Below are 69,415 nucleotides of genomic sequence, written 5' to 3'. Positions count from 1 at the left end.
AAGAAATATGACGTATCTGTTCTGAAGTAATAAATGGATGGGTGGATGGTTGGTTGGATGAATGGATGGATATGTGTGTGGCTGAATAGAAAGGAAGAATTTTTTTTTTATTTAACGACATACCAAGCACATTGTATTTATTGATATATTGGCTGAGGACGAAATGGCTAATCAATCCTACCTAAAAGGAGCAAGGATTTTAAATGCCCTTTCTCTCTGACAAAACAGTACATAGCACGATCTTTAGGACATTGGTTGGGGCGGGAAAATTACCAATGACAGACATTCAGAGATGAGGTTCCATTCAGCCGCCCATTCATCCATCCATCTATCTGTCCACACATCCTTCAACACATACATATGTGACTCGTTAGTGTATGTGTCGATCTGCCTCTCCCCCACTCTATCTTCTGTCTGACTCCTTTTTTTCAGTCAGCCATTCTATATTTCAGTGTCACTCTCTCTCTCTCTCTCTCTCTCTCTCTCTCTCTCTCTCTCTCTCTCTCTCTCTCTCTCTCTCTCTCTCTCTCTCTCTCTCTGTGTATGTCTATGTCTGCTTTTCACCCTCTACTTGTTGCTATGTTATCCAGTGATATCATCTGTAATAATTGAAGTACGTTTTGTGAATAAAAATAATGAATTAGAAAACTCAAGTGCACCACATATTATAACTGTTAACCGCATATACTATGGGCTGAAATTACAATAGGTGTTGCTCAAGGACTCCTATCAATTTATTTGGAAGAGAATATTTGTGTGCGAGTAATATTTCTTGATCGTGATAAAAAAAAATGTGTTCCCCCATATCAGGAAGTTTACGACAATGAATGTTCCATAATAGTGTAGACGCGATATCGTATTACCTGTTCACAAAGGGTTTAAGCTTCCTTTAAAACTTGTATGTGGTATTTTTTTTGTGTTTTAATGGCTGCATTGATCTTGTTTATATCACTGACGCTAGTTGTTACATAGTATAAGTTATAATCGGCATTACAGAACAGAATCTAATAGTTTTCAATTGTCGGGTACACCTAGCGAGATACATATTATTTTGTTTTGTTTTTAAATCACCATCAAAGCGTCGTGGGATACAAACACAAAGAGATCAGAAAACATCAAGTTCGTTTAATATAATAGTGCTTAAATATGATGGTTATGCCAGTGGGCCCTATCACAAACTGTTCATGTAGTGTATTCAGAATTTATATCACAGATAACCATGACAAAAAGGGATTCATGACATAATTTGACAGTTTTAATTATGTATTTTATCTCGAAGATATTTTAGCAATATCACATGTTCCTGTCTGTGTGTTGATTGTATGCGTTTGTCTGCGTAAATCTTTATATTAATGCCTTGGCTTTTTCCGTCTGTCAAATACACAAAATACACGTTTTACATACATGGAAATGGAAAATCTTGGGCTTCAACACGTCCTACCAATACCCAAATCCATGTCTATTGTGTGCATTTATTGTGCGCGTGCATGTCACTTACAGCTGTCAAAACGTCTGAAATATGCAATCTAAGATATACAATGTTAATTGTTTGCATAATATTAATGTATTACAATACAGTAATTGCATAGTATGGAATTACACTTCTGGGTAAAAGTTAAGCTGTACTATCAACTCCGTTATGATTTTTAAAGTCTCATTTCAATGTTATTTTGGCCCATTTCGGTTATTTATAGTTCATTTCGATCCGTTTCGGTTCCGTTTCAGTCTGTTTCTGTCCCATTTCGGTCAGTTTAGGTCCCTTTCGGTCTTTCGTCGGTCCAGTTCGGTCTTTCGTCGGACCCCTAGTTGATGGTATATTCGTGTACAGTATGTTACAGTACGTTATATCACGTTATTATTAGTAACGACGAACACAAACACTCGTATCATTGTTATAGGTAAATACATTTATTCATCATTAAAACAATCAAAAGACATCATTATAATGTGATGAGATTTCCACTAAAACTGTACCGTGAGATAATAAAATAGCGACATAATAATAAGCTCCACCAGACACAGTGTATGTAAACACTTCTAAACACAGCAGTACACACAACCATCTCGCCGTGTGTCACGCGACGTACAGGGGTTACAAAGCTCGAGTCACCTCCAGCCCTCCCCTTATTGTTACTGATATGTAAGGGGAAGGCTAGAGGAAACTATGTAGTGCTTTGGCAATCGCCGACAACTAAATGGCCACAGAGTTTTAGTTTGATTATTCCCGAGTCCAGTCATCACATTAAACTTACATGTTGTTAACCAGTACCAACGTGTCACGTGGGAACACACTTTGCTCTACGTCACCACAAGAAAGTACAGCGCAGGCGCGCTTCGCATAAGAACGTCGGGTTTCTTCGTGTAGCGTTGGTACTGGTTAACAACATATAAGTTTAATGTCATGACTGGACTTGAAAATAATCAAACTAAAACTCTGAAGCATCAGATTTAGGAACAAGTGTGTATTTTAGACAGTTAATTAGCTTGCTATCATTTGGTTGTGGACGATTGCCAAAACACTACAGTTTCCTATAGCCCCCCCTCTTCATATCAATATCAATAGGGGGGGGGGGGGCTGGAAGTGATTCGAGCTAGGGGTTTACACTGAGCAAATCGTCGTAAATAAGGCTTGCAGACAAAATCCTATACTCTCGGATACTTGGATAAAATAACAGTGCATGTACGTGTAAATAGCAGTACACGTCAACAAAAATATACGATTTTCCAATATCTAGTTTATATGAATGGCCAAGCAGTTTGCTTTTCAAAATGGCCTACCACGTGTTGTAAGACGTGTACGGTATATCACAGAAACATGTTAAATTGAGATATCAAGCTCATTTATCAAGTAACATTAATTACCATTAGTAGAAAATCGAAATGCAAGTTATCTTAAAATCATTTGTCGTTAAATTCTGACCCCTGAATCATTTCCAGTTTTCGCAAAGAATGTTACAAACTGAACACAAATTATAAAAAAGGACTTCTCATATTAAAATAAACAGCCACAGTCATGACACGTGGGTGTAGTTGCATCGTTTCGTTCCATTGTCAGTGAAACGAATTTGGAATGAAGTGTCAAGAATATGATATATTCCATATTACACCAGCAGGATATTTTATTTATCACAAATCTACACATTTCATATAAACATATAACATAATGTTTTTATTCTAAAAATTAAAAAGCTGAGCATGTGAAATATAAGTAAAAATGAGCGACGTATTTTAAATTTATATTAATATATTTGGTCAATATTGGCAAAATTAAGTCATAAAGTAAAGCTCCAAAATTGATCATATAAAAGATAAATATACTAATATTCCCGTAGTTAACAAGTACACTGGCCCCAGCACACACTCTGCTTGAAGGACACGAAGATAACAGTAACAATATGTGGTCTTCGTGTGTATATTAGTTATAAATAAAACGAAACGCGACCTCCTGTGTGTGGTTATGTAAGCACCTGTAACGAGTGTTCAGAAAGTAAACAGACAGATGCTATGTGATTTGGTCTGCATACAAATGGTTGGAAGAACAAGCAGAAAACATAACCATTTTCACAATTAGGTAAAATTGCTGTATATGTTATTTACCAGCTACTGGTGTTTAACTTATTATTAAAGAAATCTGGTATGCTGATAACAAAAACTAAAATATGTAACTACGTTTGAAAATATATTTAGCGAAACGAAATCTGTAGAAACACGATCACAAGCACAATCTCGTACAATACACACTAGCTCAACAGAAAATTACTAAGTTGTAAACTTTGCAGTAAGTAATGAAACGCGCTCACATAAAATGCTTAGAAATTCAATGGCACTTGTTAACAACCTGTCTACAAGAAGGACAGTCGAGTCCCTTCCTTCCATAGATACAAACGCATGCATCATTAAGGCCACCTGCTGATCAAGGTCATCAGATCATCGGTAGTACCTAGGGCTATTTCCCGAGTGAGTGAACTAATCTGCTGTTTGCTACACGCCTACTGAACAAACGGTCGATCGCACAATCGTCAATACACAAGTCAAAGTCTACAAAAATGTCTAAATACACATCTATTATGGACGTCTGGGTACACAATTTCTGCTAAGGCCTGAATAAACAATTGTCATTATATGATCTAAATACACAACTGTTATGGAGGCCTGTGTAATACAATTGTCACTATCATCTGAATAGACTGAAGTCATGTTGATCTGAGTATTCAGCTGGTTGTAGGTCTAAGTACACAACTGTTATGGAGGCCTGTGTATACAATTGTCACTATCATCTGAATACACTGAAGTCATGTTGATCCGAGTATTCAGCTGGTTGTAGGTCTAAGTACACAACTGTTATGGAGGCCTGTGTATACAATTGCCACTATCATCTGAATACACTGAAGTCATGTTGATCTGAGTATTCAGCTGGTTGTAGGTCTAAGTACACAACTGTTATGGAGGCATGTGTATACAATTGCCACTATCATCTGAATACACTAAAGTCATGTTGATCTGAGTATTCAGCTGGTTGTAGGTCTAAGTACACAACTGTTATGGAGGCCTGTGTATACAATTGCCACTATCATCTGAATACACTAAAGTCATGTTGATCTGAGTATTCAGCTGGTTGTAGGTCTAAGTACACAACAAAGAGGAAGGCACGAGTGTATAACAGTCATGGAAACCCGAAAGCACAAATGTCATATTGACCTGGCCATTCTGCTGTTATGTAGGCCCGATTGAACAATGAATAAATATGTCATTAAGGCCTGAATAAACATGTCATTAAGGCCTGAATAACATGTCATCAAGGCCTGAATAACATGTCATCAAGGCCTGAATAAACATGCCATCAAGGCCTGAATAAACATGCCATCAAGGCCTGAATAACATGTCATTAAGGCCTGAATAAACATGTCATCAAGGCCTGAATAACATGCCATTAAGGCCTGAATAAACATGCCCTAAATGACAGACGACAAGACTTGTGCTTGTGTGTAGACTGGTTCTACTAGCCATATGTGAAACCTGATCTTTCCGTCTTACCGTGCTCTTTGCCTCATCTCTCATTTATACGTCTAACTTTGTTCCTGTGTGATCCTGGTTGTCTAAAACTATTCCACGACATACATCATTCCATTTGCACACAATATATTCACGTCAGTGACAAACATAATTGGAAAAGATTGAGCAGTTTGTCAAAGTGTGTCCAGTACCTAGGCGGTACCGAGCACTCAGGCTCCACGCAGCAGGTTCTTAGAAAAGGACTTCAGGAAAGTGAGGTATTAAAATGACTTTCTTCGGTATGTGATTTGTGGCTGTTACTAATACGAGTACGAACAGATGATTGTCAGGTGTGACTAATTATAGATAATTGCACAGGTAAGTAGAAGGTTTCAGTATTGTCTGTATTGACAAAAACAACCATTTCAAACGTCACAATGCAATGTAGCAGACAAATACAGGCATGTTCAAGTGGTTGTCAATAATTAAGTTTTAAAAACGTTTGCACCGCTACAAAAGAAATATCAAAATGCAATGGAATATATTCGTTCAGGTGGTTGGTTAAACGTCTAGCGCTGATCACAGTGGAATAAATACGTAGTGGAATCAGTGGATCACGGGAACCATATCTTCCGCGGTGTGGTATCGTTGAACCGTGGTAGCTAACACTTCAACAACTCTGCTTTCTTATATTTGTGGTCTACATCTTTCAGAGTGGAATCACTGAATTACGGTAACACAACTAAGACTTTAGTAAGTCTGGTTTATTATATTTGTGGTCTACCACCGATCGTCCTCGGGGATTTTTTTCGCCGGGAAGGGCATAAGGATTTTCGTCGGTCTTGTTTTTACCTTTGCCATTTTTGGCAATCCCTCCATAAACATTGCCGGGAGACGTGGGACTCCTCTTCTTCAGCAGCAGGTCATACTGCTCCTCCGCTCTTGGTATGGGGGGCAGCTCCGTCAGGTGGTACGGTTTGCGCACAACACTAGAGTTGCTGTTGTCGTCCATCAGGGGAGCGGCGGACAGCTGAGCGGCTCGCAGGGGTTTTGGAGGGGGGTTCAGGGTGGAGGGGTTGCTGGCTGGCAGTGGAGGTTTACTGTCGACGAATTCGCTGGTGGGTTGCACTTCAAAGTACACGGGCTGCTCTACTTCCTTCTGTCTGCGGAGACATTTGAACTGGTGTCTGCAAGAATACAGCACAAAACATTCAATATCTCAACATAAACCTGAACGACAAAAGACTTATCACAGTTAAAGTCGTATCTCTGCACAAATAAGTCAAAGAGATGTTTTCACACGGTCATCCCTGCTCCTATGAATCACTAACGTTTGCTTCATCGGTAGAGCAACTTCTACTTCCCAGTCCTGCTTGTATTTAACTTGTCTCAATAACATGTAACAAAGACTTTCAAACAGCTGCAACCAGACACTGAAGTATTTGTGATAAAGTCAGATTTTTATTACTTGATAAATTTAATACATGTATTTTAAAAGGGTTTTTTCGGTTTATTTTAAATTTACAGCCCTCTGTTATCAAACACTTAGCGTGGTGTCTGCCGCAGTGACAAGATAACCCACGACTGTGACGTGACGACGTACCTCCACCTGTAGATGCAGACGACCACGATGATGATAATGACGGCCACAGTCGTCACACAGGTCACGATGATGCCGATCAGAAACGCTGAGAGAGCTGGAAGAAGAAAACACACAAACCAGATACAGAGAATGTTTCAAACAACAAAAACCAGACACTGAAAACGAATAATGAAAAAGCAATATAAAATAGTACTAAATATTAGCCTTTGGGAGTAGTGATTTTCATATTTGTCAAACGTAGTTATCAGGATTTTGTTTTTGTTTTCTTAAAAAGAATCAAGTTGATTCACTGTAGATTGCAGTGCTGCATAACTGTAATAGTGCTGATTTACTGCATTACTGTTATACAAAGTAGTAACTTAGCGTTACGGACATACTAGAACTGTTATATAATATCACTAACTTAGGGATACATATGTACTAGAAGTGTTGACAGAAGAGTAGTATCATACCTTCGGAACCCCTACTGCCAGGACCTTTACAGTTGACTAAAACAGTGGAGTTAGCTTGAGCTGCAAACAAAGAGAATGGTTAACAACAAAACAAGGTCGAGTATTTCCACGTTTTAAAACTCAGTCAGGGATAGTAGTCTTCGTATCGACTGCTCTGATCATTGCGTGTGTGTGAATCTACAGGTAACAGGAAACTGTCAACACACGGAATTGATTTCACTTCACCTTGATGACTCGTTGTAAACACACCATGTACAATTTGTTTGGCCATTTTTTTCTACAAGATTAGTGCAAACATTATCTTGACTTTGAATGGCCTGGAAGTTACAAATTACGTTTCAAAGTATTACTTCATCCTTGATATACTTACAAATGTTATAAATATTCATTAAAAAAATATAAATATCCAAATATATGTCTAGGTAAATATTCTAGGCTATTTTAAAGCGCAACATGAGTGAACAATATTACCCATTTCTCTTTCCTTCTCCTGACACAGTTAAAGTCTTATAATGATGTACATTCTAATTCAAAATCTTCAGAAGACACATATAAAGGACTGTCTGTCTGTCTGTCTCTGTCTCTGTCTCTCTCTCTCTGTCTCTCTCTCTCTCTCTCTCTCTCTCTCTCTCTCTCTCTCTCTCTCTCTCTCTCTCTCTCTCTCTCTCTCTCTGTACACTTAAAACAGTCATTCTAGTCTATCTATGTGCCTTCCACGCCTAACCAAATGAAAAACTAATACCTGCTATTTTCAGCCACACGAAGCTAGGTGGTGCGGCGGAAGTGACGTGCTGTAGAGTCAGTGGAACTGCACTTCCGGGGGCCAGACTAGCACTCCAGATGGAGGTATTGAGAACGGCGACACACTGGCTGTTGTTGAATTGTCTCCCCTGTATGACGAGTCGCGACTCGGTGCAGTTGTCTGGTTTATCCAAGGAATACAACCTGACATCAAACGCTGTAATATCCACCACCTCGTCCGTCAGCCCAGTGTTCTCTATGTCACACGTGCAGTCGACGACATCTTTGTCTGATACAGTGGCAGAACTAAATTTTAAATACAGACTCTCTCCTCGTATTTCAGTATTTTGGCAGATATCTAGATTAGGGATTGCTGTAAAGATTAAACAGAGAATATGCTATTTTATTATGAAAATTAAAAAATTCAAAATGTTATCATACAGAGTGAACAATTTTGACCATAACAGTTGTAGCAGATTCCTAAAAGGTCAGTTGGCACCTTTAAATATTTTACCACGCAAGCATAAAGTAACAAACACACTTTAGTATTTATTTCGGTATTGATGATGGTGTTTGTGATGATGATGATGATTGTAATAATGATGACGATTATGATGATTATGTATGTGTGTGTGTGTGTGTGTGTGTGTGTGTGTGTGTGTGTGTCTGAGTATGGTCCAGTCACCTAACTCGACTCAATGGGTTGTCAAGGAGAGACATTACTAAGTAACCCGGGCGATCTGCCATGTAAACACGGGCTACACGTGCTAAAATGTTTCCCTGAGAGAACTGCACACCAGCAACGAGCACGTGCTTGCTGTAAAGCCATAAGTGTACGAATCGGGGGTTGGTGGGTAAGTCACGGGGGATCGGAATCTAACTGCCCCCTCCCCCACCACCAGTGTTTGAGTAAATCCTCAAATTCGGGCAAAACGATAGAGATATTCGGGCAAAATGTGCCAGTATTTTCATCATTTTACCAGCAAAATTAGTAATGCGTAAATATTAGTTTACACCAGCTGTTTGGCAATAATGCTAATATGAATAAATGTATCCATGTTTGTTTAATTCAGGCAAAAGCCAGCCTGCCCTCCAACAGACACGGGAGCCCGTACACATATGTGTAAAGCAATAAAATTATCAAATATACTGAGATTAATACGTAGTAGACAGTTGAGGTTAATACATAGTAGACTACTGAAGTTGATACGTAGTAGACTATTGAGGTTAATGCATAGTAAAATATTGAGGTTGATACGTAGTAGAATATTGAGGTTGATACATAGTAGAATATTGAGGTTGATACATAGTAGAATATTGAGGTTGATACGTAGTAGAATACTGAGGTTGATACATAGTAGGATATTCAGGTTGATACATAGTAGAATATTGAGGTTGATACATAGTAGAATACTGAGGTTGATACGTAGTAGAATATTGAGGTTGATACGTAGTAGAATACTGAGGTTGATACATAGTAGGATATTCAGGTTGATACATAGTAGAATATTGAGGTTGATACATAGTAGACTACTGAGGTTGATACATAGTAGGATATTCAGGTTGATACATAGTAGAATATTCAGGTTGATACATAGTAGAATATTCAGATTGATACGTAGTGGAATATTCAGGTTGATACAGGTTGATACGTAGTGGAATATTCAGGTTGATACGTAGTAGAATATCGAGGTTGATACGTAGTGGAATATCGAGGTTGATACGTAGTGCAATATCGAGGTCGATACGTAGTGGAATATCGAGGTCGATACGTAGTGGAATATCGAGGTTGATACGTAGTGGAATATTGAGGTTGATACGTATTAGAATATTGAGGTTGATACGTAGTAGACTTGAGGTTGATATGTAGTATCCTTGAGGTTGATATACGAAGTAGCACTATTGAGGTTGATACGTATTAGAATATTGAGGTTGATACTTATTACAATATTGAGGTCGATGCGTATTAGAATATTGAGGTCGATATGTATTAGAATATTGAGGTCGATGCGTATTAGAGGTCGATACGTATTAGAATATTGAGGTCGATGCGTATTAGAATATTGAGGTCGATGCGTATTAGAATATTGAGGTTGATACGTATTAGAATATTGAGGTTGATGCCTAGTAGACTGAGGCTGATATGTAGTATCCTTGAGGTAGATATAAGTAGCACTATTGAGGTTGATACATAGTAGAATATTGAGGTTCATACGTAGAGAACTATTGAGGCTGATATCTAGTGGACTATTGAGGTTGATGTCTAGTGGACTATTGAGGCTGATATCTAGTGGACTATTGAGGTTCATACGTAGTGGACTATTGAGGCTGATGTCTAGTGGACTATTGAGGCTGATATCTAGTGGACTATTGAGGTTCATACATAGTGGACTATTGAGGCTGATGTCTAGTGGACTATTGAGGCTGGTATCTAGTGGACTATTGAGGTTCATACGTAGTGGACTATTGAGGCTGATGTTTAGTGGACTATTGAGGCTGATATCTAGTGGACTATTGAGGTTCATACGTAGTGGACTATTGAGGCTGATGTCTAGTGGACTATTGAGGCTGGTATCTAGTGGACTACTGAGGTTCATACGTAGTGGACTATTGAGGCTGATGTCTAGTGGACTACTGAGGCTGATATCTAGTGGACTACTGAGGCTGATATCTAGTGGACTATTGAGGTTCATACGTAGTGGACTATTGAGGCTGATGTCTAGTGGGCTATTGAGGCTGATATCTAGTGGACTATTGAGGTTCATACGTAGTGGACTATTGAGGCTGATGTCTAGTGGACTATTGAGGCCGATATCTAGTGGACTATTGAGGTTCATACGTAGTGGACTATTGAGGCTGATGTCTAGTGGACTATTGAAGCTGATATCTAGTGGACCAATCAGGCTGATGTATAATAGAATATTGTACTAACCTTTCTCGCACATGTAGCTGACGAGCGTGTAATGCGAGTTAACAGCCGACATGTTCCTCATCACCGGCAGCGTCCACGAGCTGCGGATCGTACACGAAACCTGCCCACTGCACGCGCGCAGTAGATCCTCCAGCAGGCGCTTGTAGAATTTACCCGTCAGTGACGTCACCAGACACTTCCCACTGTACAGCTCGTCACCGGGATGGTTAGTACAGCAGGTCTGGTCCTGTGTCTTAACGTCACAACTCGGCCGGACGCCCACAATGACGTCATCGATGACGACGCGACCTGTCTGACACCTGATGGTGGGCAACTGATTAGTCGTCATGCATGGTGACACGGGCACCCAGCTGATGTGTTGCTCCGTCTGTGTGAGCAGGCACGTGTCTGACACCTCTGTAATAAAGAAGTGTGTTTGTTTTGTTTAACGACACCACTAGAGCACATCGAGTTATCAATCCTCTGAAATAAACACCAGCCATCAAGGGACACAAATAGCTATTGACATATCTATACGTAGGGCCTATATTTATTAGGTGATTCATTCGAATGGATGCACAACACTCGCAAGAATAACTGATAATGCAAGCACTATTTGTACTAGAAGATCGTGTTGACCGATAAAAGCACTATTTGTACTGGATGATTATGTTGACCGATTGAAATTTATGTTGACCGATTAAAGCAATATTTGTACTGGATTATTATGTTGACTGATTAAAGCACTATTTGTACTGAATTATAATGTTGACCGATTAAAGCACTATTTGTACTGAATGATTATGTTGACCGATTAAAGCACTATTTGTATTGAATGATTATGTTGGCCGATTAAAGCACCATTTGTACTGGATGGTTATGTTGACCGATTAAAGCACCATTTGTACTGAATGATTATGTTGACCGATTAAAGCACCATTTGTACTGGATGATTATGTTGACCGATTAAAGCACTATTTGTACTGAATGATTATGTTGACTGATTAAAGCACTATTTGTACTGGATGATTATTTCAACCGATTGAAGCACAATTTGTGCTGGATGATTATGCCGACCAATTGAAGCAGTAATAAACTGGTACTAACTCATAATACATCCAAGGACGTATGCTATGGGTTGATTCTTCTCTAGAAATAAATACAAAATTAGTTTTTTGTGTTTTTTTTAACAGTTAACATTGACGCTGTTTAATGAAAATAGCTTTTGACAAGGGTACTATCTATCACCTTGGTTGTTCATTGTGTGTAGAACAAGTAAATTACTGGGTGATGAATACAGACATGGGTTAAAGTATATATAGACAGACGTTGTTGGAGTCAGCCAGAAAATTACAGAATGGCTTCTCCTAGATAGTTGAGGAGTGTGATGTGGCAGCAAGCTACCTTAATAATAATTAGATACATATATTACCAAAATAAGCACGGATATATAAAGGATAAAAAAAGAAAAGAAAACGAACGTGGGTGGGTGGCGACTACAGTATACAGCCACGTGTAAGTGCATTTCCTCTGCACGCCTACCACTTGTTCCGGTAACAATCTGTGTTGTTGCAGTCTGCAGTGTCTAGACAAATAGTGTACTGTTTAATACTGCCTTGGTCAGTGCAGTATATAGACAAATAGTGTATTATGTGTCTAACATTGCTTTGGTGTGTGTGTGTCTACATAGCGAACTTGTGTCGTCCAGTGTGCGCCACTTGGCTATAGAATGTGTCTTAGTCTAGCTCTGCAGATACGTGATTTATCATGCTGTTTAGACATCCCATTTATATTTGTATCTATGATCATTGTGTGTGTGTGTGTGTGTGTGTGTGTGTGTGTGTGTGTGTGTGTGCGCGCGCGCGCGCGTTTGTGTGTGTGTGTGTGTGTGTGTGTGTGCGCACGTTTGTGTGTGTGTGTTTCTGTTCATGTCTGTATGTGGGGTTTGGTTAAGGGTTTAGGGCTGGGGTGGGGATGGTTGGTGGTTCGCGTGGTAGTGATATTTATTGCACTGAGAACGTGTTGTACCAGATATCAGATATGTTTTTATAAATTATAGCTTCGAGTCGCCAAGTGCGTTGTTTGAACACTACACAGGCAACTGTCAACATGCAGCATCGATTTGACTCCGCTAGTTACGAATACATTACGAGTTTGTTGGGGAATATTGTACTGAGTATATATTTTAACAGTTAAAAGTTTGTTTTTGTTTAACGACACCACTAGAGCACATCTAATTTTTATCATCGGCTATTGGATGTCAAACATTTGGTAATTCTCACATATAGTCTTAACGAGGAAACCTGCTACATTTTTCTATTAGTAGCAAGGGATATTTTATGTGCACCATAACAGACAAATAGCACATACATATTTACTACAACTGGATATGTATACACTGCAGGTTCTTGGTGATATTGTACATATTTACTACAACTGGATAAGTATACATTGCAGGTTCTTGGTGATATTATACATATTTACTACAACTGGATATGTATAAACTGCAGGTTCTTGGTGATATTATACATATTTACTACAAGTACAACTGGATATGTATAAACTGCAGGTTCTTGGTGATATTATACATATTTACTACAACTGGATATGTATATACTGCAGGTTCTTGGTGATATTATACATATTTGTTTCAAATGGATATGTTGGGGGATATTATACATACTTCATCTGACTACGATATATTATAAGTATGTTACTTCATCTGACTACGATATATTATAAGTACGTTACTTCATCTGGCTACGATATATTATAAGTACGTTACTTCATCTGACTACGAATACAAGTATGTTGGGAATATTATACATACTTACTTCATCTGGCTGCGATATATTATAAGTACGTTACTTCATCTGGCTACGATATATTATAAGTACGTTACTTCATCTGACTACGAATACAAGTATGTTGGGAATATTATACATATTTACTTCATCTGACTGCGATATATTATAAGTACGTTACTTCATCTGACTACGATATATTATAAGTACGTTACTTCATCTGACTACGATATATTATAAGTACGTTACTTTATCTGACTACGAATACAAGTATGTTGGGAATATTATACATATTTACTTCACCTGGCCACGATATATTATAAGTACGTTACTTCATCTGGCTACGATATATTATAAGTACGTTACTTCATCTGACTACGAATACAAGTATGTTGGGAATATTGTACATACTTACTTCATCTGACTACGATATATTATAAGTACATTACTTCATCTGGCTACGATATATTATAAGTACGTTACTTCATCTGACTACGAATACAAGTATGTTAGGAATATTATACATACTTACTTCATCTGACTACGATATATTATAAGTACGTTACTTCATCTGACTACGAATACAAGTATGTTGGGAATATTATACATACTTCATCTGGCTACGATATATTATAAGTATGTTGCTTCACCTGACTACGAATGCAAGTATGTTGGGAATATTATACATATTTACTTCAACTGGTTACGAATACATTACAAGTATGTTGGAAGATATTCATATTTACATGTTTAACTGTTTATAGCCAAGTGAGACACAAGTATACGACATACGACCCAGCTGTGGTATGTTTGTGAAGGATAGCGGTTAATCTGTATTGGAAAACCCCGCTGTTGGCACGCAGGCCACTTTCATTAACACTAAAACAGCCAGGGATATTTATATGTACTTTTTTGTACATGAGGTCCGGCAGCACATACCACAACGTCTGGACTTAACTGCTTTAAAAGAACCTATAAGTGAAAGGAGGAGGGTAGTGGACATGTTGGCTATCATGGCCCTATATATATATATATATGTATGTATATATATATACATACATATACATATACATAACGTTCTGTGGATATATCCACGTGTGTATATATATATATACGTAACGTTCTGTGGATATATCCACGTGTGTGTGTGTGTGTATACATGTATATATATATATATATATATATATATATATATATATATATATATATATATATATATATATATATATATATATACACACACACACACACACGGTCATAGAGTAAAGGAAGCCAGTGTAAACATTTGTATATTCTGCCGTTATCTCTCAACTCGCTATCTCCCCGGCATTGGTAGTTCCATACAGCTTCACTCAAATGTTTTATATGTCGGTTCTTAGTGAAACAACACACATAAAAAAAGTTTGAAGGCAGATATATATATATGGAATTAGGGTTCTGGGAAGATGCCAGCCTGGTCGACCTAGAATTGTAATTCTCTTTAACGTTTTCAGCTAGTAACTGTAACATGAGAACTGAGATTTTGTTTCACATACTCACAGAAATAAGCCAAATTTGATCATTATGTCATCTGTACCTATCTATCTGAATGATTATTATAGTGTTAAATCGGTGTAGCGTGGTATACTCAGCTATATGCAGTGAGACGGGTTAAAGGTCGAGTTGGAGACTGCGTGACGGTGCGTCAGTTCGAACTCGCCGTCCCACAGGTGACGTATTGTCATAGAACAACTTATGTTTAGTACAAACTACACACGTATGTGACACTTATCACAATGGGTTTATGCTTTCTGAACTTTCTAAACAAGTTCATATACTGAGAGAAAGAAATACGGGAAAACGTGGTATTGTAAGGAAGTCAAAAAATGTCCATTTACTGCAATATTATATCAGCGTCGAAATATGTGTATAAAGTACAACGAAGTAAGTAATGTGACATTGAATATCAGTAATGTGAGATTGAATATCAGTAATGTGAGATTGAACATAAGTAATGTGAGACTGTGTGTAATTAACTCGGTTAACTTCCCGACATTGGATGAGAGGTTTGGTCGCAGTCACTCATCCTTGTAAGTGTTCCTGTGAGCCGTATTTCTTTCAATCAGTATATAAGTGTGTATCGGGTACAAACTTGGCCCTGTTGACCAATCCCATATGTTAACCCACAATGAAGTGGCAACTGTTTGACTGAAGTGGCAGGGGATAGCATGTAGTTTGTAAACATGTGTAACTTGTTGACATTGAAGACTTGTTTGTGGTAATTCCGGCCCATGCAAAAGTAGTGCTTTTTGTGTAAAATGGGTGTACTCCGGCCTGGCTTAGAGGGTGTGTCTGTTTAAACCAATATTCTGGGAGAAAGAGCTGGACAACAGGGGTTGTCCTTTTCAGGGTATGTGTCCCCCATGCAGGCAAAGGTACATACAAAACTTCACGGGCCTGCTGATATTAATAAAAATGTTATAGCCACTAAGGCTATATAGAAACATATAGCGAAATTAATTGTGGTCTGAGGCCTTGTGCAGTGTGCCGAGATTCCACTGTATACGTTCAGCTGCAGTGAACAGCCGCCCTACATACAGGCTTCACGGCTTAGTATTGACAGCCAGTGCCGCCGTGTGCACCGACAGAAAGCTGATATCAACTTACCCCTGGCCCAAGAGAAAACTCCGCCGGCGAGCCACAAAACAAGACAAATAATTCTATAACCAGGCATTGCTCGGTGAAGTGTGTCACAAACTCCGCAGTTCGGAGAATATTTGGCGATCAGACGTGAATAATTCAGTTTGTGGAACAGGAAATAAGTCCTCCATGGCACAACACGTCAAGCTTCCATCTCTAGTTCCAATGTGTGTGTGTGAGTGTTGGTAGTTTAGGAAAGTCCATCCGTATTAACTGCGTATCCTCGCAGTGTCCTATGAGGTATTTCCCGACAGGAAAGTTCTCCGCCACACTCGGCTGACCACAACTGTTGTTTCTCTTACACAATACACTCGTCATTAGTTCAGCCCGGAGTTTAAACTAGTTCAATGTTTACGGCTACCGGTGTCGCTTCAGTTATCTGCTTCTATTAATAAGTTCCTAAGTCAGCCCAGTAGCAGCATGTCCTCGTTCTCGCTTGAGTGCTACATTCGGCGCTGGCCTGCGTGTGTGCGCATATTCGCCGATCAAGGTGTTAGGAGGAAATAAATAACTGGGCGCTGACAGGTTGAGCGAGACTAGCGCCGAGCGGAACACAGGTAGATCATAGATGGTATTTGCCAGCGGCGTGAGAAGCTGAACCCTTTGTCCCTCCCCCAAAACACTGACAGCGCTTACCTGAATAGCTAAAACAGATACACACTGGCAGCACTGGAGATATATAGTAGATTCTCAGAAACCGTAATATGATGTCTACAGTGTTAACTCTAAGCAGACGACGTTTTTCACAATCACGTGGTCCAGGGAATTATCCACGGTGACGTTTACGGTTTGGAATTCCACGGTCATAGCTGCTGTCTGTTTTCCTCTGGTGGGGCAATGGTTGTGTTATCGATGTCACACGATCGACATGTACGCTAACAAACACGTCTGATTTTGTCGTCACAGGAAAACATTGTAATAAACCGACCTTGTGAACTGGTAGACGACGGGTTCGCACCCCAGCACAGGCATCAACCGAAAGACAGTTTTAATAGCGAAGTGGGTAATAAAACATTGTATTAACAGGAGCATGAAATAAAACATTGTAATAGCGAAGTGTGAAATAAAACATTGTAATAGCGAAGTGTGAAATAAAACATTGTATTAACAGGAGCATGAAATAAAACATTGTAATAGCGAAGTGGGTAATAAAACATTGTAATAGCGAAGCGTGAAATAAAACATTGTAATAGCGAAGCGTGAAATAAAACATTGTAATAGCGAAGTGTGAAATAAAACATTGTAATAGCGAAGTGTGAAATAAAACATTGTATTAACAGGAGCATGAAATAAAACATTGTAATAGCGAAGCGTGAAATAAAACATTGTAATAGCGAAGCGTGAAATAAAACATTGTAATAGCGAAGTGGTTATAAAACATTGTATTAGCAGGAGCATGAAATAAAACATTGTAATAGCGAAGTGGGTAATAAAACATTGTATTAACAGGAGCATGAAATAAAACATTGTAATAGCGAAGTGTGAAATAAAACATTGTATTAACAGGAGCATGAAATAAAACATTGTAATAGCGAAGTGTGAAATAAAACATTGTAATAGCGAAGCGTGAAATAAAACATTGTATTAACAGGAGCATGAAATAAAACATTGTAATAGCGAAGTGTGAAATAAAACATTGTAATAGCGAAGCGTGAAATAAAACATTGTATTAACAGGAGCATGAAATAAAACATTGTAATAGCGAAGCGTGAAATAAAACATTGTAATAGCGAAGTGTGAAATAAAACATTGTAATAGCGAAGCGTGAAATAAAACATTGTATTAACAGGAGCATGAAATAAAACATTGTAATAGCGAAGCGTGAAATAAAACATTGTATTAACAGGAGCATGAAATAAAACATTGTAATAGCGAAGCGTGAAATAAAACATTGTATTAGCAGGAGCATGAAATAAAACATTGTAATAGCGAAGCGTGAAATAAAACATTGTATTAACAGGAGCATGAAATAAAACATTGTAATAGCGAAGCGTGAAATAAAACATTGTAATAGCGAAGTGTGAAATAAAACATTGTATTAACAGGAGCATGAAATAAAACATTGTAATAGCGAAGTGTGAAATAAAACATTGTATTAACAGGAGCATGAAATAAAACATTGTAATAGCGAAGTGTGAAATAAAACATTGTAATAGCGAAGCGTGAAATAAAACATTGTAATAGCGAAGCGTGAAATAAAACATTGTAATAGCGAAGTGGGTAATAAAACATTGTATTAACAGGAGCATGAAATAAAACATTGTAATAGCGAAGTGTGAAATAAAACATTGTAATAGCGAAGTGGGTAATAAAACATTGTATTAACAGGAGCATGAAATAAAACATTGTAATAGCGAAGCGTGAAATAAAACATTGTAATAGCGAAACATGAAATAAAACATTGAAATAACGAAGTGGGTAATAAAACATTGTATTAGCAGGAGCATGAAATAAAACATTGTAATAGCGAAGTGGGTAATAAAACATTGTATTAACAGGAGCATGAAATAAAACATTGTAATAGCGAAGCATGAAATAAAACATTGAAATAGCGAAGTGTGAAATAAAACATTGTATTAACAGGAGCATGAAATAAAACATTGTAATAGCGAAGTGTGAAATAAAACATTGTATTAACAGGAGCATGAAATAAAACATTGTAATAGCGAAGTGTGAAATAAAACATTGTAATAGCGAAGTGTGAAATAAAACATTGTATTAACAGGAGCATGAAATAAAACATTGTAATAGCGAAGTGTGAAATAAAACATTGTATTAACAGGAGCATGAAATAAAACAAAATGAAATAAAACATTGTAATAGCGAAGTGTGAAATAAAACATTGTAATAGCGAAGTGTGAAATAAAACATTGTAATAGCGAAGCGTGAAATAAAACATTGTAATAGCGAAGCGTGAAATAAAACATTGTAATAGCGAAGTGTGAAATAAAACATTGTAATAGCGAAGTGTGAAATAAAACATTGTAATAGCGAAGTGTGAAATAAAACATTGTAATAGCGAAGTGTGAAATAAAACATTGAAATAAAACATTGTATTAACAGGAGCATGAAATAAAACATTGTAATAGCGAAGCGTGAAATAAAACATTGTAATAGCGAAGTGTGAAATAAAACATTGTAATAGCGAAGTGTGAAATAAAACATTGTATTAACAGGAGCATGAAATAAAACATTGTAATAGCGAAGTGTGAAATAAAACATTGTAATAGCGAAGCGTGAAATAAAACATTGTAATAGCGAAGCGTGAAATAAAACATTGTAATAGCGAAGTGTGAAATAAAACATTGTAATAGCGAAGTGTGAAATAAAACATTGTATTAACAGGAGCATGAAATAAAACATTGTAATAGCGAAGTGTGAAATAAAACATTGTAATAGCGAAGCATGAAATAAAACATTGTAATAGCGAGGAGCATGAAATAAAACATTGTAATAGCGAAGTGTGAAATAAAACATTGTAATAGCAGGAGCATGAAATAAAACATTGTAATAGCGAAGTGTGAAATAAAACATTGTATTAACAGGAGCATGAAATAAAACATTGTAATAGCGTAATAAAACATTGTATTAACAGGAGCATGAAATAAAACATTGTGAAATAAAACATTGTATTAACAGGAGCATGAAATAAAACATTGTAATAGCGAAGTGTGAAATAAAACATTGTAATAGCGAAGCGTGAAATAAAACATTGTATTAACAGGAGCATGAAATAAAACATTGTAATAGCGAAGCGTGAAATAAAACATTGTAATAGCGAAGTGGGTAATAAAACATTGTATTAACAGGAGCATGAAATAAAACATTGTAATAGCGAAGTGTGAAATAAAACATTGTATTACATTGTATTAACAGGAGCATGAAATAAAACATTGTAATAGCGAAGTGTGAAATAAAACATTGTATTAACAGGAGCATGAAATAAAACATTGTAATAGCGAAGTGTGAAATAAAACATTGTAATAGCGAAGCGTGAAATAAAACATTGTAATAGCGAAGCGTGAAATAAAACATTGTAATAGCGAAGTGTGAAATAAAACATTGTATTAACAGGAGCATGAAATAAAACATTGTAATAGCGAAGTGTGAAATAAAACATTGTAATAGCGAAGTGGGTAATAAAACATTGTATTAACAGGAGCATGAAATAAAACATTGTAATAGCGAAGCGTGAAATAAAACATTGTAATAGCGAAGCATGAAATAAAACATTGAAATAGCGAAGTGGGTAATAAAACATTGTATTAGCAGGAGCATGAAATAAAACATTGTAATAGCGAAGTGGGTAATAAAACATTGTATTAACAGGAGCATGAAATAAAACATTGTAATAGCGAAGTGTGAAATAAAACATTGTATTAACAGGAGCATGAAATAAAACATTGTAATAGCGAAGTGTGAAATAAAACATTGTAATAGCGAAGCGTGAAATAAAACATTGTATTAACAGGAGCATGAAATAAAACATTGTAATAGCGAAGCGTGAAATAAAACATTGTAATAGCGAAGTGGGTAATAAAACATTGTATTAACAGGAGCATGAAATAAAACATTGTAATAGCGAAGTGTGAAATAAAACATTGTATTAACAGGAGCATGAAATAAAACATTGTAATAGCGAAGTGTGAAATAAAACATTGTAATAGCGAAGCGTGAAATAAAACATTGTAATAGCGAAGCGTGAAATAAAACATTGTAATAGCGAAGTGTGAAATAAAACATTGTAATAGCGAAGTGTGAAATAAAACATTGTATTAACAGGAGCATGAAATAAAACATTGTAATAGCGAAGCGTGAAATAAAACATTGTAATAGCGAAGCGTGAAATAAAACATTGTAATAGCGAAGTGTGAAATAAAACATTGTATTAACAGGAGCATGAAATAAAACATTGTAATAGCGAAGCGTGAAATAAAACATTGTAATAGCGAAGTGTGAAATAAAACATTGTAATAGCGAAGTGTGAAATAAAACATTGTATTAACAGGAGCATGAAATAAAACATTGTAATAGCGAAGCGTGAAATAAAACATTGTAATAGCGAAGCATGAAATAAAACATTGAAATAGCGAAGTGGGTAATAAAACATTGTAATAGCGAAGCGTGAAATAAAACATTGTATTAACAGGAGCATGAAATAAAACATTGTAATAGCGAATTGTATTAACAGGAGCATGAAATAAAACATTGTAATAGCGAAGTGTGAAATAAAACATTGTATTAACAGGAGCATGAAATAAAACATTGTAATAGCGAAGTGTGAAATAAAACATTGTATTAACAGGAGCATGAAATAAAACATTGTAATAGCGAAGTGTGAAATAAAACATTGTAATAGCGAAGCGTGAAATAAAACATTGTAATAGCGAAGTGTGAAATAAAACATTGTATTAACAGGAGCATGAAATAAAACATTGTAATAGCGAAGTGTGAAATAAAACATTGTATTAACAGGAGCATGAAATAAAACATTGTAATAGCGAAGTGTGAAATAAAACATTGTAATAGCGAAGTGTGAAATAAAACATTGTAATAGCGAAGTGTGAAATAAAACATTGTAATAGCGAAGTGTGAAATAAAACATTGTAATAGCGAAGCGTGAAATAAAACATTGTAATAGCGAAGTGTGAAATAAAACATTGTATTAACAGGAGCATGAAATAAAACATTGTAATAGTGAAATAAAACATTGTAATAGCGAAGTGAAATAAAACATTGTATTAACAGGAGCATGAAATAAAACATTGTAATAACGAGGAGCATGAAATAAAACATTGTAATAGCGAAGTGTGAAATAAAACATTGTATTAAAACAGCGAGTGTGAAATAAAACATTGTAATAGCGAAGCGTGAAATAAAACATTGTAATAGCGAAATGAAATAAAACATTGTAATAGCGAAGTGGGTAATAAAACATTGTATTAACAGGAGCATGAAATAAAACATTGTAATAGCGAAGTGTGAAATAAAACATTGTAATAACGAAGCATGAAATAAAACATTGTAATAGCGAAGTGTGAAATAAAACATTGTATTAACAGGAGCATGAAATAAAACATTGTAATAGCGAATTGTAATGTGAAATAAAACATTGTAATAGCGAAGTGTGAAATAAAACATTGTATTAACAGGAGCATGAAATAAAACATTGTAATAGCGAAGCGTGAAATAAAACATTGTAATAAAGCGAAGAGCATGAAATAAAACATTGTAATAGCGAAGCAGGAGTGAAATAAAACATTGTAATAGCGAAGTGTGAAATAAAACATTGTATTAACAGGAGCATGAAATAAAACATTGTAATAGCGAAGTGTGAAATAAAACATTGTATTAACAGGAGCATGAAATAAAACATTGTAATAGCGAAGAAATAAAACATTGTGAAAATAAAACATTGTAATAGCGAAGCATGAAATAAAACATTGTAATAGCGAAGCGTGAAATAAAACATTGTAATAGCGAAGTGTGAAATAAAACATTGTAATAGCAGAAGTGTGAAATAAAACATTGTATTAGCAGGAGCATGAAATAAAACATTGTAATAGCGAAGTGTGAAATAAAACATTGTATTAACAGGAGCATGAAATAAAACATTGTAATAGCGAAGTGTGAAATAAAACATTGTAATAGCGGAGCATGAAATAAAACATTGTAATAGCGAAGTAATGTGAAATAAAACATTGTATTAGCAGGAGCATGAAATAAAACATTGTAATAGCGAAGTGTGTAATAAAACATTGTATTAACAGGAAGCATAATAAATAAAACATTGTAATAGCGAAGCATGAAATAAAACATTGTAATAGCATTGTAATAACGAGGAGCATGAAATAAAACATTGTAATAGCGAAGTGTGAAATAAAACATTGTAATAGCGAAGTGTGAAATAAAACATTGTATTAACAGGAGCATGAAATAAAACATTGTAATAGCGAAGCGTGAAATAAAACATTGTAATAGCGAAGCATGAAATAAAACATTGTATTAACAGGAGCATGAAATAAAACATTGTAATAGCGAAGCGTGAAATAAAACATTGTAATAACAGAAGCATGAAATAAAACATTGTAATAGCGAAGTGTGAAATAAAACATTGTAATAGCGAAGTGTGAAATAAAACATTGTATTAACAGGAGCATGAAATAAAACATTGTAATAGCGAAGTGTGAAATAAAACATTGTAATAGCGAAGCGTGAAATAAAACATTGTAATAGCGAAGCATGAAATAAAACATTGTAATAGCGAAGTGTGAAATAAAACATTGTAATAGCGAAGTGTGAAATAAAACATTGTAACAGGAGCATGAAATAAAACATTGTAATAGCGAAGCGTGAAATAAAACATTGTAATAACATTGTAATAGCGAAGTGTGAAATAAAACATTGTAATAGCATGAAATAAAACAGCGTGAAATAAAACATTGTAATAGCGAAGTGTGAAATAAAACATTGTAATAGCGAAGTGTGAAATAAAACATTGTATTAACAGGAGCATGAAATAAAACATTGTAATAGCGAAGCGTGAAATAAAACATTGTAATAGCGAAGCATGAAATAAAACATTGAAATAGCGAAGTGGGTAATAAAACATTGTATTAACAGGAGCATGAAATAAAACATTGTAATAGCGAAGTGTGAAATAAAACATTGTATTAACAGGAGCATGAAATAAAACATTGTAATAGCGAAGTGTGAAATAAAACATTGTATTAACAGGAGCATGAAATAAAACATTGTAATAGCGAAGTGTGAAATAAAACATTGTATTAACAGGAGCATGAAATAAAACATTGTAATAGCGAAGTGTGAAATAAAACATTGTAATAGCGAAGTGTGAAATAAAACATTGTATTAGCAGGAGCATGAAATAAAACATTGTAATAGCGAAGCGTGAAATAAAACATTGTATTAGCAGGAGCATGAAATAAAACATTGTAATAGCGAAGTGTGAAATACTGTAGTTGAGTGAAATCTCCCAAGCCCTCCATCCTCACCCCACCCCCTCTTCTGCTGTCTGTGGCAAAGCAACAAACACGCCTGCCGAATACAGTTTTGCACATGAGAGCATATATATATATATATATATATATATATATATATATATATATATATATATATATATATATATATATATATATATATATATATATATATATGTATGTATGTATGTATTGATATATATATGTATTGATGTTTGAATATCTATATATTGTATGTATGTGGAGGTTGACTGTTACATACATAGACATTAACGCACTGGCGCAGGAGATAATTAAATCCTTTTTGGCCTCACAAATTGTCCCATGCCGTTGCTGGGACTCGAACTTGTGGCACCGAATCGCCCGCAAATTGCAAGACTAACCACGATACGCTCTGAGCTATCGAAGCTTCCATGCTTTCATGTCTGTCTGTCTGTCTGTCTGTATGTATGTCTGTATATAAACACACATCTACTGAAAACATTAATATCGCCGCAGTCCACATAGGAGGCCGGCTCATGCTGCCTTGTGAAAGTTTTGACTACATCTCAAATTACGTTCTATTCACTTAATACTAAGATGGGCAAACGTAACGGAGGTAACTCGCCACCCCCACTTTCCAACCCAACCACACCGGTTCTGCCTGAATGATAATTACATGTCATTATGATGCTACTCTTTTATCTCAATTGTGCTCACACCCGTAAAGCCCATTAGTCTTGTATAAGAACCATCGAGTCGTACATCACAAATTAATCTCTCAATTGTGTTCACACCTGTAAAGCCCATTTTCTTCTATAAGAACCATCAAGTCATACATCACAAATTAATATCTCAATTGTGTTCACACCCGTAAAGCCGATTTTCTTCTATAAGAACCATCAAGTCATACATCACAAATTAATATCTCAATTGTGTTCACACCCGTAAAGCCGATTTTCTTCTATAAGAATCATCAAGTCATACATCACAAATTAATATCTCAATTGTGTTCACACCCGTAAAGCCCATTTGCCTTGTATAAGAACCATCAAGTCATACATCACAAATTAATCTCTCAATTGTGTTCACACCCGTAAAGCCCATTTGTCTTCTATAATAACCATCGAATCATACATTACAAATTAATCTCTCAATTGTGTTCACACCCGTAAAGCCCATTTGTCTTCTATAATAACCATCGAATCATACATTACAAATTAATCTCTCAATTGTGTTCACACCCGTAAAGCCCATTTGTCTTCTATAATAACCATCGAATCATGCATTACAAATTAATATCTCAATTGTGTTCACACCTGTAAAGCCCATTTGTCTTCTGTAATAACCATCAAGTCATACATCACAAATTAATCTCTCAATTGTGTTCACACCCGTAAAGCCCATTTGTCTTCTATAATAACCATCGAATCATACATTACAAATTAATCTCTCAATTGTGTTCACACCCGTAAAGCCCATTTGTCTTCTATAATAACCATCGAATCATACATTACAAATTAATCTCTCAATTGTGTTCACACCTGTAAAGCCCATTTGTCTTCTGTAATAACCATCAAGTCATACATCACAAATTAATATCTCAATTCAGAATGTACAGGACACAATATTTCACGCGATCCGTCGTTCTGTTCGCGTATAGGTTACGCAAATTTAAATTCACGCGAACCGCCAGTCGGTTACGTAGCAAACCGTTATATGTTCTCAAAATCACTTCACCAACTAACAAAGAAACTGCTCTTTTTATTTTATATTTTATTTAACTAAAGTATCTGATGGAAATACAATTATTAAAATATAGGCTACGTTCACTGCAAGTTTTAGTTGGTTGAATACGTTACGTAATACGCAAATAGAATTATTAAAATATAGGCTACGTTCACTGCAAGTTTTAGTTGGTTGAATACGTTACGTAATACGCAAATAGAATTATTAAAATATAGGCTACGTTCACTGCAAGTTTTAGTTGGTTGAATACGTTACGTAATACGCAAATAGAATTCGCGTAAACAAACAATCGGTTACCAAGGTAAAATTGTGTGACCCTACTTTAAACCAATTTTAAATATTGTCCACTGTAAGACAAACAACGCAAGAATTGTGTATTTGGTAGTAAGTTTGATATGGGGGGGGGGGTGGGGGGAATAGATGACATGTAAATTACTTTTTTCTAAAACATGATATTGTGCATGTCGTATAGTCCTACTTTTGGAATAGAAAGTGTACATAGGACAGTATCGGTACATATATTTAGCTATCTTTACACTATGCCGAGTAGCGTATTGTTGTATTGTGTTAGTCACCTAACCGGCGTGTTGTCACTGTTATATTTATACACACCGTGTCACGAGGTAAGGGTTGAGTTATCGAATGGACGTCCGTGTGTCATTATCCCATGTTTTACCGGATGCTCATTATATGATGATATACTAGTAATTTACTCTCATACTTACAGCCAAACACTGTTCTAGCAGGAAGCCATGTTCAGCCGACTCATAACAATGTTATAACTATATTTGATATTATATAGTCTCGTCACCATGTGTCTTCACTGGAAGTAGTGTGTACAATTTACAAATGTATATAGCTATTGTGACTCATGTCTGTTTTTTGCAAAGAACTATTGTCATTGTATATGTCCATTGTATAATCATTCCTTATATATTGTCGTCTGATGGTCTGGGAGTACCGAAACAAAGTTTCAAACTTTTAATGGGCTGAAAGACATCGATTAATTAGAAAGGAAACCCGCCTAGCATTATGCTAGATAGATAAATAGATAGTGTAATGTTCTGGTTCAACAAACTCATATTAAAAATGATAGTGGCTTTAATTCACTGAGAACATAGACTTGTCGTCTGCCTGGCTATGACATAACCCTAGGATACCTTCTTGGCATTATTATATTAGCACTGTTATTACCTTTTATTACTATATATTAAAAAATATTAATTATGTTAAATATTTTATGCCATAGGCATTGTTATTATGTTTTATATATATGATTATGAATACTGTCCGATATCCATCTTGTTTAGGAGAGCACTTATATAGGCTCTGCCTGCTGTGCAATCCTTTTGATTCTTTTTTTATCAATAAAATATCTCAAAACAAATATTAGCACTTCCGATAATGGTAACTAAACGATAATAGTTTCTATATCGCTACTGGTATCAATGCTATAAACATTACAGATAGACAGACAGATAGACAGATAGATAACTACATGTATTTGTGAAAATTAACATGATTACAGTACAACCAATAGCTCACAATAAATACATGTGGTCTCGTGGCCTAATAGATAAGGCGTCTGACTCAGAAGATTGCGAGTTCGAATCTCGTCAGGGTCGGTATTTTAAAGTGTGTTAGTCTTTTCACGTCTTAATTTTTAGTTATCGTTACATGCATATGTTAAACATGATATAACATATATAATATAAAGTGCATTTAGGCCCAATTTCTAACAATTGTTTATTTTCAGTATATTTGTGTACATTCATATTTATAATTTAAAGTGCATTTAACTGAATATATGGAATTCTAGTTACACATAGTCATAAATGCTGTTGCATATCTTCATAATAACAAAGCTGTGGGCATCGATGAAATTACGAATGAATATCTTAAATATGTTCCCATAGTTACACTGTTATTTAACCTAATTTTTAATAATGGGACATAACTCGTATTATCAAACCAATATACAGGAAAAAAGGAAACCCAAAAGATCCTGAATCGTATAGACCTATTTCAATCGTAAGTTGTATCGCAAGAATTATAGTATAACTGACCATATCCACATAGAACGCCAAGTGCGACGTTACACTTCGTGACGTCATCGATTGGCGTACTACACCCTTACAGGAAAGTCAACCAAACGAGTTGAGTGATAAAAAAATTAAGATCGATTATGGGTAATAAAAAGGATATTAATCTCGCTACCATTTCGTATCATGTTTATGTTTCTTAAAAAATAATTTTCATTGTCATTTACTAAAGCTCGTGACAACTGAAAATGATTTCACTCTGAACATAAATATGATACGAAATGGAAGCTCGTTTAATATCCTATAATTCTGCTTACGTATTGTCAAGACGGTATACGCCAAGGCGAAAATATTTCACCTATTTTATTTGCTATGTATCTAAACGATTTAGAAGATTCATTAACAGACAATGCAAATAATGTAATAAGGTTAAACTAGAGAATCAAAATAACAATAGTGATTTGTTTATTGTTATTACTATTTCATTTTATGCTGATGACACAATATTTTAGGTTGAATATATAAAAAAAACTTTAAAAAATTACTAAATGTTTCTTTTCGAAATATTTAAAAAAAAAAAAAAAAAGTAAATTAAAAGTAAATACTAGTACTAAAATACTTATCTTTGGTCCAAAACTACCTGATAATCTGATATAAAATTATATATTGTAGATAGCTATAAATACCTATGCATTTTATAGAAAAGGATAATTTATTCAACCAAACAAGACCCTTATATCGCAAGCTTAAAGGAATGACTTTGCTAAAGATTAGGACTGGAAATTGCTTGAATTACAAGAAATCTCTAAACTTGTGTCACAATCATTACACATTTTACTGGGTAATATAGAGATCATAGACAGTGGTATCTTGGTGTCATACCGTAGTGAACGCAATAAAACAGTGTTCAATTTTATAAAAGTCCTCCTGTCCCGAACGGAGGAGCCGGCCGAGGCCTGCACCTGTGTCCACGACCTATGTCCATGACAGGCGTGCGCTAAAACAGCTTTCTCTGAATGTGCACGTCAATCCCTATACCATACAAAAGTCCGGTCTGAAACTGAAAATGATGTTTTACAGTAACAACAGTTCACATTAATAATTAACGGCCTCGTGGCCTAATGGATAAGGCGTCTCGTCGGGGTCAATTCTTTTTAATGTTTAAAAAGTATAAGTTTGTCGATAAACTAGTCCAATTGTTTATTTTTAGTATATTTGTGTACATTCCTATTTATAACATAAATGCATTTAACTGAAGATATGGAATTCTAGTTGCAGACAGACAAGCAGAACTCAACAGTTGTACAGTGCGACTGGTCACTTTGACAAGATGGTGGAAGGTTGAAGAAAATTTTACTCCGGTCTCTTTTAATACTTTTTGTGTGTTTTAATATAATTTATTAACTGTGGATATATGGCGTTTCATACAACAGGATAACTTAATCCCAAAAACAGGATCAGCAAATAAGCAGAAGGGTGGGAAGAAAAGGAAATCAACGTCAAGTCGAAGCAAGCAATGGACAAGATGGCGTCGGCTTCTGGCCTCAGACCACAATTAATTTCACTATGTTTTCTCATGTAGCCCCAGTGGTTGTAGCACTTTTATTAATTTCACCAGGCCATTAGCATTTCACAGGAAACATTACCTGCCTAGGCCCAATGAACACTCAAAAGGACGACCTCTGTTGTCCAACTCTTTTCCGCGTTATATCAATGTAAACAAACACACGTAGGCTAAGCGACCGAATGACACCTATTTCTGTGCATTTTACACAAATGTTTCATGACTTCAAGGTGCTCTGGGGGACAGTATGCAGTATCCAGTGTAAACCAAGTGCACATATTCAATAACTGCATTCTCTTACCTGTCAAACCTAGTGTAACAATCCAGTATACAAAGCAGCTCCCCAGACATTAATCCTTAACAAGAAAACTGTATTTTCTCGCATTCGTGGATAACTCTAGTCTGATGCCTTCTTTGAATGATGTGTCCAACACACAGTCGCAAGTTTTCTTTAACCCTTCGATGACGCCCTCACCGGAATATGGAAACCCAGCCTATCAAGTTCAGCCAATATTACAGGGACAAACGTTACAACAGCAAATTCCACCATTAAATGGACCAATCAGGCATTTCAAAAACTTCAGGAAATTTCGAATACACTTGCTGTTACTTCACAAAAGACAGATAAAATAGAAGGGATTGAGAAACGGCTGCTAGCTATTGAACTTAATGTCCATGATTTTAAAACTCAGCTGAACGACAGTATCAAGAAAATCTCTGAGTTAGAAACATACATAAACATGCATAAACTTTGTTAACGCTAGCTTCGAAGAAGCCCTGACCGAAAGAAAGAAAATGGCGGACGTTGTGGATGATATGAAGGAAGAGGTAAACCGGGTTCGGAAAGGGTTTGACGATGTCAGTAGCTTTCGCCGTGAAGATCTTTATGAAAGCGTGTTAGATCTTCAGACAAACATTTTATCGAAGGCAGACGGTCCAATAACAAATATCCTGCTTACTTATGTCAAGACGGTGTACGCCAAGACTTAAATCTTTCACCTATTTTATTTGCTATGTATCTAAACGATTTAGAAGATTCATTGTAATGGGATCAAACTAGATTATCAAAATAACAATAGTGATTTATTTATAGTTATTACTATTTCACTTTATGCTTATGACACAGTAATTTAGGCTGAATCTAAAACAAACTTACAAAAATCACTACATTTCTTCAGAATATTGTTTTTAAACAAGGAAATTAAAAATAAATACTAGTATTAAAATACTTATTTTTAAAAGATATTAAAGATATAAAATTATATATTGTAGATAGTTATAAATACCTAGGCATTTTATAGAAAAGGATCATTTATTCAACCAAACAAGACCCTTATATCGCAAGCTTAAAGGAATGCCTTTGCTAAAGATTAGGACTGGAAATTGCTTGAAATTTTGTCACAACCCTTACACATCTTATTGGCTAAAATAGACAGTGGTATATTGGTGTCATACTGTTACCGAAGGTTCTATATATAGCAAAGAAGACTTCAGCTGGGGTTTAAGGTTTTTATTCAGGGATCACCTGGAGGGATGTGAAGATCCCGATGTTTATAAAAACATCCGCACACAAATATATATCTCTATAACGACCCTGAATAACAAAAGAACATAAAATCAGTTACATTTTCCAGGTTAAGTACAATTTACTTCAATATTATATTACTAATGTACATTTAACACACATACATTTCAATTCAGACTCAAATCAAATATAATTATAATTCAAAGGTTAATTTAATTATCATATCATTTCTATGGAAAAATATCCGCCCCCCCCCCCCCCCCCTCCCTAACCCTAACCCTAACCTTAACCCCAACCCTAACCCCAAATCGAACCCTAACCCTAACCCCTTAACCCTAACTAAAAATAATAATGGAGGGGACCGGGCGGATATTATACCCTAGTTTACTACTTAAAACCACTAGAAGTCTACACCCATTAAAGACATGGAAAAAACTGCAGCAATACAACCCCTTGGTGAGAGGAGAGATGCCAAGATCATGATCCAGGCAGAGAAATTCAGGTACCTGCCCAATCATCCAATGAAACAAAGAATGGATGGTCTGACAAAGAATCGTCTCAAACGTAGCAGTTTCATCCACCAAAGCAGAAGACTTACTAGAGAACACCAAGCTAACCCGTTACCAAAGACACTTCCATTTTGCCCAACAGATCTTCCACAACCATGGAATGATGAACAAGCCAATCTACAGATCAGCATGTCTGTCCCACAGTTGGCTTCAGCAGACTCCCAAAACGACCTGGTCAAACGGTCACTGGCAATGGCTATGATCAGTGACCGGTACCCAGAAGAATCTTGGATCCATGCATACACTGATGGTTCGTCAACAAATGCTGTGGCCAATGGAGGGGCAGGCATATTTATCAAGCTCCCTTCAAGAAATACCCTAACTGCAAAAGTACCAACCGGCACCCACAGTTCCAACTACAATGCAGAAACCCATGCACTTATTCAGGCTGCTACAATGATCAAGGATGCAAAAGAAGACTGTCAACAAGTTGTCTTCCTCACAGATGCTCTCTCAGTCCTACAAGCCTTGCAAGGGGAAAAACTTCCTCACCTGAATGAAGCCATGCAAGAGGTAGCAAAGGAAAGACGAGTAGCTCTACAGTGGATCCCAGCACATTGTGGGATTCCAGGAAATGAGGAAGCAGACAGGCTAGCCAAGCTAGGAGCTAATCATGTACAGCCCAGCAACAACATTAGCTTCTCAGAGAAGAAAACCTTGATAAAGGCAGCCAACAGACCCAGGACAGAACAAGATGATTACCACCTTCTCAGTCGCTTGGAACAAGTAACTCTGTTGAGACTCCGGACAGGCCACAACCGACTGAATGCTCACATGTTCAGAAAGTTTAAACTTGCAGCAACACCAACCTGCAGTTGTGGCCTGGAAGACCAAACAGCAGAACACATCTTACAGGCGTGTCCAATTCATCAAGACCTGAGACAAGCTGAGTGGCCAATCGAAACTGCCATACACACCAAACTCTATGGAAAGAGAGGCGAACTGGAAAAAACAGCTCATTTTATCTTACAGACTGGACTATTGGTCTAAATTGTGAAAGAGAAAAAAAAAAAAAAAAAAAAAAAAAAACTACTTAAAACACATGGTTATATCTTAAAATATATGTTTGTATTTACCTGTGCTGTTAATAACTGTGCCGTGCAGAACTTGATCAACTATAAAACTCGCAATGCTGAAAACCACCTGTCTTGCTTGAATGTTTAAAAGTCTCTGACTCCAGACAACACCAGGTAACAAAAGAAACAATAGATGAGCTTACTACTGAACGATTACCTGGCCTGAACACTGGGTTGAGGGTGAACACAACCCAAGCTGACACTACCAAAGACACAGGAAAACAATAGAAACAAAATAAGAAACAGCTTTGCACTATTAGAGTTAGAAAGAATAAAATATATGTAAAGTGTTTTAAAATTGTAGTGTATGTGATATGCAATTTAAAACATCCGGTTACAATACCGTAGTCAGTGCAGAAATAAAATTAAGTATAAAACAGTGTCTGAAACTGAAAATGACGTTTTACAGTAACAACAGTTCTCATTAATAATTAACGGCCTCGTGGCCTAATGGATAAGGCGTCTGACTTCGAATCAGAAGATTGCGAGTTCGAATCTCGTCGGGGTCGAATTTTTAAAGTTTAAAATGTATAAGTTTATTGATTAAATAGTCCAATTGTTTATTTTTAGTATATTTGTGTACATTCATATTTATAACATAAAATACATTTAACTGAAGATATAGAATTTTAGTTGCTAACGGACAGACCAGACAAACATAATTCCGTAGTTCTACAGTGCGACAGTATCCAGACACAAACACAGTAATCTCTAGTCTTCATAATAACAAAGCTATGGGCATCGATGAAATGGTCATGGTCATATGGTTTTACGTGCACATTCAGAAATCGATGAAATTCCGAACAAATATCTTAAATATGCTGAAAGCAAACCCGTTCCCACAGTTACACTGTTATTTAACCTAATTTTTAATAGTGGAATATAACTCGTATTATCAAACCAATATTTTTTTTTTTTTTAAAGTTTAGATATAAATGGAAAATGTCTAAGAATTATTTATAATACGTATCAAGGAATTAAGGCATGCATTCGTCACAATAACGAATATCCTGCTTACTTATATCAAGACGGTGTGCACCAAGGCGAAACTCTTTCACCTATTTCATATGCCATGTTCCTAAACGATTTAGAAGATCCATAAAAAGATAAACACTGTAATGGGATCAAACTAGAGTGAAAATAACAATAGTGATTTATTTGTAGTCATTACTTTATTACTTTATGCTGGTGATACAGTAATTTAGGCTGAACCTAACACAAAAAAAACTTACAAAAATCACTAAATGTTTTTTTCAGAATATTGTAAAAACAAAAATAATACTAATAAAAAAAATAATAATAAATACTAGTACTAAAATACTTATCTTTGGTTCAAAACCGCATAAAAATGAAAAGATATCAAAGCTATAAAATGATATATGTATATAGCTATATATAAATACGGGCCTCAGAGGCGTTGTGGTTAAAGCATCGGTGATGATGGGAGATAAGGCTGGTACAGTGGTAGCTACAGGCTTTATAGCCTGGTACCGGTTCCCATCCAGAGGCGTTGTGGTTAAAGCATCGGTGATGATGCGAGATAAGGCTGGTACAGTGGTAGCTACAGGCTTTATAGCCCGGTACCGGTTCCCATCCAGAGGCGTTGTGGTTAAAGCATCGGTGATGATGGGAGATAAGGCTGGTACAGTGGTAGCTACAGGCTTTATAGCCCGGTACCGGTTCCCACCCAGAGGCGTTGTGGTTAAAGCATCGGTGATGATGGGAGATAAGGCTGGTACAGTGGTAGCTACAGGCTTTATAGCCCGGTACCGGTTCCCACCCAGAGGCGTTGTGGTTAAAGCATCGGTGATGATGGGAGATAAGGCTGGTACAGTGGTAGCTACAGGCTTTATAGCCCGGTACCGGTTCCCACCCAGAGGCGTTGTGGTTAAAGCATCGGTGATGATGGGAGATAAGGCTGGTACAGTGGTAGCTACAGGCTTTATAGCCCGGTACCGGTTCCCACCCAGAGGCGTTGTGGTTAAAGCATCGGTGATGATGGGAGATAAGGCTGGTACAGTGGTAGCTACAGGCTTTATAGCCCGGTACAGGTTCCCACCCAGAGGCGTTGTGGTTAAAGCATCGGTGATGATGGGAGATAAGGCTGGTACAGTGGTAGCTACAGGCTTTATAGCCCGGTACCGGTTCCCATCCAGAGGCATTGTGGTTAAAGCATCGGTGATGATGGGAGATAAGGCTGGTACAGTGGTAGCTACAGGCTTTATAGCCCGGTACAGGTTCCCATCCAGAGGCGTTGTGGTTAAAGCATCGGTGATGATGGGAGATAAGGCTGGTACAGTGGTAGCTACAGGCTTTATAGCCCGGTACCGGTTCCCACCCAGAGGCGCTGTGGTTAAAGCATCGGTGATGATGGGACATAAGGCTGGTACAGTGGTAGCTACAGGCTTTATAGCCCGGTACCGGTTCCCATCCAGAGGCATTGTGGTTAAAGCATCGGTGATGATGGGAGATAAGGCTGGTACAGTGGTAGCTACAGGCTTTATAGCCCGGTACCGGTTCCCATCCAGAGGCGTTGTGGTTAAAGCATCGGTGATGATGGGAGATAAGGCTGGTACAGTGGTAGCTACAGGCTTTATAGCCCGGTACCGGTTCCCACCCAGAGGCGTTGTGGTTAAAGCATCGGTGATGATGGGAGATAAGGCTGGTACAGTGGTAGCTACAGGCTTTATAGCCCGGTACCGGTTCCCATCCAGAGGCGTTGTGGTTAAAGCATCGGTGATGATGGGAGATAAGGCTGGTACAGTGGTAGCTACAGGCTTTATAGCCCGGTACCGCTTGCCACCCAGAGGCGTTGTGGTTAAAGCATCGGTGATGATGGGAGATAAGGCTGGTACAGTGGTAGCTACAGGCTTTATAGCCCGGTACCGGTTCCCATCCAGAGGCGTTGTGGTTAAAGCATCGGTGATGATGGGAGATAAGGCTGGTACAGTGGTAGCTACAGGCTTTATAGCCCGGTACCGGTTCCCACCCAGAGGCGTTGTGGTTAAAGCATCGGTGATGATGGGAGATAAGGCTGGTACAGTGGTAGCTACAGGCTTTATAGCCCGGTACCGGTTCCCACCCAGAGGCGTTGTGGTTAAAGCATCGGTGATGATGGGAGATAAGGCTGGTACAGTGGTAGCTACAGGCTTTATAGCCCGGTACCGGTTCCCATCCAGAGGCGTTGTGGTTAAAGCATCGGTGATGATGGGAGATAAGGCTGGTACAGTGGTAGCTACAGGCTTTATAGCCCGGTACCGGTTCCCACCCAGAGGCGTTGTGGTTAAAGCATCGGTGATGATGGGAGATAAGGCTGGTACAGTGGTAGCTACAGGCTTTATAGCCCGGTACCGGTTCCCACCCAGAGGCGTTGTGGTTAAAGCATCGGTGATGATGGGAGATAAGGCTGGTACAGTGGTAGCTACAGGCTTTATAGCCCGGTACCGGTTCCCATCCAGAGGCGTTGTGGTTAAAGCATCGGTGATGATGGGAGATAAGGCTGGTACAGTGGTAGCTACAGGCTTTATAGCCCGGTACCGGTTCCCACCCAGAGGCGTTGTGGTTAAAGCATCGGTGATGATGGGAGATAAGGCTGGTACAGTGGTAGCTACAGGCTTTATAGCCCGGTACCGGTTCCCATCCAGAGGCGTTGTGGTTAAAGCATCGGTGATGATGGGAGATGAGGCTGGTACAGTGGTAGCTACAGGCTTTATAGCCCGGTACCGGTTCCCATCCAGAGGCGTTGTGGTTAAAGCATCGGTGATGATGGGAGATAAGGCTGGTACAGTGGTAGCTACAGGCTTTATAGCCCGGTACCGGTTCCCATCCAGAGGCGTTGTGGTTAAAGCATCGGTGTTGATGGGAGATAAGGCTGGTACAGTGGTAGCTACAGGCTTTATAGCCCGGTACCGGTTCCCATCCAGAGGCGTTGTGGTTAAAGCATCGGTGATGATGGGAGATAAGGCTGGTACAGTGGTAGCTACAGGCTTTATAGCCCGGTACCGGTTCCCATCCAGAGGCGTTGTGGTTAAAGCATCGGTGATGATGGGAGATAAGGCTGGTACAGTGGTAGCTACAGGCTTTATAGCCCGGTACCGGTTGCCATCCAAAGGCGTTGTGGTTAAAGCATCGGTGATGATGGGAGATAAGGCTGGTACAGTGGTAGCTACAGGCTTTATAGCCCAGTACCGGTTGCCATCCAGAGGCGTTGTGGTTAAAGCATCGGTGATGATGGGAGATAAGGCTGGTACAGTGGTAGCTACAGGCTTTATAGCCCGGTACCGGTTCCCATCCAGAGGCGTTGTGGTTAAAGCATCGGTGATGATGGGAGATAAGGCTGGTACAGTGGTAGCTACAGGCTTTATAGCCCGGTACCGGTTCCCATCCAGAGGCGTTGTGGTTAAAGCATCGGTGATGATGGGAGATAAGGCTGGTACAGTGGTAGCTACAGGCTTTATAGCCCGGTACCGGTTCCCATCCAGAGGCTTTGTGGTTAAAGCATCGGTGATGATGGGAGATAAGGCTGGTACAGTGGTAGCTACAGGCTTTATAGCCCGGTACCGGTTCCCATCCAGAGGCGTTGTGGTTAAAGCTTCGGTGATGATGGGAGATAAGGCTGGTACAGTGGTAGCTACAGGCTTTATAGCCCGGTACCGGTTCCCACCCAGAGCCACTTTTAACGACTCAATGGGTAGGTGTAAGACCACTACACCCTCTTTAAAAAAATACTCTCCTGGACGTGCGCTAAAACAGCCTGATCTGAATGTGCACGTCAATTCCTATACTATACCATACCATACCATACCATACCATACTATACCATATAAAAGTCCGGTCTGAAACTGAAAATTATGTTTTACAGTAACAACAGTTCACATTCATAACAACACTTCACATTAATAATTAACGGGCTCGTGGCCTAATGGATAAGGCGTCTGACTTCGAATCAGAAAATTGCGAGTTCGAATCTCGTTGGGGTCTAATTTTTAAAGTTTAAAATGTAACAGTTGTTTATTTTTAGTATATTTGTGTACATTCATATTTATAACATAAAGTACATTTAACTGAAGATATGGAATTTTAGTTGCTAACGGACAGACCAGACAAATAATTCTGAAGTTCTACAATGCGACAGTATCCAGACACAAAAACAAGTAATCTCTAGGCTTCATAATAACAAAGCTATGGGCATCCTTGAAATGGTCATGGTCATATGGTTTTACGTGCACATTCAGAAATCGATGAAATTCTTAAATATGCTGAAAGCAAACTCGTTCCCATAGTTACACTGTTATTTAACCTAATTTTTAATAATGGAATATAACTCGTATTATCAAACCAATACACAGGAAAAAAGGAAACCCAAAAGATCATGAATCGTATAGACCTATTTCAATCGTAAGTTGTATCACAAGAATTATAGTACAACTGACCATATCCCCCCCCCCCCCCCCCCCCCCCCCCTCTCCCCATATATGCCTTACTTGAAATTGTAAAACAAGGGGAAACAACTGTGCTGGGCCTTTATTGACTGGTTTTAAAAGTATTCGACACACAGTTTGCTAATTGGTTTATGACAAAACAAATGGAAAATGTCTAAGAATCATTTATAATATGTATCAAGGAATTAAGGCATGCATTCGTCACAACAAATATTCTGCTTACTTATGTCAAGACGGTGTACGCCAAGACGCAAATCTTTCACCTATTTTATTTGCTATGTATCTAAACGATTTAGAAGATTCAATGTAATGGGATCAAACTAGAGTATCAAAATAACAATAGTGACTTATTTATAGTTATTACTATTTCATGTTCTGTTATTTTTTCTTTAAGAATATTGTTTTTTGAAAACGAATTTAAAAATAAATACTAGTATTAAAATACTTATTTTTGGTTCAAAACTACCTGAAAACCAAAAGATATTAAAGATATAAAATTATATATTGTAGATAGTTATAAATACCTAGGCATTTTATAGAAAAGGATCATTTATTCAACCAAACAAGACCCTTATATCGCAAGCTTAAAGGGGTGACTTTACTAAAGATTAGGATTGGAAATTGCTTGAAATTTTGTCACAATCCTTACACATCTTACTGGCTAACATAGACAGTGGTATGTTGGTGTCATACCGTAGTGAAAGCAGAAACGAAATTAAGTATAAAACAATGTTCAATTTGATAAAAGCCTTAACAAACATGCAAACAAAAGCACAGAAAAAACGGTGTTTTTCCTCCTGTCCAAAAAACGTCGCCACAAACAATTCAGAAAAAGTAGCTGACCTAAAAGAAGGGCCCAAATCCACGACGTCCGCCGTAGAAAAAAACATTCCGGAGTCAGACGCCATCTTCTCCTTCGGAAGCCATCTTCTCCTTCGGAAGCCATACGGATACACCGGACATCGGAGAAGATACCCAAATGGAAGTACGTCAAGCATCGCCCACCAACAGCGCCAAGCAGCTGGGTACATCAGGTAACCTCGAGGTCAAAAACAACTCAACAACAACGAATGCTACCAAACCCATTAAAACTAGGCAACCCCCCAAAACCCCAACGATTAGCTAAGTAGGAAAAAAAACCCCTCCAATCATTCAAAAACCTAAGTAAACATCAAGGTAGGAGCCCAGCAAAAACGCTTACCCGCCATCTCTTCTTAAAGACCAAAATGATAGTCAAAACTAGACAACAAAAGCCAACCAAAACGCCAGCCACAGCGCCCAAAGATAGTGTAGGCCCACCCACCCGTCCCACTACCTACACTACTAACACCGTCCCAAGCCCCTTCTACAAGGAAGTGCCAACAAAAACCGCTGGTAATATGAGAAACCAACCCAACGTCCAGAGAACCCCCCCCCCCCCCCCCCCCACCACCACCCCCGCCCCCACTAACAAATGGTTGGCCAAACTCCACCCACTACCAGCCCACGCCACCTCACTCCTAACTCTGAGAGAGGATAACCCCAACCTGTCTATCAGCGAGGTAACAACCTGGACAAACGGTTACCTCCTTATTACAACCACCTAACCAGGCAACCACTCTATCATAGTGCAAGGGCGCAGACACTCGCTCCTCCCATACGAGAAGAAACCAAGTACGTGCCACCACTGTCAGCAGTGGGGACACGGCGCCGCTAAATGCCGCCACTCCAACAATCTACCCACCTGCCACCGCTGCGGCCAAAAACATACCAGAGCCTCCATCAACTCACCCTGCACCAACCCCATCCAATGTCCCAATTGCCTGGACAGACACATTGCCCACGACCCCCGATGCCACCACTATCAAAGGGCGCTGCGGCAAATGAACCTTATAGATAAAAAAGAAAAAGTCACAATCAAACCAAAACCAACAGCAGAGACCAGCCTAGTAACGAAAACAATCTCCTACGCAGAAAAAGTCAAAACAACAGACCAAACGCAAGTCAACGAACTTAAAGCAATAATTGAAAACTTAGCCCTAGAGATCTCCTCCATCAAAGACGACATAAAAAAAAAAAAAAATAATAATAATAATAATAATAATAATAATAATAATAAATAAATAAATAAAAGTAAATAGAAATAAACAGACAAATATAACAAATAAAATAACTTCAGGATAGAATATGGGAGATACATCTCCACACACCCAAAATAAACAAAATATTCCTTAAAATAAGGGCCTTAGCGTTCTCCAATGGGACGCTAAAGGTCTCCACACAATGGGACATGGTGCCGAACTCATACAACTCATTAGCACCAATAACAACAAGCCAGATATCATATGCCTACAAGAAACTTGGTTAGGAAACGGCATCAGTAAAAATAAAACTACAAAATCTAAAACTTTCAAAATCCCAGGCTACACAACCTATTATAAACATAGAGAAAATAGCACCAGAGGTGGACTAGCCACACTTATTAAAAGCACTATACCACATAGTGAAATCAAATACAAGTCCATAAATGCCAATCTAGAAGTTCTAGGACTTACTATACTAAACGATAAAATGCCTATAGACGTTATTAACGTATATAGCCCACCAGGAACAGCCCATAAGCATCTAACTATAAATGATTACAATAAACTTATAAAACCAAACCATAACTTAATACTAGTAGGAGACAGACTTCAACAGCCACAACCCACTGTGGGGAGGTCAGCACTCCGACGCACAGGGAGACATACTGGAAGAATTCATCAACATACATAATCTAGTATGTCTCAACGATGGCAGTAATACCTTCTACCACGACCAATCGCCAAGCTCTTCTGCCATCGACCTCACTATAACATCTAATAACTTAGGCGCTAACGCCCAATGGGAAGTACTCAATGCCCTCAACAGCGACCACCTCCCCATCTTAATCAACTATAAAAGTAATGTAGAATACGCGGAAATAGAAAAATTCATACCTAAATTCAAATTTAGTAAAGCCAATTGGGCAGGCTTTACAAGCGAATGTAGCAAAATTAAACTAGAAGACAACATAAATATCGACGATGCTACTAACAAACTCACCAACGAAATAATTAAAATAGCAGAGAAAAATATACCTAAAACTAAACAACCTAGTAAAAATAAACCTGTTAGTTGGTGGACGGACGAAATTAAAACAAAATGCGGCTTCAGAAACAGGATGCGGAAACTCTTCAAAAAAACAGGTAAACAGGAATACCACTCTAAATATAAAATAGCAAAAAATTAAATAGGTAAATTAATTATTGAAGCTAAACAGGCCAGCTGGCAAACATTCTGCGGTGAAATAAATAATAGAACATCTATTAGAGAAATGTGGAAGAAAGTTCAAGCTATACAAGGACAACGCGCGACCACCACAGTCCTTCAAAAACATAAAACAGCAACCACTAATAAACAAAAAGCTGACCTTCTAAGTAAAACCTTTAGCAAAAACAGTAGTAACGAAAAGTTCCCTAAACAATTCTTTGATAAACTCAAGAAAGATAACTTCTTACCAAAAACTAATACTAATACGGCCAATCAGCCAAACAACGATAACCTAGAATTTAATAAACCACTAACATTGATAGAACTAAAAACTGCTCTTAAAGCTAAAAAAAAGTACCGCCACCGGGCCCGACCGAATTAGTCACACCCTGCTCAAGCACATGCCGGACGTAGCCCTAGAGGTAGTGTTATCGCTCTTTAACCGAATCTGGAGGGAGGGCCAACTGCCCACTGCATGGAAACACGCAGAATGCTTTAGTCTCCCTAAGGTGGGAAAAGACCACTCCCTCCCGGGAAGTTACAGACCGATAACACTTACGTCCCACATGTGTAAAACGCTAGAAACCATCATTAATAAAAGATTAAATAACTACTTACTAGAAAATAACCTAATTACAAATGTACAAAGTGGATTTAGATCCAAACATTCAACAATAGACCAAATAGTCAGATTTCAAAACAGTATAAACGATGCCTTCCGCAAATCTAATAAAGTATTAGCAATATTCATAGACATTGAAAAAGCATTTGATATGGTATGGAGACAAGGCCTACTCAATAAACTACAAACTAATGGAATTAAAGGAAACATGTTTAACTTTATCAATAATTTTATCCATAATAGATCAATCTCAGTCAGAGTAAACGGCCACTACTCAGATAAAACAGAAATAATTAACGGAATACCACAATTCTCGGTCCTATCACCAATCTTATTTAACATATTTATTAATGACATAACTAAAGCACTTAATGCTAAAGGTAAAATTAAATCAACCATTCCATTAAACACAGCACTGTTTGCCGATGACTGCGCCATCTGGCGCACAGGCAGAGTAACCAAGAATCTATTTAATTTAATGCAAGACGTTATGAACAAATTAAATAAGTGGGCCCTGGACTGGGGCATTAAATTATCTGAAACTAAAACAGTTTGTATGCTATTTAATAAAGTCAACTCGCCAGATAACCTTCAAATAACCTCAAATAATAAGCCAATCCCAAGAGTTAGCAAATTAAAATTCCTAGGAGTCACCTTCGACTCAAAACTAACCTTTAGTGATCATATTAATGATATTGTCAGACAAGCTAAAAAATACTCTAAACTTACTAAGAGCAATCTCAGGCACCAGCTGGGGAGCGCAAACAGAGGCAATGCTTATGGTTTACAAAGCATGTATACTCTCCAGGATAGACTATGGAGCCCAAGCCTACAGTTACGCCTCCCCAAAGCTACTGCAAAAACTAGATATCATCCAAAACTAAGCTCTTAGAACAATAGCTAAAGTTCCAGCTAATACTAGTGGCCAAAGCCTAGAAGTTGAATTTAACATTATGCCACTTAAATACCGTCGTAATCTTCAACATCTCAACTACCATCTTAAAATCCATTCGCTTAAATTAGATCACCCAGTTCAGGAACTTACCCCCATAATAGCAAAACCAGGGCTAGAATTTAAAACTAATAAAAAAACTTAATGATTCGTTTGCCACTAGGGCTAGTAAACTTGAAATAGAGGTAGGAATTGATAACACACCTGTGGCTCTATACCAACTCAACCAGCCAATTGAATGCCACACTCCATACCTAATCAAAAAAGCTACCGATCAAACCCCCTTTCCACCATTTAAGAAAGTCCTGTTTGAAGCCGCAGCTAATGAAAACTACCCTGAGTATATCTATATGTATACGGATGGCTAAAAAAATCCAGATAACGGTAGGGTTGGCTTCGCAATAGTTGAAAAAAAAATATCCAAACATTCTAAACTAGTTAAATATGCCAGGCTGTCAAATAATCTATCAGTCTATACAGCAGAACTGACAGCCATCTATGAAGCGCTAATCTGGATTAAAAATAAACAATACCCTAAAAGCGTTATCTTTTCAGATAGTCTTAGCTCCATCCAATCACTTCAAACTAATAAATCTACCAGGTCAGATATTCTCGCAGCTATCCATAATAAACTTCAAGAGATAAACCAGCTTAATCTAACAATAGTATTCGAATGGGTCCCAGCCCATGTAGGTATAATTGGCAATGAAATAGCTGACTATGGAGCCAAAACTGCACTTTCAATCACTAGTACCATTACAGCACTACCTTTAGGAATATCAGAACTAATGTTAAAAGCAAGAAAACACTACATTAATCAATGGCAGGCAAACTGGGACCTATCAACCAATACATGGCACTATAACATCAAGCCACTGGTCAACTCTATCCGACCTAAACACCCAAACACTTATGTGGATAAACTAATCACTAAACTACGCATAGGTAAATCTTCACAGCTTAACAACTGCTCTTTCACCAAACTAAATCCTGACTGCGAATGTGGCACCCGGGAGGATATGAAACACTACCTCCTGGATTGCACGCTACACAACAGCCAGAGAAAACTAATGATAGAATCAATAACCGAAACCAACCAAAATAAAACAATTACTCCTAATTTTTTACTTAACCCTGATAAATTCCTCAAACTCAAAACCTTCAAACCAGTATACCAATTCGTCCTGTCCACCAAACCAAAATTATAAAAGCCACGTGCCACTCACCGTGCCAGCGTTCGATCGGCGCGAACCACCAACTCGACCGATCGCAGGCAGGATGGGAAGCCGTAGGGCACCCACTGGGCTCCTGGCAAGTCATTTAGTCAAAAGCTAAAAAATTAGAAAAAGATCGCAACCACCCGCCTGTACGTCTCCTGGTGGAAAGAGCGACCTTCTACACTCAACCGACACGCACTCCAATCTGGGAGACCAACGGATGGAAGGTGGCGATCTATAACTAAGATAAGTAATTAGTATACTACTTAACTCGTGACACCTGTGACTCCCTGGAAGGAACATCCACCCTACGCACTCGAACAGACTAGGTATTCCAACCCGGGGAGAGAACGGTGAAACGACAAAAGTACAACCATATGCCTAAACTAGTTAGCTGATATAAATGCAGCTATAAATTAACAATTGCTCAAAACCTCCCGCCTGTACATCTCTTGGATGGAAGAGCGACCTTAAGCACTCGACCAACAAGCACTCCAACCAGAGAGATCAACGGCGGGACGGTAGCGAGTGATTAATAACTACTAGATATGACAATACTTAAATCGTGACACCTGTGACCCCTTGGCGGAACATCCACCCTTCGCACTCGACCAGACTATGTATTCCAATCCGAGGGGAGAACGGTGAAACAACACAAGTAAAAGCATATACTTAAACTAGATAGCTGGCATAAATTAAAATTATTAATCAACAATTATTCAAAACCACCCGCCTGTACAACTCTGGGAGGGAAGAGCGACCTTAAGCACACGACCGACAAGCACTCCAACCCCGGGGTTCAACGGCGGGACGGTAGCGAATAATTAATAACCATTGTTAACCTTACTGTAAATATTTATTTAGGTTCTGAAACTCGTGTGTTGCAATTGGTGTATACCACTCCCAAATGTTTTTGTGGCCCTTAAAACAAACAAGATAGGATACCACTAATTACCACTTTCTCTTGCAGCATTCTTACTGGTCCAATCCAGCCAATCGCGAACAAGGAACCTCACATGTAAATAAACTGCACTATTGTGTCTTGCACTCGTACCATGTCTTTATTACTGATGCATGAAACCATGATTGACTAAGGTAAGTCAACTAGGGCAACTGAGGAAATAGCAAGCAGGAAAAACAAGATTGACTTAAAAGACTAACCAAGTAAGCCTACTAAATTATTCTACATTACTAACAGTTACCAACATATAGATACCGTTCATTTCGCCTCAATCATTTCATTTCTTTATAAAATAATTATTCAGGGGGCGGGAATCAAAAAATTCTTAATTACTTAGCTGTCAACTATACAACTGCTACTAGATACTTTAACCCTATTTTTCTTTCTTTTTCTTTCTTTCTTTCATTGATTGGTAATAAAGTTAAGTATGTCAAGCATTAGGCTTTTTAAACCAATACCTACACTATAAGGGCTCCACCCTTCAAATTAGATAGCCAGATTAGTCTAACTCCCCCTCCGTCATTGTGTTCAATGCTATACAAAGACGGAGGGGGATGGGTGGTCATGATGACCGTTGAATTCACTAGAGTAGGGACGTAAGACATTAAGTACAACCTTAACACCAAACTAGGATTTACATACAGACTACACGCTCACTGCAACGGTACACAGGATGTATTGACTAATGATAACAATGCATCCGCGCCCCCATTTAATGGCCCAGCACGTGCTCTAATAAGGAACCGGACAAAAGAATACCGTTCCGAGTACACAATTGCAATGCACCCGGGGAAAGCTGAACAAAAGAATATCGGCCTCCCCCACCCAAACCCCCAATACTTGCTGCTGGTAATAACTTGGTACTTGGTGATGCCTCGACCAGAAGCGGCCAGGCCCTTTATAAGGGCCCGATGGGCAACCTAGGGAGACACCACAGCATCGTAAAGGTCTAAAATTAACGAGCTACTCTCGATTCACTCATATCAAAACCTATATTAACTCGGCCATTTACCTTTCGACCGTCCATTCAAATTCCATAGCACCACCACCACCCCTACCCGCCTGCTATCGATTTGATCGGGCTGCTGGTGCTCCCTTGCACCTGCCAGTGCAGGCGGTCCCTCCTTCCCCTCCCCCCACCTTTCCTGTCATGGACGGAAGAGCCGGCTCTTGCGCCCACGACAGGCGTGCGCTACAACAGCTTGCTCTGAATGTGCACGTAAAACCCTATGACATGATAAAAGTCCGGTCTGAAACTGAAAATGACGTTTTACAGTAACAACAGTTCACATGAATAAATAACGGCCTAGTGGCCTAATGGATAAGGCACCTGACTTCGAATCAGAAGATTGCGAGTTCAAATCTCGTCGAGGTCGAATTTGTAAAGGTTTAAAATGTATACATTTATCAATTAAATAGTCCAATTGTTTATTTTCAGTATATTTGTAATTTGTATACATTCGTCACTAATTTAATATTCTGTGTAAATTTACATAACGTATACAAAGAAAGAAAGAAATGATTTATTTAACGACGCACTCCAACACATATTATTTACAGTTATATGGCGTCAGACATATAAGGACCACACAGATTTTGAGAGGAAACCAGCTGTCGTCACTACATGGGCTACTCTTTCCGATTAGCAGCAAGGGATCTTTTATTTGCGCTTCCCACAGGCAGGATAGTACAAACCATGGCGTTTGTTGAACCAGTTATGGATCACTGGTCAGTGCAAGTGGTTTACACCTACCCATTGAGCCTTGCGGAGCACTCACTCAGGGTTTGGAGTCGGTATCTGGATTAAAAATCCCATGCCTCGACTGGGATCCGAACCCAGTACCTACCAGCCTGTAGACCGATGGCCTATTCACGACGCCACCGAGGCCGATATAACGTATACGTGAATTGTGCTCACACATTCACCCAGTGATCAAGTTATTGTAAAATTATTATTGTCACTGCAAACATATAAATAACATATAAATCACTACAAGGCAAATCTAAAAGATGTCAAAAATTGGAGCCTATTTTTTATTTTATTTTTTAATCCATTTTACATCTCTTCTTTTTCCCTACATTGCGGTTTTATACTCAGTATTCCATTCACTGGCTTCAATGGTGATTGTCAATCAGGAAATAACACAAACAGAAGTCTTTGTCACTTTCTTTGTATGTTTAGGTTGATGAGAACTAACGTCGTCGTTGAAGGTGTGTATCAACGTGGGTGACGTGGCGTCCTCCTGCTGAACTCCCGTCTCACCAGAACAGTGAGACTGTACTGCGAGAGATCCCCTGGCCAGAACCAGCTGTTTGGTTAGGGTGGACGTGAACTGTGGCACCTGTTTGAAGCCATTGTTGATGTTCAGCTGGGAGACGTCGTCACACACCTTGGCCATCACGTCGTGTACACTAAAGTCTGGCAGACCTTCGAGGTTTGTGACCAGCGCGTCTATAAAGTAGGACCCCGACTTGCGGTGTCTGAACGCCACATAGCCCGGCTCGGTGGAATACGCCACCAGGAAGTCGGTGCCGTCTGCTGCCAGTTTGGCGGGCTGGGGTACGGAGGGCGTGTCCGTGACGGCCACGCCTATCTGAGGCTCCAGACCCTGACACGCCTGTATGAAGAACAATTTGGGCTTCCCTGCAAGGGTGTGACAAGCACGTGACCGGAATTGAGACAGGACGTCGCTGATGGGGACGGCCACGTGGTTGACCCCGTAAACCGACCCCTGGGTACCGTGTGAGAGGATGCAGCACACAAAACAGTCGAAGTGTGAATGATCGTTCAGCGACATGTGTTTCGCTGTCATGACAACCTCGTTGTCGCGCAGATTTCGAAACAGTACGACTTTAAACTGAAGACGAGTGAACATTTTGGAAAGCTTTTCGACATCCTGTAGTGCCCCGTGCCGTTTTTCTAGTTTGGTCGGATCCGTTAAACTGTAGAAGTCTTCATTGCTGATGATCATACAGATACCACGTGGGGTGGACGTCATTTTGTACGAAGATGGTTTCATTGGTTTCGTGGGCATTTCTACTAATTCTTCTTGTATACCTGGTTCATTTCCACCTGGAGTTAAAATAGAATCTGCCTTTTTGTTTGCTGTAGACAATGAACTAGTACTGTTCGAGCATGCTTTCATCTGTTTTGTGGTCGTGTCGCCCACTTCCTGTGCTGTACTTGTCTTTTTCTCACCAAAAGTTGAACTCGGGTCTTCGTGTTGGTGTTCTGTAGACGATCCACTTTTACTTGTAACTTGTTCTTCGTCTGGAGTCTCAATGCTCAAAGTCTGTTCTGTTGGTGCGACCTGCTTTTTGTCTTTAGTTTCAGATTCTGAAATAAGTACTAATACATCGTTTAAATGTTTACCTACGAGACTAAAGAAGCCATCACGGCCCGTTTTGCGAATTATCGCTTTAATCCAGCTCGACGACTCCAAAGTAATGATGTCCATGGAGTAGGTACAAAACGTGGAGTCATTTCGGAAATCTCTCATTTCCTGTAATTCTGACGGAAATGACGTCAGCCAGATACACACGTCCCAGTAGACGCCACAAACGTGGTAGCCCTTCACTGCGTAATAACATCGATATTTATATTCTTTGAACGTGATTTTCTCCTCATGCTCCAAACGTTTTAGTTCAGATGAGCTTCCAAAAACGTCGACTTTTGTTTTAGCCATTGTCTCAAGATGAAGATGCAATTTTGAGTACATGCATATTTTAAATTATTCAACTATTCAGAAGTTAGCATTCACCATTTCAACGCTTGAAAGGATGGCTGCTTCTCCAGTGTATAATGGTAGGAAGTATTTAAAAATTACGACAGACCTGTGTGTTCTGTGAAGCCAGCCGACCACATCCCTTGAGAGTGTCGGTATCAAACGGGCCAATCTGCACGGCTATTTGTTCGTTGTTTCAGATCATCAACGTCGATATATACATACCACTTTACCTTGATTTAGAAGAACACATTGTTTAATAACAATTTTACATCTGCTCACATCGTCTTTTATTTTTTGTCTAGTACAATCTTCTATGTGCAGTTCTATACCTGCGCTAGGCAGTGTTTGTGATTCCTGTTTGAAATATCACAAAGAACTCGAGGATTCATACAAAAGATATAATCACGGAAATACTCCAACAGAATGTCCTAGTTAATCTACGTAATGTTCTTGGCACTTTCTGTCTACGTTACAGCTAATCCGTGAAGATACACACACTATTTCAGTCTTGAAAATAATAAACTAAACCGTCTTTAACTATCAGATGTTTGTATTTACACTACGTGAACGTCGGCGGAAGACCACATGACAACCAGACATGACCATACACCAATCGGAATAGATAAACATAGACAGGTAAACGTTTTGGTGCATTAGAATCATCAAAATGGACCCTCAAAAAAATGTGCCTTTTGAATGTGAGAGCTCAACTCTCCAACAAAGAGCCTCGACTTAATGGTGAATAGCCTTTTAGTCAGGACGAGCTCGTGTTTGCAAACTGACTAAAGACACCACCGATGTTTTGTTAGGCAGCCATTCACCACCACACTGAGATTGCAATAAAACATTCTTTTTTACTGTTGATTGTTGTCAACAAGCCACAGACATATTGAACACGGTCACATATTATTGAATAACACAGCTTTATTTACCACAATTGAACACGATTGCTTTTATTCAAAACAAGTTTACATGTATTATATTTTAACAAAGGAATACCTAGTTCTTATTTATTTTATTTATTTGTTTGTTACTGAAATCAGTTATAAGCATATTTTAGAAACGTCAAACTAAGACGAAACAAATGTATTGACAATACTACTTACAATACAAAAATAAACATATTTAGTTTTTAAGGTTTAAATGATGACCCAAAGCATAATATTTGTTAAATATAGAGGAAACCCGCTAGTAGCAAGACAGGACATCACATACCACAGCCTTTGTTAAACCAGTCGTGGGGCTCAAGTTGGGACAGAAAAACAAAACAATCAGAGAATGGGTCCACTGCTGTAATTCGATCCTACGAGTTGTGAGATAAATGGTATCTAACGGACACGTATGTATTATTCTATTTGTTACATATCCTCAAACACCAGGTTTTAAGCAAATTTTAACATCTTTTTCCACTAAAAGTTATTTACAGCCGTTGCACTTGTAGCTAACTTATGTGTCACAGACACATGATTGTCAGGTTTAACTATACGTCACAGTGTAATATATTTCCACCGTGTTGTTTTTCATTGGATGCTTGGCATTGGTGACCTGGTCATTACCAAGGAGCAGCCATTCGTATGTCTTGAAATTGTTAACACACGTACGTGTGTTAACAACCCATGTGTTACCAAAAATAATGCATGATGTTCTCACCAACGGGTGTGTAAGAAAAATGTACATTCAAGTGCTAGATAATGTTCTTTCTTTTTTCTTTTTGTGTTTGCTTTTTTTTTTTTTTTTTAAATAGCAAACTATTTTTAATATCAACTTCGCAACAAGCTTTATAAATTAATTAATACATACACTAATATCCAAGTTACTTGAAAGATTGAAACATAATAAATGAAAAACGTCGGTTTGCTACCAAGCAATATGATATGATATGATATATATATATATATATATATATATATATATATATATATATATATATCAGACATGGGGCGATTACATGACAAAAGTAATCGATTACGATTACGATTACTTAAGAATGTCATGATTACGATTACGATTACGATTACAAGGAAAATTAATATATATATATATATATATATATATATATATATATATATATATATATATATATGTGTGTGTGTGTGTGTGTGTGTGTATGTGTGTGTTGGGGGTGGTGGTGGGGGGGGGGGGTCATTATCGCCAGCTTTTATGAGCCAAGTTTTACAATAATATTCACACGATTCTCATGATTTGTAACTAAATACATGTAGTAATTTACAATCTTAAGTCATTATTCTACCCAATATATTGTTTCTCAAGTTCGCTGATTATGATCTTTTTTATGTTAATGCTATCACGTGTCAGCAAAATCAGTATGTCGCCAATATAGGGGGAAGCGATATATTGCCTGGGCTATCATCGATATGGGTGAATAATTAACAAATAAATAAGTTTTTGATATTATTACAGCATGTAAACATCAATTTCATTTACTAATAAATAGTTTGGAGGCAAATGTTACTCTGTTGCCAAGTTTCATGTCAGTACCGTAACGCGACGTTAACAGAGGCAACATTAATATAACCTATGTTGATTTAAATAATTTTATTGTGTCATCATTTGAAAGTTGTCATTAAGACTATTTTACTAACCACGCAGGCAAAATCTTTTGTGTGATTAGACAGTTTGGTCAGTTTGCTACTAAAGGTGGAATTGGTATGTTTATTGAACGTCAGTACCGTAACGCAGATTCGCAATGAATTTTGTGAGTTTGGCAGTTAAATAATCATATAACTATGTGAAAAGGAATGGCGTGTTGGATATGGCACCATGAAAGATTGCATACATCTATGCATTTTAAGTAAATAGTGTCATTTTTGTAAAATGTAGTCAGTACCGTATCGTCAGTACCGTAACATGTTCTTTTCCGTTACGGTACTGACACAGTGTTACGGTACTGACACATTATTACATAATGACTGATATAATGTGTACCATGTAGTGCAAAATAGATAAAAGAGTTAACTAAATTTGACCGAAATAACTGAAAACTACCAAATAAAGTATTCGTACCGTTTCACTTCTCAAAATCTTAAATACAGTATGTTTTTGAAATGGCAGGAAACTTTGTATAGTAAGTTTATAGCTACTTAACTATACTAGAATTTCTGGTGCGGACCCCGTCTGTGGAATTCTTATCCGCCCCCACCCCACCCCGACCGAACTTCACAACGACTCTAAAATCCAGTGTTTAACGAATAAATATGATGGATGTAGTTCTTTTTAGTAGTTAAAAATGTATTGGTCTGCTGTTGTTTTCCTTGTTGTTTGTTTATTTATTTGTTTGTTTTTGAGTATGTGTGTATTTTGTTGTGGGTATTTGTTTTGTTGGGTGTTTTTTGGTTCCTTTATTTATTTATTTATTTATTTTTAAGGAAGATTGTTTTCGTCAACATATGCTGTATGTTTGTTTAACTTACAGTACGACAAAATAAAATTTTTGATGTTGCAACCTCTCATTACAAAACTGCAGCCGTCACTGAATTACTGAAATGTATTTATGCTTTGCTATGTGTTTTGTAATACTTAAATCCATCAAATGCAAATGAGTTTTCATTCACAAAAAATGGCATTTTATATTGTTTCTATAAGCCTCATACACAAATACAATTTATCGAAAAAAGTTCGGGCACACCACTGTTGAGTTGTTCTGGGTCTTTGATCAGTACATCTAAAACACTGACGTGTACCGTACGTGTGTCTGGTCATTACATCGTTTCTGTTCAGGTTACCGATACCAAGTAGCCTACTAGTGATTGTGATCAAATGACTATGGCAGTTGCCAGCATTTAAATTCATGGTTTTGAAATTAATTTGACTGCGAGGACCAATAAAATCTATAGTAATGTAAGTCAACAGGCTACTGACACAAGACACTATATACAGTGTATGTCCGAAAAATTTCATAACTTTGATTAGCATACACCCTCAAGCTCCCCACTGTACTAAAATCTTTGATATTGTGTAATATCCCATGCATACTCGCCCAACTCCTCTTGTGGAATATTAATAGGAAGATTTTGTTCTACATTGACCGCATTGACATTGTTTAACTATAATGGCCAAGCAAAATATGCTTATGCATTCGAGATAAGACAAAGTGAGGCGGGGAAATACAGCAGTTTTTCGGAAGGTCCATGGACTTCGTTACGTGTGACATACTGTAATACATATAGAGATAAAGACAAAGTGAGGCGGGGAAATACAGCAGTTTTTCCGAAGGTCCATGGACTTCGTTACGTGTGACATACTGTAATACATATAGAGATAAAGACAAAGTGAGGCGGGGAAATACAGCAGTTTTTCCGAAGGTACATGGACTTCGTTACGTGTGACATACTGTAATACATATAGAGATGGTGAGAAAAAAAAGGAATGAAGTATGTGGACCTTAGAATATCTACCGAAGTGCACCTTTGTTTGCCTTCACTTATGGCACGTTGTGTGGCGATAAAACAGATGGCACTCTGCCAACACATACGTACTTTGTATACGGTCCTCAATAGTGCCTACATCGCATACCACTTGAAACCAGAACACGCATTTGAGGTTGTGCTTATCGCTCAGCATAACGTTTCGGAACCGTTTTGGAAATGTTTTAACGACAAAAATATTTGGTCATTTCTATAGAGTGCGGTTAATAGTTATAACGTTGTGAAAACGTTTCAACCAAAAAGCGTCTGGACAATTTCCACACCGTTTCAGCTAAAACGGATAGACTGGAACAGTTTAGGTGTTAAACGTGAACGCGTTATTGTGTTTTAACTAAGGCGTTTCAGCTAAAACGGATAGACTGGAACAGTTTAGGTGTTAAACGTGAACGCGTTATTGTGTTTTAACTAAGGCGTTTCAGCTAAAACGGATAGACTGGAACAGTTTAGGTGTTAAACGTGAACGCGTTATTGTGTTTTAACTAAGGCGTTTCAGCTAAAACGGATAGGCTGGAAGAGTTTAGGTGTTAAATGTGAACGTTTTATTGTGTTTTAACTAAGGCGTTTCAGCTAAAACGGATAGGCTGGAAGAGTTTAGGTGTTAAATGTGAACGTTTTATTGTGTTTTAACTAAGGCGTTTCAGCTAAAACGGATAGGCTGGAACAGTTTAGGTGTTAAATGTGAACGTTTTATTGTGTTTTAACTAAGGCGTTTGCATCTTGGAATCAAATATCACGTATTACTAATAACGTATTGGAAGGAAATGTTTTATTTAACGACGCACTCAACACATTTTATTTATGGTTATATGGCGTTGAACATATGGTTAAGGACCACACAGACATTGAGAGAGGAAACCCGCTGTCGCCACTTCATGGGCTACTCTTTTCGATTAGCAGCAAGGGATCTTTTATATGCACCATCCCACAGACAGGATAACACATACCACGTGCTGCACTGGCTGGAGCGAGAAATAGACCAATGGGCCTACCGACTGGGCATGAAACATTTTCCCAGAACGACCGCGCATCAGGCGTACGCTTTACCACTGGGCTACGTGCCGCCCATATAACGTATTGAGTGTGAAGGTTAAAACGCTTTCAAACCACTGGGCTACGTGCCGCCCCATATAACGTATTGAGTGTGAAGGTTAAAACGCTTTCAAACCACTGGGCTACGTGCCGCCCATACAACGTATTGAGTGTGAAGGTTAAAACGCTTTCAAACCACTGGGCTACGTGCCGCCCCATATAACGTATTGAGTGTGAAGGTTAAAACGCTTTCAAACCACTGGGCTACGTGCCGCCCATACAACGTATTGAGTGTGAAGGTTAAAACGCTTTCAAACCACTGTCCTACGTGCCGCCCCATATAACGTATTGAGTGTGAAGGTTAAAACGCTTTCAAACCACTGGGCTACGTGCCGCCCATACAACGTATTGAGTGTGAAGGTTAAAACGCTTTCAAACGACTGGGCTACGTGCCGCCCATACAACGTATTGAGTGTGAAGGTTAAAACGCATTCAAACCACTATAAAAATACATTCAGTCATATAACGTATTGAGTGTGAAGGTTAAAACGCTTTCAAACCACTATAAAAATACATTCAGTCATATAACGTATTGAGTGTGAAGGTTAAAACGCTTTCAAACCACTATAAAAAGGCTTGTAGGAATAGCTAGTGGATATTGATTAAAACATTTTCCATGAAACAGTTTGGGGACGTTTTAGAAGTGGTTTTAGTGGGAGATCATCATAATATATTATGATACATTCAGTCAGAGTGTTGATGCTGACGAGGTGTTACTTCTGGATAGTGGAATGTATAAAACTGGTGATAATCGATTTTTTTTTTTTTTTTTTTTTTTTTTTTTGGTAACTATGAATCACAAAAGTAAACTACAAATAAATCTACATTAACTAAGCTAACTTTGAAGGAGATGTATGAATGAATGAATATTTAACGACATCCCAGCACAAAACAAAAATACAGACTGGCTAGGGATCGTTTATAAGCATCATCCCACAGACAGGATAGTACATACCACGGTCTTTGTTACACCAGTTGCGGAGCACTGGCTGAAACGAGAAGTAGCCTAATCGGCATAGCGACGAGAATTGAGCTACGCCCCACCCCTAGTTAACTGAAATACACATGTATATGTGAGGTAAATATTGTCGCGGATCGCCCTATATGGGACATGCATTGTACAGTTAGCCATGTTTACAGCGGATTGGGAATGGGCAAAATAGTGTTAAAAATATACTCTTCAAAAGAAGAAACGCAAAACCACATTGTCGTAACATTTGGAGAATTGACTTCATTATTGAATGGTGAGTCCGATAATTACCAAATGTTGCAGGATTGTTCACAATTCACTCTAGTCCATTGTGAGTAAGTGATAGGACACACCACCAAGGTCAAGGTCATCTGGAGTCAATACCGGGTGTGGCCTCCGCGTGTGTTGACAACTGCCTGGCACCGCCTGCCCATTGAAGCAACCAGAGTACGGATGACGTCCCGGGGGATGGTGGCCCACTCGGCCTGCAAGGCTGCTGCCAGCTCGGGCAGGGTCTGGGGCTGTGATTGTCGCTGTCGGAGGCGTCGGTCCAACTCGTCCCATAGATGCTCAATTGGGTTCCAATCCGGTGATATCGATGGCCAAGGAAGGACATTAATGTTGTTGTTCTGTAGGAAAGCCGTTGTGAGACGTGCTGTGTGAGGCCTGGCGTTGTCATGTTGGAACACTGCGTTGGCGTTGGCCATAACTGGAACGATGTGTGGCCGGAGGATCTGGTCAATGTAGCCCTGTGCATTCAGGTTGCCCTGCACGTGGACCAGGTCAGTTCTGCCAGTGTGTGAGATGGCTGCCCACACCATGACACTACCCCCGCCGAATCTGTCCACTTCCTGCACGCAGTTTGCCGCATAACGTTCACCACGACGCCTATACACGCGACATCTTCCATCATGACGTCGGAGCAGAAATCGGGACTCGTCACTGAACCACACCTGTCTCCATCGCAGTTGAGGCCATTGTCGATGAATCTGGCACCACTGCAGTCGGAGTCGACGGTGTTGTGGTGTTAAGATGACACCTCGAACTGGACGTCTGGCACGAATTCCTACCTCACGTAGGCGGTTCCGTACGGTCTGGTCGGATATCCTGCGCAAACCTGGTATTGCTGCGGCTGTGGAGGTGGCAGTAGTCAATCGTTCCCGAAGGTGGCGTACCCGGATGTAGCGGTCCTGCCCGGGGTAGTGACCCGTGGTCGACCGGATCTAGGGAGGTCACGTGTTGATCCATGTTGCTGGTAACGGTCCCACAGTCTGGAGATGGTGCTTGGGGACACATGAAATGCCCTGGCAACGGCCGTTCTGGATTCGCCTGCGTCTAGTCGGCCGATGGCATTGTTTCTCTGCGGTTCACTGAGACGTGGCATGTCCTGGATTGTCAACTGTCGGCCAGATACAGAGGCCAGGCAAGCGAACACCCTGCACTTTTATACTGTCGGTGTTCATGTTGCACGTGCAGACAACGCACGTGCAGTGGTGACATGGTTTGCACGTGGCTGCGTTTTCGCGAATATTCACATTTTGGAACTTTATTGTACAGTAGCTGCGTTTTATCGAATGTAACCGTGGGAATGTGTTTGGGACATGCAATGACCTTATATTCACAAAGCATGAACCGGTAGGAAACATAAAATCGGAGTTATAACCCATTTGTACCCTTTTGCGTTTCTTTTTTTGAAGAGTATATATTTTAAACAAATGGAACTACCTAATAAATGTTTCTGTTTGCTAATTTTGTTGTTGTTTGGTTCAGGAATTAATTTGGCATAGAACTTTCCAAATTCCTTCTTTTTTCCTTTAAGAAAGACAACATTTCAGTAGTGATGTTTGTCAGTACCGTAACAGGGAATAAAATCATTCATGTGCTCCAAATTTTATTTTATTTCATAAAGTATTGATGCAACATCTCGTCTCGAACGAAATGCATGTACTTTAATTAACGGTGAAAATGTTCTACTGCATCGAAACTACCTCAAGATTTTTCTTTTAAAAATATTCATTTTGCAAGTTGTTTTTAAAAAATGTCACTTTAAATTCATAATTTATTATTTAAAGCCATTAGGAAAACAAACAAGAAGCTCAACTTGTAGAAAACCTTTCAAATTTAGTTAGGGATAAAAAAAAATTGATGATGTATGTTCTATTACTAATTTGTGATTCATTTACAATCTTGTTACGGTACTGATAAAATGAGCGGGTGACCTAGTTTGTATAAGGTCATTTATTACTTTTTATAAAGCATAATGAATAAATATCTGCATTCAAAGGTATTGTATGCTATTTTTTTTAAATAATTACGTCAATAGTAATTGCGCTTACATGATGATATATTTTTATTGGAATAATATCCGAGACCTGTGGTTGAATATTTCACTCGCTGAAAAAGACCAAATTTGGAGAATAAAATGCTTGTATTACATCGATATCAAATAAATGTGTTTTATACGTATATGTGTAGGTGGGTTCGTCACACGCCGATAGACGTCAAGTTCATTGGGCACTGTAAACAACGCGGGTCATATCGAAACCAGTTTCTACCCGTTACGCGGATTTTTCCATTTTGGCGGCCGTAATTGGTTTCCATGGCAGCACACCCAATGAAGCCACACCTCCAAGATGGCGGCTTGATGGCGAGTTTTTCGTAAATCCTGTGGTTACATTTGCTGTTCGGTTTCCAGTGAGACTCGTAGTTCCCCGCCTTGGTGGTCATGTGGATGGCGCTGGTCGTCTTCGATATGTCGATCACAGTCACGTTCATCGTACGAGCATACGACACGATCCACATACCGATCCCCAAACGGCCTATCACAACGTCTGGGACGTTTTTCCACGGAAATAGCCGATTGGTTATGAAGACATCTGAAGATCCGTCTTTTAGCGGCCACCCTTTCTTGATGAAATCATTCATGCGAGAGACGTCGTCGAGGTAGGGGCCGGCCGAGAAGTTGACGTTCGTCCTGCTGATGAGCAACATGACGGGCCTGGTGTGGGACAACTCCAGCTCCGATATGACGCTCACCGTTCGCCTCACTCCCTCGGACAACAGAATGTCGCTGTTGGCGAAACCGTAAAACACACTGTCCTGCTTGGCCATGGCTTGTAAGTACATGTCTCTCATGATGGGCATTTCTCCGCACGTCACGGACAGCAGGGGCAGCACCTGCCAGTCATTGGCCAGCGCTCGTGACGTTAGTGCGGAGTCGTTAGAGAACAGAAGAGGTATCACTGTCGGCTGCCACAGTTTCCACGTGCGCAGCACGTTCCCGTGAACGAGCGTCTTCTCTCCCGTTTCATTCCACGTGCTCATAAGAATCAGTCGTGTAACGGGTAAAGTTCTGTTCGTTTGTTGAAATAGATGTTTAGGTGGTAATACTGGCCGTTTGGGTCTAAATAGACGAGGTTGACTTTTTTTGCTTTTCGTTTCACTTTTCCGTGTTTGCCTATTTACAGCTGGTGTTGTTGGTTTGACAGGTTTATGTGTAGATTGCGAGAAAGTAGTGGTATCTTGGTCCTGTCTTCTGGTGGTGACAGGCTGTCTAACGTCTGTCTTGTAATCCCGAGTCAGAAACAATGGCTGGAACGACAAAGGCTTGATGTTGTAAGGGTCATCTCTTCCGAACGCCAGCAGCTGAGCGTGCAGAACCTTGACGTTGTCTGTGATGGCGGAGATCATGAAGTGGACGTGGCTGTTCTGATCGGACATAGTGAAGACGACCAGGCCAGTGGCCACGAAAAACACCACGAGGACAAACAACACCTTCTTACGAGGCAGTCTCGAGACTTCCGCCGTCATTGTCAGAACACATGCAGCTTTCCGTGCTGAAACCACACAGTTCCTTCTGCTCGCTATCGACGTATTGCAATAGTGAAGCCAGAAGGTCTCGCTGTTAGCCACGTGGAGCACGTCGCCACAAAGCCGAAGGCACGAGTTTCTCGATGTATATCTACCACCGCGTAACGATGCTGTACACCCAGAGGCTAATATTCGACCTGAGACTATCAGCCGTTCATCAGAAGTGAAACACCCCGAGAAACACACACGGCAATTCTACACGAGAGAAGCCAGTTAGGGCATAATTAAAAATGTGTTACATACTCATCAAATAATGTTTTACGGCAAAGGATAATGAATCTGGAAACACGTTTTGAATTCAGGCATTGGTTTTCTGGAAAATGGCGATAAACGATCAAACATTTTCCGATTTCATGAAGACAGTTCAAAGGCAGCTTTATGAAATCAGTTTGTCACTGGGGGTGGGGTGGGGTGGGGGTGGGATGGGGGTGGACGAGTGGTGGTGTGGGGATGCGGGACATAGCCCAATGGTAAAGCGCTCGTCTGATGCGCGGTCAGCCTAGGATCGATCCCTGTCAGTGAGCCCACTGGGCTATTTCTCGTTCCAGCCATTGTACCATGACTGATATATCAAAGGCAGTGCTGTGTGCTATGTTTGATATCCAATAGCTGATGATATCAGACCCACACCACACCACACCACACCACACACCACACCCCAGCTTAGGTTAAAATGTTGGTGATTTTCTTCTTCTTTTTTGGGGGGGGTGGGTGGGTGGGGGGTGTTTAGTACAATATTATACTATTAATTTGGTGTCTAGGGAAAATGTAGACAAAAAGGTCAGGTAGGTTCATATGCACCTCCCTTCCCCCCCCCCCGTCATTTTCATCTTGAAATTAATTTCTCTGCATGAAAAACTACATTAAATCAAAGATACATAGTCATTATAGACTGGTTTGACTGCGTAATGATCAACAGTATCTTGTTGCCCCGGGTTACATATACCACTGATTGTAAACATGTATCCATGTGCTTCGGGCACAACTATCTTCTTGTGGGCTCGAGCTATCTACAAACATTTCATCAGCATGGATAAAAATCAGATAAATACAATTAAATAAGATATACATTTTTCTATTTATATTATAGGACGATGTAAAACCTATGTACATGTATATAACCTATGATAAACCTATGTAAATGTATATAACCTATGTAAATGTGTATAACCTATGTAAAACCTATCTAAATGTATGTCCTATGTCAAATCTATGTAAATGAAATATAACCTGTGTAAAACCTATGTACATGTATATAATCTATGTAAAACCTATGTAAATGTATATAACCTATGTAAATGTGTATAACCTAACCTATGTAAATACATGCATATAATAACCTATGTTTATGTATACATAAGGAACTGCCATCTAATCTCTAGAATGAGAGGGCAGGACTTTATATACATACATGTATATATATTTTCTTTACTGCTTTTTGCCGATGATAAATTTATGGCAATCTGAATAAAATCAGCTCCACTGGTTAATAGCTATAACTGGTAGACCGTTAGAGCTGATTTCTATTAGATTGAATTTATGGATACTTATACACCTAGGTCGGTGTTTGCAAGGAAATATATTTAGAACAATGTTACTAGTTCAGACCACAGACGTTTGACTTTGAGAATGAAACTGGATAATTCAATATGAATTTAATCTATCTGAAATTACTTCATGGACATGTCCTTTTAAATCAGAATGATAAAGGACGTTGAAGGCAGTCGTGATTATTTATTAGGTGCTCGTCTTTAGGAGGACCACCACTCTAAGAGATCCGTGACATGTTTCACCCCTCCTGCATTGCCAGTAGGACTGCCACTCCCAAGACCGTTAGTAAATCCAAACTTGCACAGGATAGAGCTCGATGAAATGTTTACAGCTGTGATGACATGCACTAATGAATCAGTGATATCAGGTGTTTGTGAAAGGTGAACATATCCTGCTCCATCGGTGGCACCCGTCATGAGCACAGCCTACAGCCTACAACCTACAGCCTACAGCCTACAACCTACAGTCATCAAGCCATCAGCCATCATAAGCGTACGAGACTGGGGTAGATGGCTCACCTGAGGTGGTTGCATCCCAACCAGTGCCCCACGACTGGTTTACAAAAGACCATGGTATGTGCTGTCCTGTCTGGGGGTGGGGTGGGTGGAGTGCATGTCAGAGATCCCTTGCTGCTAATGAACAATGTGTACCAAACATTTCTTATCCAGTAGCCGACGATTAATACACCATGTGTTCTAGTGATGTTTTTAAAGAAAACGAAGTTTTAAGCTTTGAATAACAGCCATCGCTTACATTGCGGCCAATCACAGGATAATGTACGATCCGTGCCGCATAGACCTCACAGAGCAACAGAACATTTCTGTAACACCATGGTCGTCATTGTTCTGCTAGCTTCAGTCAGACATGTCTGGGGTGAGATTGAGAAGAGGCCTCTTGCTCACAGTCCCTATAATAATATCATGTCTGGGGTGAGATTGGGAAGAGACTTCTTGCTCACACTCCCTATAATAATATCATGTCTGGGGTGAGATTGAGAAGAGGCTTCTTGCTCACAGTCCCTATAATAATATGTCTGGGGTGAGATTGGGAAGAGGCTTATTGCTCACACTCCCTATAATATCATGTCTGGGGTGAGATTGAGAAGAGGCTTCTTGCTCACAGTCCCTATAATAATATCATGTCTGGGGTGAGATTGGGAAGAGACTTCTTGCTCACACTCCCTATAATAATATGTCTGGGGTGAGATTGGGAAGAGGCTTATTGCTCACACTCCCTATAATATCATGTCTGGGGTGAGATTGAGAAGAGGCTTCTTGCTCACAGTCCCTATAATAATATCATGTCTGGGGTGAGATTGGGAAGAGACTGCTTGCTCACACTCCCTATAATAATATGTCTGGGGTGAGATTCGGAAGAGTCTTCTTGCTCACAGTCCCTATAATAATATCATGTCTGGGGTGAGATTGGGACTTCTTGCTCACAGTCCCTATAATAATATCATGTCTGGGGTGAGATGGCGAAGAGGCTTCTTGCTCACACTCCCTGTAATATCATGTCTCGGGTGAGATTGGGAAGTCTTCTTGCTCACAGTCCCTATAATAATATCATGTCTGGGATGAGATTCGGAAGTTTTCTTCCTCACAGTCCCTATAATAATACCATGTCTGGGGTGAGATTGGGAAGAGACTTCTTGCTCACAGTCCCTATAATATCATGTCTGGGGTGAGAATAGGAAGAGACTTCTTGCTCACAGTCTCTATAATAATATCATGTCTGGAGTGAGATTCGGAAGATACTTCTTGCTCACAGTCCCTATAATAATATGTCTGGGGTGAGAATAGGAAGAGACTTCTTGCTCACAGTCCCTATAATAATATGTCTGGGGTGAGAATAGGAAGAGACTTCTTGCTCACACTCCCTATAATAATATGTCTGGGGTGAGATTCGGAAGAGACTTATTGCTCACAGTCCCTATAATAATATCATGTCTGGGGTGAGATTCGGAAGAGACTTCTTGCTCACAGTCCCTATAATAATATCATGTCTGGGGTGAGATTCGGAAGAGGCTTATTGCTCACACTCCCTATAATATCATGTCTGGGGTGAGATTGGGAAGAAACTTCTTGCTCAGTCCCTATAATAATATCATGTCTGGGGTGAGATTGGGAAGTCTTCTTGCTCACAGTCCCTATAATAATATCATGTCTGGGGTGAGATGGCAAAGAGGCTTCTTGCTCACACTCCCTGTAATATGTCTAGGGTGAGATTGGGAAGAGTCCTCTTGTTCACAGTCCCTATAATAATATCATGTCTGGGATGAGATTCGGACGTTTTCTTGCTCAGTCCCTATAATAATATCATGTCTGGGGTGAGATTGGGAAGAGACCTCTTGCTCACAGTCCCTATAATATCATGTCTGGGTGAGAATAGGAAGAGACTTCTTGCTCACAGTCTCTATAATAATATCATGTCTGGGGTGAGATTCGGAAGATACTTCTTGCTCACAGTCCCTATAATAATATGTTTGGGGTTAGAATAGGAAGAGACTTCTTGCTCAGTCCTTATAATAATATCATGTCTGGGGTGAGATTCGGAAGAGTCTTCTTGCTCAGTCCCTGTAATAATATCATGTCTGGGGTGATTCGGAAGAGTCTTCTTGCTCACAGTCCCTATAATAATATCATGTCTGGGGTGAGAATAGGAAGAGACTTCTTGCTCACAGTCCCTATAATAATATCATGTCTGGGGTGAGATTGGGAAGAGGCTTCTTGCTCACATTCCCTATAATAATATGTCTGGGGTGAGATTCGGAAGAGACTTCTTGCTCAGTCCCTATATCATGTCTGGGGTGAGATTCGGAAGTCTTCTTGCTCAGTCCCTATAATAATATCATGTCTGGGGTGAGATTCAGAAGAGACTTCTTGCTCACAGTCCCTATAATAATATCATGTCTGGGGTGAGATTCGGAAGAGTCTTCTTGCTCACAGTCCCTATAATAATATCATGTCTGGGGTGAGATTCAGAAGAGACTTCTTGCTCTCAGTCCTTATAATAATATCAAAGTGGAGGATTCTGTACATAGGAGTGCTCGGTGTAGCAGGATCAAACCACCTTGGTGGATCCATTCAACTGATTGGTTTTTTTCTCATTCCAAGCAGTTCACCACAAATGGTCAACGGCCATAGTATGTGCTTTTCTGTCTGCAGGAAATCGCAAATAAAAGATATTTTCCTACTAATGGAAAAATATAGCAGGTTCCATCTCTAAGACTATTTCAGTTACCAAATGTTGGACATCCAATAGCCGATGATTAATTAATCAATGTGCTCTAGTGGAGTCGTTAAACAAAACAATTTGGTAGGTCTTGCCATGAAAATTGTTTTCATGGAAAAAAAAGAAAGATTTAAATTTACTGCGGAGTTCATTTGACTTAAAACCAACTACACGCCTGGCAGCACCGATTTGGTTTTCATGGTCATGTGTTTAAATATACCGTTGTATTACATACCATATCAGATAGTTATTAAAAATACATAGGTGAAAGTTGAACATTTTTAAAAACCTGAAACAATTGCCGGGGGCCAGGGCAAAGCCAGGGGAACAGACATTTAAGGAATTTATATTGAATAATTGATTTTCCAAAAAAAAAAGGTTTTCTCGTCCAACGATTTTGTATGAAGACATTTTTTCGAGTGATCCTAAAGCAATTAAAGACACGCTAATTCATTGGGTGGCTAAATCGTGCAAGCCAATCAAAAGTATAATTTTAAACGAATGACAATGACACATACAGGTCATGACCGTATTGTTTTTTCTATCTCATTTGATGGGACTGCGATTCGGTGTTTTCTGCTGAATGTTGAGTGCATCGAATCAGTTTTGCCGTAATCGAATGAAAGGATCGTCGATCTCCGTAAACAAAATAACGCGCACCTACTGAAACATACACCTGCTAGATTGGGGGACCTTCTCAGAGTTAATCATAGCTAAAAATAGGTTGTAGGTTGTAAAAATCGCAACGGATTTACACGATTTGGAAAAACAACCGTTTGAGACCCGGAAAAAACGGAAAATCCAGCATATGCCGGAAAACGTTCACCAATGAAAATACTATATCTAACAGTTACTTTTGCAGTATTATTTCTCTCATTTTTATTTTATTTTCATTTATTTATTACAAATATTTTTTAAATTTGAGTTGTAAACTAGGGAAACCAACCAACCAACCAACCATGCATAACAAAAAGACAACCACTAAACATGCGAATACTTATTTATTTATTTATACATAGACAATGGCCTGCATGAGGACTTGGTTAAAATCTGATTTTCTTAAGTATGAAAGCATGACGTACAAAACTGAACAAACTAAACTGAGTATCCCACAGAGATACCAACAAGAAATCGGTAACAATCAAACATCTCGCTGTCACTCAGTTTTAATTTAATTCCATATTGGTTGCCAAAGACAAAATCAGAATTAAACATACATCAGGTGGTCCTGGTCAGAGTAATTGGATCCAAGATAAATAATGAGGTGAAGGCCAAACGAATGATATCTGTGTCTTGATGTCCTTGTGGTCAACATTCAGAAACAACACAACTTGTTCTCTATGCTGTTGTAGTTGAACACTGTCACAACGTCGTCATCATAACATCTGCTACCTCACGCAAACTTACATTTCGTAAAGTCCATCTCTGGATGTTGTTCCATAAATCTGAAAGACACAAAATTTAATTATTATTTTTTTTTTTTTAAATATATTTATTGCCCCAGATATTTATATATTGATAATGTCAGGGTTGGGGCCCTGAAATCATTATCTTACAATAGATACATAAATATAAAGTGCATTCAATAAAATTACTAGTTAATTGAAACAGTCAAATTTGGAGCACAAAATTAATGACGGACTAAATATATAATAAAAGAGAAATTAAACAGATAGACAGAGAGAAAAGAAAAGAAAAATCCATATTTCCAAATATAGAAAACAAATGTTATTGGCTTTTAGGTTACAAAAAAACACAAAAAAAAAACAAAAAAACACCAACAGTATGTGTCTTATATCGGAGTTATTTTTAACTATTAAGGCAAAGTTTAATTTTCTAGACATCTTTGCCAAGGTGCCCAGTTTTCATCAAACTCTTTATGTGAACAGTTTTTATAGAGTATGTATTTCTCTACTTGTAATTTATTTGTAATTACATTTTTAATTCCAGTTATATGAAGTATATTCTTTTGAAATTGTGTTCTATACTACTCAAAAGAATTTAAGGGTCAAAAATTTATAACCAAATAAGTTTCAGAGTGTATTAGATTGATGATGTAAACTACACCAAAAATTTAATTTATTGTTCCATATTTACAAAAAACCACAAATAAACGTCACTGTATACAAGAAAGTCACACGACATGCTGTCAAAGTTGAAGGTTGTCAAACATGGATTTTACACATTAGAACATTCGTTTAATAGTGTGTGAATCCACCCCTGGCGCGAATACACTCGACACATCGTTGCCTCATGCTGTTGATCAGACGTCTGAAAAACTCTTGGGGAATGGCCTGCCACTCTGCCATAAGAAGTTGACCCAGATCATGAAGGTTGGCCGGAGGGGCATGGTTATCCCGAACTCTCCTGCCTAATTCGTCCCAGGCATGCTCTATTGGGGCCAAGTCAGGCGAATATGCTGGCCAATCCATCATGGCGATACCTTGTTGTCTGAGAAAGTCTGTTACCACCCTGGCGCGGTGGGGTCTGGCATTGTCATCCTGCAGAACTGCCCCGCCGCCAATCTGCTGAAGGCCTGGGAGAACCAACGGCCGGATAATCTCATTCAGATAGCGGATTCCATTCAGATTGCCATCCACCACATAGAGGGGGGTCCTGTGGTGGATAGAGATGCCGCCCCACACCATGACGCTGCCACCACCGAACCGGTGACGTTGTCTAACGTTAACGTCAGCGAAGCGCTCCCCAGGACGTCTGTAGACACGAACCCGACCGTCGTTGAACTGGAGACTAAACCTGGACTCATCAGTGAACATCACTCGACCCCACTAACACGTTGCTACCACAGATGAAACGTGCACCAGTGACGTCTGGCCGTTCTGTGACGTGGTAGGAGTGGTGGTCGAACAGCCTGGCGACGGCAGCGTAGATTATTGGCTCTCAGACGATTGCGTATGGTTTGATCAGACACTCGAGTTCCAGTCGCAGTCCGCAGATTGTCACGTAATCGGTATGCAGTGTTTGTGCGTTGACGTAGAGCCATATTGGTGATGTAGCGGTCCTCTCTATTTGTAGTGCTTCGGGGTCTTCCCGAACGTGGACGATTTCGAACAGAATTCGTTGCTTGGTACCGTTGCCACAGTCGGCCAACGACACTCTGACTGACACCAAGTCTCAGAGCAACATTTCTTTGCGTATTGCCATCCTGAAGCCAAGCAATAGCCCTTCCTCGATCTTTGATAGTCAGTTGACGTCGTACCATTGTCGAATTTGGAGTGTGCACCCTACACGAACGCAAGCTCCAATTATACGGAAATTCAGCATTGGGAACATGGAATACACATGCAAAGCGTACAAATGAAGCGCTTTGTGAAAAAGCAAGTTATGGGCACTAACTTACGTGCAAATGTAAGCATGTTTTTGCCATTAGAACTAGTCGACAGTGTCAATGACAGTGGATTTTAATTCATTTATGGGTTGCTTAGACCCACTTTCGTCAAAATGGAACAATACCATGCGTGACATTATGGTCTAGCTAATATAATTGACATTCAGAAAATAATGTCGAAAATATCGTCTGACCCTTAAATATATATATATTATGTAGTATATATATATATAATGCTTTACATTGACAATAAGCCAATTCACAAATTTATGATTTGTATGTATGCTGCCAAATAGAACCATACTTTTATCAAGCTTAATATATTCGTCTTTTTGCTGTAACCATTGTTCTATAGTTTTCCAAAGTTCAGTGACTTTAGGGCAATCATAAAACAAGTGTTGCAATGTTTCTGGTTGCTGATTACAAAAGTTAAGAGTACTGGAAGCAATATACTTTATTTTATATAAAAACGAATTTGTTGGTATAATCCTATGTAAAATTTGGTACTGAAACCATAGTAGAGTTGGGTCTTTCAAAATCATAAATGGAAGACTATAATACTTTGCCCATTTTGAAGTAGGAAAACAGCATCCTTCACGAGAATATTTCAATTGTGATGTAGTAACTACAGTAGCATTATTCAGTACTTTATTTAATAATTTAAATATATTAATGCAATTTTGAAAATAACGAAATGATAACATTATTCACATGCAATATCCAATCAAGTGCTAAATTGCTGATTTGAAATGTTTATAAATATTATTTTAGATTTAGATAAAGAAAATAGCAAATGCCCAAAAGAACAACACTTTGTCAGGGCCATGAAAGGATCATTTAAAATGAAACTTGGTTGAAATGTGTTTGGTGGAAGTTGAGGAAATGTGAAAAGTTGAAGCATGTCTTAGAGAGAAAACCTGCTACAGTTTTCCATTAGTAGTAAGGGATCTTTTGTATGCACTATCCCACAGACAGGATAGCACATACCACAGCCTTTGATATATCAGTCGTAGTGCAGTGGCAGGAATGAGAAATAGCACAATGGGCCCACAGTCCACTGACAGAGATCGATCTGAGGCCGACCACGCATCAGACGAGTGCTTTACTACTGGGCTATGACCCGCCCCTTGTTTGTGGAGAGTACCAAATTTCACAACAATCCAATTAGAATTCTACAACATAGGAAACACTGACAGTCTGCTCATCAATGTCATAGTCAATCTTAAAAAAAGGAGGGAATTTTTTGTTCATATTATCACATAAAGGCATCTCTAAAATTTCGGAAATACTAAGATATATCTAACTTCCTGTAACTTCTACTTGCAGCCAGGAAAAACGTATTTAATGATTCAAGTACAATTAAATCCAGGTGCACATTTTACATTCAGTGTATCATACCGACTTGTACCTGTGCTCACTGAATGACCCTGTTGTGTGTTCTTCATGTGTTAATGTTGTAAAGGCATGCATTTACTACATGAATTCACAAGGAAAGATAATTGGTAACTACTCATAGCTGGGGAAGCTAGTTATTCTGCAGGTAAACTGTAGGTTCATAGTGTGTACGAATGACAAACTGACTTCTTGAATACGTCTTGTTTAGTTAATGTGTGTGTAAACCAGGTGTTGACTGTTAAGGACTCCTTGAGTACGTCTTGGTTAGATAATGTGTGTGTAAACCACGTGTTGACAGTGTTACGGACTCCTTGAGTACGTCCTGGTTAGTTAATGTGTGTGTAAACCACGTGTTGACAGTGTTACGGACTCCTTGAGTACGTCCTGGTTAGTTAATGTGTGTGTAAACCACGTGTTGACAGTGTTACGGACTCCTTGAGTACGTCCTGGTCAGTGTTACGGACTCCTTGAGTACATCCTGGTTAGATAATGTGTGTGTAAACCACGTGTTGACAGTGTTACGGACTTCTTGAGTACGTCCTGGTCAGTGTTACGGACTCCTTGAGTACGTCCTGGTTAGATAATGTGTGTGTAAACCACGTGTTGACAGTGTTACTGACTTCTTGATTACGTCC

At 38.7% G+C, this 69,415-nt stretch overlaps 3 protein-coding genes and 2 non-coding genes across 5 annotated transcripts; 2 read left to right on the top strand and 3 right to left on the bottom strand.

Moving 5' to 3' along the window:
- Positions 1-1,886: 1,886 nt before the first annotated feature.
- On the bottom strand, positions 1,887-17,286 carry LOC121371888. The gene is made up of 6 exons (XM_041498111.1): positions 16,150-17,286; positions 10,721-11,116; positions 7,790-8,161; positions 7,048-7,107; positions 6,596-6,689; positions 1,887-6,179 (listed from the first exon to the last, which is right to left on the bottom strand). The coding sequence occupies exons 1-6, from the start codon at positions 16,214-16,216 to the stop codon at positions 5,735-5,737; spliced, it is 1,434 nt and encodes a 477-aa protein (XP_041354045.1). The 5' UTR covers positions 16,217-17,286; the 3' UTR covers positions 1,887-5,734.
- Positions 17,287-33,122: 15,836 nt separating this feature from the next.
- Positions 33,123-33,195, top strand: Trnar-ucg. Its single transcript has one exon. It is a non-coding gene; the product is annotated as a tRNA-Arg (tRNA).
- A 13,257-nt stretch (positions 33,196-46,452) lies between these two features.
- Trnar-ucg lies at positions 46,453-46,525 on the top strand. Its single transcript has one exon. It is a non-coding gene; the product is annotated as a tRNA-Arg (tRNA).
- Positions 46,526-46,923: 398 nt separating this feature from the next.
- Positions 46,924-49,467, bottom strand: LOC121372573 (caspase-3-like). The gene has a single exon (XM_041498972.1). The coding sequence runs from the start codon at positions 48,866-48,868 to the stop codon at positions 47,282-47,284; it is 1,587 nt and encodes a 528-aa protein (XP_041354906.1). The 5' UTR covers positions 48,869-49,467; the 3' UTR covers positions 46,924-47,281.
- Positions 49,468-57,716: 8,249 nt separating this feature from the next.
- LOC121372572 lies at positions 57,717-59,361 on the bottom strand. The gene has a single exon (XM_041498971.1). The coding sequence runs from the start codon at positions 59,189-59,191 to the stop codon at positions 57,866-57,868; it is 1,326 nt and encodes a 441-aa protein (XP_041354905.1). The 5' UTR covers positions 59,192-59,361; the 3' UTR covers positions 57,717-57,865.
- Between the last annotated feature and the right edge of the window lie 10,054 nt (positions 59,362-69,415).

The sequence above is a fragment of the Gigantopelta aegis genome, chromosome 4 (assembly GCF_016097555.1).
Source record: "Gigantopelta aegis isolate Gae_Host chromosome 4, Gae_host_genome, whole genome shotgun sequence".
NCBI lineage: Eukaryota > Metazoa > Mollusca > Gastropoda > Neomphalida > Peltospiridae > Gigantopelta > Gigantopelta aegis.
The sequence above is the reverse complement of the archived record's forward strand: the minus strand, read 5'-3'. Positions and strand labels throughout refer to the sequence as shown.

Excerpts from the sequence above, each read along its gene's own strand:
- LOC121371888 (XM_041498111.1), bottom strand. The coding sequence starts at position 16,216 with ATGCCTGGTTATAGAATTATTTGTCTTGTTTTGTGGCTCGCCGGCGGA. Across the intron at positions 11,117-16,149 it reads AGTTTTCTCTTGGGCCAGGG|AGGTGTCAGACACGTGCCTG; the intron begins GTAAGTTGATAT and ends TCTTTATTACAG. Across the intron at positions 7,108-7,789 it reads CGTGTGGCTGAAAATAGCAG|CTCAAGCTAACTCCACTGTT; the intron begins GTATTAGTTTTT and ends CTTTGTTTGCAG.
- LOC121372573 (XM_041498972.1), bottom strand. The coding sequence starts at position 48,868 with ATGTACTCAAAATTGCATCTTCATCTTGAGACAATGGCTAAAACAAAA.
- LOC121372572 (XM_041498971.1), bottom strand. The coding sequence starts at position 59,191 with ATGACGGCGGAAGTCTCGAGACTGCCTCGTAAGAAGGTGTTGTTTGTC.